Below are 60,267 nucleotides of genomic sequence, written 5' to 3'. Positions count from 1 at the left end.
GTTACAAACAATCATGTCTAATGAAGAATCTAATCACATAACTAAAGCAGAATTGAAATTCACTAGCTTTCTTTTATGGAAAATACAGAGTGCCTCATTTTATTTTGTGTTAATTATTCTCTTGCGTTTTTTTTTTTCATTTTCCTGCAGTGGTCTACCGAGCAGTTCGAAAGCAGAGAAAGGAGCAACTATACAAATTTCAGAACAGCTCTGCACGCCCGTCAGAATCTCATGAAAGATGGAGTGGATTGTGCACTAGATCAGTCAACTTTAAAAGAAAAATAATAACACTCGGATTGTTTATATACGATCAAGTAAATCTTTCACAGTTAAATTAAGAACTCGCAAAACTCAACTGTGAAATGTTAATGACTATTCTTACGTTATTAAGGCACAAGAAAGATTTCTTTTTTCATATTGATATGAAACTAAAGATTCTATTTCAAAAAAAAAATATGATGAGGGCTTATTGCCCTTTGAAATGATGATTATCAACTTTAGGTAAAACTATCACTTGTTCATAGTAAATATTGTTGTAAATGCTTGCCCTCAAAATCAATATCATGTTGATTGAAACTTGTCAACATATTTCAGAAAACCAGGGAAATAGTAACCTTTATTTCCTGCATAATTTTGATTTATTTTGAGCCTAATCTCTCCGGGAGCTCTCAGACAACGCAGATGTATTGCAGCACAGCAAATCGCTGTTGTGATAAGACGTTTATTGAAATGTGTTTAAAGTGAATACTGTTGCAAATTCTCCCTTCGTTTCAGCTGCCTGATAATTGTTCTTTACCCAAGTATTTACTTCTTACTACACTTGATCTTCAACAACAGTAAGGATTAAAAATACATTGTGTGCTATTCATAATTTGTAATTTGTAGATGTTCTGATCTTCCAAGGTAAAAATTGATGCGAAGGTCTGATATGGTAATATATAACTAAGTATAACTAATCTCCAGAAAAAAAAAATATGTTCTGTTCTATTGAAATTGAAAATTTTGCTCCCATGGTTCTGTTCAACTGTGGTACGTAATAATAAAGGCTACTTTACTCGGGAAGTAAATTACATTTTTTTTTCTATTTCTGTTACCATCATGATAATGTTTATAGTTACTGCTGATTTGCTTTCAATGTGATAAAAGCATAATGGCATATCAAACTCTATCTTAGATTGTAAGAAGAAAGCGTAGATACCTATTTCATATTTTTAAGACTTGCAAATAATCGAATGATTTCTGTAATGCTGTTGTCTTTGAGAAACAGATGTACACACATGTTTTCCCCTATAAACCTTTAAGAAAATGTAAATCAGTCTCTGCATCTACGTTTGTCATGTCTATCTCAAAGTTATTCAACTGAGAGAATGTTTGCACCTCTGACAAGTCTGAGATGTGTGTGTGTGTGTGTTTTGTACTTGCTTGGTTGTGTGTGTGCGTGTGTGTGTGTGTGTGTGTGTGGTCAAGTTACACCTAAAAACATTAAAACCTGGATTCATACTTACCTGAGAAATCATTGTTATTATTGTTGTTCAAAGAATTGAGGCATTTTAACCTTCCTGATACAATTCATGCAATCAACCAAACATCAACAACTTATAACGATAAACAAAGTACTTAATATTATTCTGTCTGTTCAAATCCTTTCATCTCAATGGAAATCGTTAAATAAATCAAAGAAAAGATAGAAATTAAAACAGGAGTCTCAATATTAACACATGCGTGTATGTGTCTTTGAAACGAAGTGTATGTGCAGATGTCTATACAATTCTTTTTTATACCCATTTTATTTTAGTTTTTTTTTTGTGGCCAGTTCCCATACAGTCATAATAGTTGCCACTCATGCATTTTCATACTAAAAAATATACATATTTCAAGTTCATCTTAATTGTAGCACATGGCATAAGAAGTGTAATGAAATCCATTTTCAGACTTTACCCAAACTCGTACTTTAGTTGTCAATATTAATCCAAATCCATGCTTTTGTTAAAACAACATGAATGATAAACCACATATAATTATGCTCCCAATGAAAAAAATCTTACATCTAGAGATAAAAAACATACACTTAAAGATAATGAAAAAGAATGGACATCTCAATAAACTATAAACAGTGTATGCAAATGAAGTAAAACAAAAATATACGGTAATTGGTAGATAACAACTAATTACATTTTAGTACAAAAAAAAAACGAAAATGTTCAATTGCATCGATCATTTTGCAAGCTAACGTGTTTTACTATTCCTTATGTATATCTAAAAACACATAACGGGACTTTTATCATCCAGTTAACAAAATTGTCAAAGTAAATAAATCATAGAGATTGTTGCCATAGAGTTGGGATACGTCATTCTGCCTAATTACATTGATGAAAGGGTTGAGGCGCAGATATTTGTAAGTCAAGATACGTTGTTTTGGCATACTGAAGTGGCTTCGCGGGAGAATGCTTACGCGCCGTAAGTCAGGATACGTTCTTTTGCCTAATTGATATGTTGCCGCGTGAGGATTCTCGCACAACGTAAGTAAGGATACGCTCTTTTGGCAAACTAGAATTACTCATCAGCACAGTGCTGTGATTCGGTAAAATGCTGTATCTATTCTAAACATGGCAATTACTCTAAAACGGGAAGTCCTATTTTACTGAAATTTTCCCGAGATATTCTTTATTAATGCCTAAGAAACTTCGCCGCTTCAAAAGTGTTTTGCTCCTATGACGGAAAAATGGGAACCAATTGAATTTTCAAAGTCGTTTTTCTCAGAACATGATATTCTGAGTTACGTTGTTTTGCCTTATTACGGCCGAGTCCTTCGCAGTTTAATAACCTAGAAATTTGCTTTTAAAATACTCTCTAACGCGACTTTTATACCCTGCTTTTACAAAAAGTCCCTACAATCGTAGGGGGTATCCCCCTCAAACACCCTCCCAGCTCACACAGTCACAAAATGTACCCCCGTATGTTATAATCATAGTCCTTTGCAGTGAATTTTCCACTATGTTTGAGTCCCAGAAATTTGCTTTTAGATGCTCTACAAACGCAACTTTTGTACTCTGCTTTTACAAAAAGTCCCTAGGGGGTATCCCCGGGTATCCCATCCCACGCCTTTGCCGAGGATCTCACACCGTCACATTAATGTATCCCGTATGTTATGGTCATAGTCCTTTACAGTGAATTTCCACTATAGGCCTACTTTATTACCAGAAATTTGCTTTCAGATCCTCTACAAACGCGACTTTTGTACCCTGCTTTTACAAAAAGTCCTTACACTGAAAGGGGGTATCCCCCTCCCACACCCCCCCCCCCCCCACCTCTCGGTCGCTTCGCTCCCTCGCCGAGGATCTCACACCGTCACATAATGCGCCCCCGTATGTTATAATCATAGTCCTTTGCAGAGAATTTTCCACTATGTTTGAGTCCCAGAAATTTGCTTTTAGATGCTCTACAAACGCGACTTTTGTACTCTGCTTTTACAAAAAGTCCCTAGGGGGTATCCTCGGGTGTCCCATCCCACGCCTTCGCCGAGGATCTCACACCGTCACATTAATGTATCCCGTATGTTATGATCATAGTCCTTTACAGTGAATTTTCACTATACTTTATTCCTAGAAATTTGATTTAAAATGCCCTGTAAACGCGACTTTTGTACCCTGCTTTTACAAAAAGTCCCTACAGTGGGAGGGGGTATCCCCCTCCCACACCCTCCCCCCGCTCGGTCGCTTCGCTCCCTCGCCGAGGATCTCACATCGTCACAAAATGTACCCCCGTATGTTATAATCATAGTCCTTTACAGTTAATTTTCCACTATGTTTAGATCCCTAGAAATTTGATTTAAAATGCTCTATAAACGCGATTTTGATATATACTCTGTTTTTACAAAAAGTCCCTACCGTGGGAGGGCCCCCTCCCACACCCTCCCCCGCTCGGTCGCCTCGCTCCCTCGCCGAGGATCTCACACCGTCGCTACCCCCGTATGTTATAATCATAGTCCTTCACATTGATCTTTCAACTATGTTAAACTTAATGCTTATGAATACGTACCACTAACAATGAATGTTTACATGTATAATAATATGTACAGTGTATTATGTAAATGTACCGTATGATACAGGAAACAATAAATCAAATTTAAAAAAAAAAATCTCGCAGGTTACATTTAGTGTCCAAACGCACCCCCCTTGAAAAAAAGCTGGTGACGCCCCTGTCTTGGGATGTTTAGATTATATTCAGAACGCAATGGATATACATTTTCTTTAAGAGTGACACGTTTAATATCTGTCAGTTAAGATGGTACAATTTGGCTCAGAGATTTAACGTCTGATAGTAGAAAACACGCTACGACGTATTTTGCTCACTAAAAGTGTTATGTTTTACGCAAGTTTGTGTGTGTGCATGTGTCTTAACTGTTGCGAGATTTGGGTAAATTTAGCGTACTGTACAGTGCGTCCCCTTAAAATTTACAATCTTATTTTCGCATTGATATCTTCAAAACATGATTAAACTGTCTGAATGTACTTCAGGTCTTAAGATATAACATCTTAGAGATATCACAGAGAAATTTGAAGGGCTTCAAGGCCGATCATGAGCCTGATTCTTCCAAGTTTAGCACTTGGATGCTCTGGGAACTGCATATCATAATGTGTGAACACAATGGCCAGACCTTGGAGGAAGGGATTCCTGACATGCTCTACAAAACACCTCTTTGACCACTGAAGCAAATCGGATGGGGTTTTCTAAGACGTGGTCAATAAGTTTTAGTTTCAGACCCTGAAATTGTATTCAGATTGATTTATGTATTCTTACAGTTATCGTATCGGAGGATTCCAATGTCTTGTTTTTTTTGTTTGTTTTTTGTTTGTTTTTGTTTTTGTTTTGTTTTGTTTTTTTGGGGGGGCATAGAGAGTATTAGAGAACACTCTAAGCTATTGGTTATCCTTCTGCTATGCTATGTCGAACATAAATTACACCGTATATTTCAACATATCTGACATAAATTTTTATGGAATATATTTCATGAACTGTGTAGTCGTGGTCAAAATTACCATTTTCATGCATTCATTCCAATCAATTTCTGTATGACGCGCATGTCAACCTTTATTATGTTATCTACATTTCCCGGTACAGTTCATTGTCGAGCATAACCGTGCCATCGTCGTCGCGTCGCTTGTTCGGCATGGCATACAGTTCGTGTATGGCTTGTACAGTGTCTTGCGGCGCTGCTGGCTCTTTCCATCCGTGCGACGTGTTGCGATTTTTCTGCGATTTGATCGGCATTGAGTACATGGCATGTATGTCATCGGCTTCAATGGATTCACTGCCTACAGGCTCGGGGCGCTGTTTGTTCACGACGGCGTACATCCCACCAAAATCATGCTCCACGTCACCTACGCGACCGGTTGGATTCTTCCTTTTGGTTTTGTCTGGCATAGCGTACAAGGAGAGGGCGTTATATTTTTGGTTTTCTCCATGCATTTTGGACTCGGGCAAGGTGCTATCATAAGCAGCAGTTAAACTTTTGTCTGTAATGTCGATTCGTGTAGCGTAGCTGTGCCTCAATTTAGGATTTTCATTTACATCTTCGTACATGCTGTCTCCATCACGATCTGCGGGTGATGAATCTGGCTGGTCTCGAGAACGGGGCGGTGGTTTTCGTTTTCTGTTTGAAATATATATATATATATATATATATATATATATATATATATATATATATACCGGGTGTCCCAAAAAAAGCGGAACGGTGGATTTTAAGTACCTTGCGGTCTAAAAGTTATATATCTTTTGACATCATTGGAAAGAGCATCTTCCGCAGAAGACTATGATACCAAAATCATTAAATTTGGTTCAATACTTTTTATTCTACGCCAATTTCTAAAAATGCAATCATTGTCAAATTTCGCCGGATTTTTGCGACTTATGAGATAATAATTTGAGCGCGACACGCGATCCATACGGTGAACATTGTGTAAGCTCGGTGATCCATGTCAACAAAAGATACAGCTTTCACATTGGGCACGGGCCAGGAAAAAACAGTGTGTGTGTGTGTGTGTGTGTGTGTGTGTGTGTGTCTGAGTGTGTGTGTGTGTGCGCGCGCGCCCAATATGAAAGCGTTATCTTTTGTTGACATGGATCAACGAGCTTACACAATTCACCGTATGGAACGCGTTTCGCACCCAAATTATTATCTCATAAGTCGCAAAAAATTGAAAATGACTGCATTTACAGAAATTGGCGTAGAATAAAAAGTACTGAACCAAATGATTTTGGTATCGTGGTCTTCTACGGAAGATGTTCTTTCTAATGATGTCAAAAAATATATCACTTTTAGAACGCAAGGTACTGAAAATCCACCATTCCGCTTTTTTTGGGACACCCGGTATATATATGAAATAAAATAAACACACATTCTAGTGAACACCAGCAAACGAAACAAACGATATATATTTTTTCCTTTCTTTAAATTTGACATATGAACAACAATTTCCTCTAACTGTTTCCAGCTGTAGGTCCGCTTTTCTTAAAAGCAGTAAAATAAAAACAAACAATAAAACAAAACATGAAATATTACCAACATCCTTTCCAAATTCAAATTAATGATTTCTTGCGTAGAACTTCTGTTGGATTGCAACTGATCTGTTTAACCTTCATCGACGTAAACAAGCATCATTATTCATTGTTTTTGGTATTAGTCATGATAAAATAATATGGGAAATAGGGCTATACGTAAAAGCATCAAACTTGTTCAGTCGTAAGTCCCAGTATTTGTCTCTCCTTACCTAACCTTCAAGACGATGATGAGAAGAATCAGGCCAATGACTAATGCTGCTGCAACCCCACCGCCTATTCCAGCGAACAAACCTATGTGAAAAGATTAATGATTTTTTTTTTCTGTCACTTTCATACATTTGTAATTCTTATTCATTAATGTACATTCATATTCACACATCAGCGCAGGCACAAGAAAATTGCATTCAAACTCAGAATCCGAGCGATCGATTTCATTTACGGGAGGTCTGTTTCGTTTCCGTAAAACAGCGCCATCCTTCGAAATGTCCATTTGTAATGTAAAATATCTTGTTTGCATATCTTTTAATGACGGAAAACAAATACAATACAAGAGCGCTACGCTGCATTTCCTACTATATAAATCACGCAATGTTCCCGATGAGCTTGTAGGGGGCATTTAGGAAATTAATTTCCTAATTTGTGCAATCAAATCGAGCGAGAAATACAATGGTATTTATCTTTAAGAAGGGGTAATGGGGTGAGGATGGCCGAAGATAGGAGCGGAAGTTTCTTATTAAACGAACACACAAGTATACTCATCAACCCAGAAAGGCATAAATGCACATGAATAATATGTTAAAAGGTTGTGTGTGGTCAACAACAAAAAAATGAGATTCTAATATAGCTTATTAAGTGGTGAAGAAAAATGTTTTTACCCAACTGGGAGTGCTAAATTTTCAATCAGAATGATACGTGTCTTGTATCCCTGAGGGTTTTGAGATATCCCACCAAAAAATGAAATTTCACTATATTTCCATTTAAACAGAAAAAAAAAATGTTGTAACGTAATTTTGGAGATCGAGCCCAGGATGAAAAGCTAAGTCAGTACTCTTATAAGCAACCAAAGCAGGGTGAATTTGTCAAATCAGCCAAAATGGTATTAGACACTCCCGTCAAGATGGCAATGTATCTGTATCCAAATGATATGAGTCACATCATAATGTTTACAGAAGTATTCTGGAAGTTTGATATTAACATCCACGCAAATATCACTGAGAAATCGCCACCAATATTATGTGTCTCAAATACCCTATAATTTGTACATCAGCCAGTTAAATTGTTTGACAGCTGAAAAAAAAAATCAAACTAGGCACTGACGATTTGGCATCTTTATTTTGATAACGCCCTTCTCAAAATCGAGTTGAATGATAATGATGACTGTTGAAATGAGCACCACTCTTTAGATGCAGAATGTTCCGCCATGTAGACATTTTTGATAATGAACATTCGTGCCCGATAGGACTATCTTGAATAATGAAGAAAACAGTGTACATTTCTGGTTATGTTACAATTATGTACAAATAATACTGCCATGAGGAGATTGATTGTTCAACAAGTACATTTAAGTGACTTGGCATTACTGTTATTTCACAATTGGCGAAATGATAATCAATCTTTATTGATTCATGTGCGTTTCTCTCATCTCCCCCACTCCCGTAAGAGTGGCCATATCCCTCCCTTTAAGGGTTTTTTTTTCTAAAAGTTTCAGCAAATGTTCATGTCATTGGACGTGATGCTCCCGAAATTAGTTTTGTCCTAAATTTTGCGCTGACCACACTACCTAAGATTTCACACATACGGTTCCTCCTTTATGCACAATAATCTGCCCTTTTTGCTCACCTTCGAAATCCGAAGACTCTAAGGGATGCATGAGTTGTATCATCCCGATTCCTATTTAACATCTTCGAAAAGAAGTGCAAACCACCATTCTTATCGGGTCTTTTTACCATAGAAAATACATGGGAAGTTCTTGTTTTGGTGGTCATTTGACGGCCATCTTGAATATCTCAACACCATCAAGTATGCAAGAGTATAAAAATGATCCAGAATCGGATTCAGCAACCTCGATATAGGGTAAGACAATCGACAAAAAAAAAATGGACAGATGGAAAAAACAAGTGTCACCCTCATAAGCTCTCGCACCCTAACATTTCTTTTATTCAAGCCAATTTGATAACCACGTGCATTATGTTTAGCGAATTCATGGGATTCCTTTTTAAAGATTAAAGTTAAAATGAATCCCGATTTATATGTAATGGAAATACGTTGTTTTTAATATCTTTATTATTATCATTATCATTTTCATTATCATTATCATTATTATTACTATTATTATCATTATTCTTATTGTTACTACATATTTGATGGATTACCGATAGGAGCTTTGCCAGGCGACAAGGATGTTGTCAAAAACGGTGGCAAGGAAGATGCAAGGTTATCCAGCGACGACACATAGCTGTCAATGCCTATCAATGACGAAGAGTTGTAAATATTGAATCATGCGTCGTATTGTTGTATGAATCGGGTTACCGATAAAGTCATGATACTTCGCAATACAAAAAAAAAAATATATATATATATATATATATATGTATATATATATATATATATGTATATCCTTTTTTATAAATTGCAGTATCTTTTCAGAGTGGTATAATTTTGCCATTCTTTTTTCTTATGATTTTCGGCATGAGCATAGTGTTATGTTATTTGGTAATTTTACAAGTGTGATTGTGTATGTATGTGAGTAAACGAGTGAAATAGTTGTGAGGGTGCTTTCCCCTTATCTATGCCTATATACATTATATACATGTAAGTCTGGAATAAAACGAGTTTATACCTGAAAAGTGTCGATACTGGTTTTTAGTAGTAACCTGGAAATATAACATCTTAACTTTCAACGTTATTACAGTCATCAGATACATGAACCTACGCGCTGAGTTTTTTGAATAATTAACATTTATTGTCTTACCACGCGAATGTATGTCACGAGATGAAACCAATTCAGTAGTCAACATTGTAACCGGTGTTGTAGGCGGACCATCTCTGTCTGGGAATGAAGTTGCACTCACGGCGGTCCTGCCTCTTGGCAGGGATACTGTAAAAAGTTCAATACATATCAGTCGGTGTCTTATCCTAGAGTGAAGATTGGCTACAATAGTCAACAGGTTGTCAAATGCAAAGAAAATGAAAGTAAAACAAATAATTATACAGTATATCAGAATGGCAAAGAAGTAGCCAAAGTTCTTCACGTGATTTTACTTACCAACATTTCAGTAGCATAATATACGAGTATACTTATGCCATAACCAAAATAACCAAAAGGACCTGTGTGGGACCCATTAACTTTAAAGTCATACATTTTTTTTTCTGAAAAGTCGTAAACTCACTGTTATAGACTGCAATGGCGCCAGTTCCTCCGCAATACTGCTGCCCGTCACCACTGCATTTGTATCGACAATCTGTATCCGACTTCATTCCCAGTCGACTGTAATTTGTACCTGTCTCTCCACAGTAGCACTCTTCGCCGAATTCCACTCCAGCATTAACGTATTCAGGGTCATTGACCGCCCGACACTGTGCAATGCACTTTTCGATGGTCATGCTATCAGAGGAACACACATTATCGGAGCCGCCTCGACAGGGGATGCCAGGGAGCACGCGGGCATGCATCTCGTCTGTAAAACATCCTATGTAGTCACCTGCATAGTTCCATTGGAGAAAGTACAGAGGAGGCAGGTGCGGGAGTTCATAAGTCACACATTCTGTATTCCCTTTCCGGAGTAGAGGCTACCATGTACTCCCGTGATATTATCGTGCACAATTTGATTTTCTTGCTTTGTTTTGTTTGTTTGTTTGTTTGTTTGTTGTTTTTTGCCTCATTTTGTTAATTTCAGGCTGCTGAATCTAGGAAAAAAAACAACAACAACACAACAACATTGGAATAATTTATTTTTGCCAATCCTGTCTTCAGCCGTCATTATGAATTTCAAAATAGCCGCCATATCAAATTGTATTTTCCCCCATATTTCATAATATGCGCATCGTAATGTTCAAGGTTTAGATTTGATGCAAAAAGCATGGTTGTGATATCAGATATGCTGGTACTTTTTTTTCCTGATATTTGGAAAGTTTTGATACAATATGAAGTCTGTCATCTTATATCTGAAATGCCTGTTATAGCTAAACATATTTTCACTCATATCTTAGGTTGTAATATATGAAGAGTTTGTTCGCAAAAACCGATAAGTCCATTTTTGAAGATTTTAAAGTACGGTCTCTGTCATAACGTACAAAATAACAACTTTAAAATGATATATTGGTCACAACATATAAAGGTACATTTTTGAAGTTATGGTCAAAAGAAGCGAAGATTTTCTTATTATTCAAATATCTCCATTTGGCAAATATGGACTTATCGGTTTTTACGAACAAACTCTTCATATATAGAAGCTTCACATTTACAAGAATGCACAGACTCGTGGTGTCTACCATCCCAGTTCAACTGTTACCATATTGTGTAGGACTATTATTTGATCTTACCACAATCTTGAAATTTAAGATGGCCGCTAAAAAAAAAGAAAAAAAGAACCCAACTGATTTACGTATTCACTTCAGTGGTGGCGCGCTTTGGGAGAATGTAACTTGAGAAATTATCCATGTTCATAGCTTCAAATCAATATGCCAAAAGTGTCCTTATAGTTAGTTTCCTAATACAGGTCACGGAGAGTTTAAACGCATTTCAAATGGCAACCATACATTCAAAATGTATCATAATTACATTCAATCTCAGTCATTTAATATTTGAACAAAAGCAAGCATTGATACAATTGAGAGTGCTGGTCAAAACAGCTTTAAAAGTGTTAGGGAACTGAGGTTAAAGTTCTCTGAAAGTTAATTCTTGACCTGCAATAATTTATGTTGTTTCTTACTTATATCCTTTCGTGTCTGTGGTTTACAATACCAATTGTGTAATCGACCCACTAAATCCAGCCAGACAATCTTCTTGTCTTTTCATTTTACGTGGGTGTCATCATAACGTTCGTCTCTTGTGGTATCCCAATAATATAATATCACAGAAAATTATTGTTATTCGTGCTCAGGATATGATATTCCCCTTCATGAAATAATATGAGGAATATGATAAAGAGCTGACAGGAAATACGAATATATATTGAACATTATGAAAAAACCCTGAGTATACTTGGATGAAAAAAAAAATACAATGCCATGATTGTCCTACTTATGTGCAGATGGCCCTACGGAGACAACGTTTTATTTTCATGATTGTACACTTCTCTATGAGAACGCAATCTGGTACATACATTGAATATTCCAGTACTGCTTGTATTGAAGAAAACAACAACAGCAACGCAAGGAACTCGATGAAACATTTTCATTCTGTAAAAAGGAGAAAACAACAGCAAAGGATTTTTGGCTCTTGAAGTTCAGGTGTAGATGCGTTTGTATTCAAGCTCCTCGTGCTGATTTGCTTGGCAGCGCATGTTACTGCTGCCAGGAACAAGTGGAATTTAAAAGTGCGATTGAAAAGTGTTCTCAATTCAAATTCAGCGTTAACATCCATGTCCGTTTGAAAGTTAATTCCCAAGAATCATGCAATAGAATATAACAGTCTTGCTGGCGGATATTCAACTTTCCTATCGATCAAATATTTGAACATTTGAATTGGCTAATTTTGAGTGATGAGCGGGCTCCATGTCACACCTTTCCGGGCAAGCCTTGTGTGCGACTTGCAAAGAACAATTTTGACTACCCGGAGGTCCCCGTAGATGATCCGCACATGACAGTACCTAGCATGTATCTCAACCGTAGTCGCCCGGAGGTGCGCACGCATATTTTTTTTACCCGCAACCGTGTTTAGGCCCTGTCACACCTTTCCTGGCAAGCTACTCGGGCTTGTTACGTATAGGGATTTTCTAGCATACCGGACATTCCTGAGGGCGTAAAAGGATTTGAGCGAGTCAGCGCATGTGTCTTACTTGCTGGACGCGTTCTATTGAAATCATACTTGCGAGTATATATACTGTGTGACCTTTGTACCAGTTGTGTTGGGGCTGACAACTCAGTGAAGGAATTCCTCTAATGGAATGGCTGAAATCCCACAGAATTTCATTATCTTGGCTGCATGCGGGACTGCGAAGTACACTGTACATGTTCCCCGAATTTCCTGAAAATGGATCATTTTTATGTGACAAGTGGCTAGAGAATGGTAACAATACATTATAATTGTAACAAGGCATATGTGGTACCCGGTGTATATTGACCTTTCACCTTGAAATGTCTTTTGAACAAGGAGTAGCTTTGTATTTTTCTTCCTCTCTTTCCCTTTGGATCCCTGCAAATTATTTTCACGAAGTTTTACAACGTGTATTGAAAAACCATCTTTCAATGTCACGAGATTTCTCTTCTTGTTTGGTTACCTCAGAGTTCTGAGATTTTTTTAAGACACACACACACACACACACACACACACACACACAAATCTCTCGAATTGTATTGTAATTACACCAATTACACCTAAGATAATAGCTACGGCATTTCATATTGAAAAATATTTTTTTCATAACCATATTTCATGGGATTTCTGTTCTTGTTTTGCTTGTTATGAGTTCTGAGAATTCTTAGTGAACTTTACACGAAAAACTCTCCTATTGTATTGAAATTACAGCTGTTACACCAAGGTGGGGGTCTGAAAGTGGGTGTTGGAAATAAAAGGTAACCTGAAGGAGGGCGTACTTAAGAAGCATCATGTCAGGTTTGGGAACGGTGATCGAGGGGAACTACAACATTCTCCAAGGAAAGATTGCAGTTTTAATCAGTATGCTGAAAATGTATGATAAACAATGTTCTCTTATGAATTTTATGTCAGTGTGTGTGTGTGTGTGTGTGTACGCGCGTATGTACGTGTGTACCAAGTCATAAAGAAAATTACTTAATTCAAGAGTATTTGGAAAGAAGAAATGGTATGGGGACAAGAATTTTAGTGAGGCATAGCCTTTTTGTCTGTCTCCGAACACTTTCAACGGTATTGTATATTAGTCATGTTATGTTATTGTGATAATTCTTTTGTCTGTTATTGTATGGTAATATCATTTGTTTTTTGTATTTTTTCCTTTGTTTTTTACTGAAAATGTTGAATAAATCGAAATCGAAATCGAAAGAAAAGCCCCCGGGAGGGAACAAGCTCTACGTATACCCTAATTGATTGGGGGGGGGGGGGGATGTTCATCTGACTCAATTTACTTATTTGTACAGATTGAAACGCACAACCTCGCACGAATACTTGTTATATGCAAGAAAACAGTCGTATCTTTGACATAAAATTTACATCACAAAAATGTTAGTAATGTTCAATACTATTTTGCCGCGCTCTGTTTTTAATACGAATGTTTTTTTCAACAAAATACATAATTCTGAAAACAAAATTATATTCTAAAATTCTTCATGCGTTACGGTTATATGCAGAAGTAAAGGAAGTAAAGGAGAACATATGAAATTGTGTGTTGTTCAAGCAGCACAGCGAATGCTACTAATCCAATGATAACAATGCTTTGATAAGATGCAAAACAGATCCCTATACTCACTTGAGTCGGACTATGTATTCATTCCCATTGCTACTTCGTATTGGCACTTATGCATAACAATACCAGTAATACATCACGCACGCTGATTTTGTGTGAAGACTCAAATTAAGTAACATGGCAATCTTAGTCATTTTTTCTGAAATGATATGTATTCATTTATGTTATTCTATAGTTTGGGTATACACAACTTGTGGGATATTGTTTTTTAAGGACTTCTTACAGACTTTTTTTTTTGCTCGAATAGTGTTAATGGGTACGTCTTAGTGGGCCCCTTTCAATTTCATAGAAACCTTTACATACTGATAGATTTTAACTCTGGTAGCTTTCTAAAAGAATGGTGCTATTGTTAACCAATGGGAGTAGTGAATAAAAAGTGTTTGAGTTATCACATTTGATGCATGCTCGTATGTGTCCGTCAGTCGTATCACAAAATATCCCATCTTATTTTGCATTAAAGCCTGAAATACGGGGATATAACACTATTTTTCTCAATAAACCACAACTGTAGACGGTTTATTTTGATAACAGGTTCATTCTACCTATTTTCACTTTTTAAATATCTAACGATTTTGAACATTTATTAGGCCAATACTCGAAAATTTAGCAAAGAAAATGGGACTCGATCGGGATTCGAACGTTCATACGTTGTATTAACAGATTTCATTTTTTCATTTCAATTCATTTTCATATTTCTCACATATATCACAATAAAGTATATAAATACGAAAATTATACAAAACATAATTCAGATGAGACTTCATCAGAATGTACAGAAGTTTGATTTGGTATAAACACGAGGTCTGTATGCATGCGAATTACACTGTGGTCATAATGCGAAAAAAAAATATGATGGGGCCTGCGTAAAAGCATTAGCTTGTACAGCCGCAGGTCCCGTGAGTAATCAGATTAGGGGAAGTTTAAAGTACGGATGTTTTTTAAGACCAACTATATCTGGGGAAACCGATTAAAACAAACAAAACAAAAAATCCAATTAAATATATATCACTAAATAAAAATACAGAAAAACAGAAAGCTGAAAGGTCACATGTTGCAGCAGTGAACAACAACTGCAGAGATTCAAGGGGTGTGTTGCAGAGTATAGAAAATGGCGTAACTGTATGTCATAAATACATAAGTAGAAGGTGGGATAATGAGATTTGTCGTGAATGTAAACAATACCGAAAGCTCAGGAGTAACATTCCAGCATGGGTCCTAAAACCAAGCATTCCGTGTGACCATAGTAACCGACAGCTGTCACGCGCGAGAGTTTCGATAACCGAGTGGAACAATAGGTGCATGAACAGCGCAATAGGCAGACTGTTCAAAAATAGTGTTCATGGTTAGGATCCCGCCGGACTAAGGTGGGATAGACAAGGGGTAACAGTAAAGAGCAACAAGAACTATACACTATGCATGCCGTACAATGTAGCTGCTAAGAAGATATTGCTTCAGTTTTCGTTTGAATGAGGTTACAGTGGTACAACTTACAAGTTCCATAGGGAGTTCGTTCCAATATTTGGGCCCAGCGAACATAATGGTTTTTTTCGCGAAAATTGTTCGGGTACGTGGAAGGTGATATGCGTAACGTTGACGAGTTGGATAATCATGAACTGTATAATTTCTTGTAAACATTTGGGAAAATACGTCTGGTAATTGGCCAGTTGAAAATTGAAACATAAACAGGCCGACGTTGTAATAAAATAACTCGGGAATTTTCAAAATTTTATTACTTACAAAAAGTTCGTTCGTGTGGGATAAATATCCAGTGTGGTTAACAATTCTAACAGCTCGTTTTTGTACAAGAAATAACGAATCGATAAGGTTTTTAGAAGCATTTCCCCACGCCAGAATCCCATAGTTGAGATAGGGAGATATCAAAGTTGAATATATGCTCTGTAGAATATTACTTGGAAAATAATAGCTAAGTTTGTTAAGAACCCCGGTATTTCTAGCAATAATTCTGCTTACATAATTAACATGGGTTCTCCAAGATAAATCACTATCGATATGAAGACCCAAAAATTTTGTATTGTTGACCTGTGACAGATCAATGTTGTTTATCTTGACAGAGAGAGGTAACACAGGTAGCGAATTACTGAATAACATATACTGAGTTTTATCAATGTTTAAGGATAATTTGTTCGCAAAAATCCAAGATTGGACAGAAACAAGTTCTTTATTTATTATGTTTATAAGCGCATCAGGATTTTGATGAGAGAAGAACAAATTTGTATCATCTGCAAAGCAAACGAAGTAGAGAATCTTAGAGGAGTTCTGGATATCATTAATATATAAAATAAAAAGAAGTGGGCCTAACAAGGAACCCTGTGGAACACCACAAGAAATCAGTTTTGGTTGGGAATCGTGACCGTGAATACTTACAAATTGTTTTCTATTCGTTAAATAATCAGTGAACCATTCTAGCGCCCTTCCCCGAATTCCGTAATGATTTAACTTATAAAGTAAAATGTCATGGTCTATTGTATCAAATGCCTTGGAGAAGTCAAGGAAAACACCGACAGTGTGAGAAACATCATCTATAGCATGAGCTATCTTATCAATAAACTTGAGTAATGCGTGAGTTGTACTATGTTTTTTTCCGAAATCCAAATTGAGATTCAGTAAATATTTTTGCCTGAAGAAAAAAATTAAGGGTGCGTTTATACACAAGTCTTTCGAGTATCTTTGAAAAAGAAGTTAAAAGAGAAATGGGGCGATAATTATTGACACGGTCTTTTCGCCCTTTTTTAAAAATGGGAACAACTCTGGCTACTTTCATTTTTTGAGGAACTTTACCAGTAGACAAAGATTGATTGAAAATATAAGTAAGAGGCGAGATTATTTCATGAATCACATTTTTTACCAAGAAGTTTGTGATTCCATCATATCCCGAACTTTTTTTATTATTTAACTTATCAACAATCTTTATTATTTCATCTTCGACAATTGGGACAAAAAATAAAGATTCCATATTCCTACTACCCAGGAAAGAGTGAAATTCTCGCTGTGCTTCAGGAATTCTATCAGCCAGATTTGGCCCAATGTTTACAAAAAAATCATTAAAAACTTCAGCTATATCTATGGGGTCATCAATACGAACATCATCCTCTTGAATATAACTAGGCACGTTATTATCAGTATTACGTTTCAACGCTCGGTTTATCACCCTCCACGTACCCTTCATATCAAATTTACATTTGTCGAATTGATTCATAAAATACATCCGTTTGGCTGACCGTAATGCAGAAGTGAGGATATTACGATACTGAGTATATCTGGACTTGTTTGTAACTGTGGGTACTTTGCGATATTTATGATAAAGTTTATTTTTCTTATTGATTGATTTTAAAAGTGATTTTGTAACCCATGGCTGCCGGGGTACTTTTTTATGATTTGAGTTAGAGAATTTACGACAAGGGATAGCAATATTAAGCTGAGTTATCAAAATATCTATAAAAATATCAAAAGATAGATTTACGTCATTTTGATTAAATACAATCGACCAATCAACGAGTTTCAACCTTTCTCTAAAACTATTCAGGTTCGAGTCTGACATAACACGAAAACCGGATTTTTTTTGCACACTGTCAGCAAGAGGGTGGATACTACCAATAAGTGCATACACAGGAAAATGATCAGAGATATCCGTAACAACAATACCAGATGAAATATCAGAAAATGACTTGTTAACAAATATATTATCTATTAAAGTAGAAGAGAGGTCGGTGATTCTTGTAGGTCTCCTTATGAGAGGAATAAAAGACTTAGACAACAGTTGATTAAGAAACTCTTGGCAATTATGATTATCATAATTTAAAAGATTTAAATTAAAATCACCCATAAGAAAACATAATTTATTCTTGAAATAGTTATTCGACAAAATACCGTGGATTAATTCACCGAATTCAGTAAAATTAGAGTTTGGTGGCCTATAAATTTCTCCAACAATTACATTTCCTTTATTTGGTACTTTTATCTCAATGAAAATACTTTCAAAAAATTCTGTCATAAAACTGAACTCTTCTAATAACCGATGGTTTAAATTTTCTGTTACATAAAAACCAACTCCACCTCCTTTCTTGCACGGTCTATTATTTGTAATCAGTTTGAATCTATCAATATGAAACAATGAAGAAGGAGACACCTCCTGTAACCATGTTTCACTGAGGCCGATGACACCAAATGTGAATCGTAATTCATCAATGAATAAGCGAAGTTGATCAAAATGTTGGTTTAAACTCCTAATATTAAAATGAGAAAAAAAGATTTGATTTGGGTCCGAATTGGATAATGTAATGACATCTTTTTCTAAGCAGTAACTTGTAGAAAACATGTGAGGTGGAATATCATTAGGATCAAAATCAAGTTTTAATTCATCGGTTTCTGTGGTTGAAAAAAATTTTAAGTCAGAATTATCACCGTTCTCATTATTTGTAATGGTTACAGAACTTTCACCTTCCAATGACCGAACATCTACAAAAGCATTACTCATATTCATTGTGATAAAACTCAAAGCAATTCATCCTATTTTCGTTGGGAAATGTAACAGAATGTACAGCAATGTTGGGCAAGCCATATTGCCGTTGACCTGGACACAAAATGGTAGAAGACACGTAAACATGTTTGTCTTTGAGACATACATGCACCTGGACAGTTGATGCCGACATTGGAAAAACATGTTTATGCAAGAAGGAGGAAAAATACACCAGCGTGAATGCATGGAATTCGGAAATGCGAATAACAAGTGAACAATTAAGAAGTACTGGGGCACTGCAAATGCGAATGGAATGTGACACTAGGTGGGATAATGTATGAAACAATTTTCCATAGGTAAATATGAGAACATAGGGATGCATAGGTTCAACCTGTGCGGGTGACACTTCGGTACGTTCAATTAAAAATTGTAAACATGTGACCTTCCTTAAGGGCAAATGTGCACATTTGGCGTTGCCAATGAATACAAGGATGAAACATTTAAACATCAATGCAGAGACAAACGAAAAAATAAGCATGTACATCACTAGCTCTACCTTAGAGCACTTCACTAATGATAGTAGAGTGACAAAAAATATCAAACTACACATTTCTTTCGAAGATATCGACAGCCAACACACCCTCCTCTCTTAATCCATTATATAAAATAAATGTTTAAATTCTAATTATCCAGGTTTATGGTAAGATTCATTATGTAGTACATAGCGGTATCAAAAGAAATATCACAACCCCCTCCAAAAGAGGGACTCATGTGAATACATTATACCTTGTGCATGTCACACGAGTTTAAAACATGGAGGGAATATACTCCGGTAGCCGTGGAAGAAAAATGTACTATACCAATGCATGCCTTGAACATGCAAGTTATGGGAGACTTTCCTTTCCAAAAGGAGCAAAAACAGACAACGAATACATAATGCTAATAACACGCAGTTATTAAACCTTCAGTTAATCGTTGCTTAAATCACCCGAAAGGCTCCTGACCTACACACACAATACATGGAGTCGCAGCTAGGCCGCCAAACTCGCAACCCCCGCAAGCAAAGCCTGGTTCCAAAACAACATGGCGGTCGGTCTACTTCTCCGACCCGTAACCGATGCACATATCGGTAAAATATCAAAATACAATTTATCAATACAAAGTTGTGAGTCATTTCTTTTCACTATTGTAACAGTAATAATGTGGGTATCATCATCACCTTTGTATACAATTATAGCCAGAAAGCATAAAACACTAATACGGTGTATTGTTAAGAACTCAGAAATGGTAGAGGTTAAGTGCAAAATGCGTGAATGAAAAAGACGAAATAAATGAAAGGATATTACTCATGATATAAATTCCAGTCCGACACAGCTTTTTCTTTCCATTTTAACACAACCTTGATTCATTATGTAGTACATAGCGGTATCAAAAAGAAATATCACAACCCCCTCCAAAAAAGGGACTCATTACATTATACCTTGTGCATGTCACATGAGTTTAAAACATGGAGGGAATATACTCCGGTAGGCGTGGAAGAAAAATGTACTATACAAATGCATGCCTTGAACATGTAAGTTATGGGAGTCTTTCCTTTCTAAGAGGAGCAAAAACAGACAACGAATACATAATGCAAATAACTTGAAGTTATTAAACCTTCAGTTAATCGTTGCTTAAATCACCCGAAGGCTCCAGCTAGATATTTTTATAAGTTGCGTTTACTGTTAGAAAACCATGGTAAAAACGTTTGGTCTGTCATGGGTTCACAGAATAATGGATGAACTTCAGTGTCATTCATCTAATCATTTTATCTGGCTTCGAATGTGTATACAGAAACAACAATAACGGCAAGGGTAACGGATTTGGTTTGAATAGGTTTGAATTCAAGAACTTAGATTAAGTGCGGAGTGTCACGATAACTTAAAATGACCACCCCCCCCCCCCCCAAAAAAAAATGTTAAGATTTATTAATAGAACCCCTGGTCGAATGTACATGATTATGTATATATATATATATATATATATATATATATATATATATATATATATCATGGAGGTCTAATTCTTATATGTAATTGTAATATATCATGTAAATGTTTTAATTTTCTTACATTATACGTTTTTGTTGATGAGATGATGTTACATTGTATTTTTGTGTTGAAGTAAGGATTGCACGGCAAGGTAATATTTCGGAAGATTGGTATTATTACTATTATTATACGACGCTACGCTATACCGTATGTCCAAAAAAAAAAAACAACTACAACGTGACCCTCCGCAATGATATCTTTAAAGATAGTGAATCAATCCAAATACAAATTCAGGGTATGAAACTATAACTCATTGCCCACATCTTACAGAAAACCCCATTCTATTTGCTTCAGTGGTCAAAGAGAAATAAGGAATTTTGTAGAGCTATTTTTAGACAATTTTTAGATAATTATTGCAATGTGTGTTCTGTTTAGAGATCCTGATGAAGGCTATGACTGGCCGAAAGCTCGATTAAAAGTGCAACCAAGAGAGCAACGTCCACCTCAAATCTGATCATTTCACAATGTATGTATATAATTGCATAGTTGTATATATACAACATATAATCCACCTTTTACGAATATATATGGGCCGTGACGCGAGAAAAGGGCCCTTAGGGCATTAAATACCGAAAATGAAGTTTTACCTCCACATTGTAGAAGAAACTCTGACGCATTTAGATATGCAAATCTTTTTCTGAAATTCCAATCCTAAATGACCCCATTACGACATTAACAAAGCATGTTTTGCCCAAATCCTGTCACTTTTTGATACGTCTATGCGTGTGCGCGTAGTTATAGCCAGTTGATATTTTTGCGCGTATTGGTTCGTCAAACTTCCGCGCGGTTTTCTGGCGTTTGCGCGCAGCGGTGCTAAGGGCCCTTTTCTCGCTTCATGGCCCATTATTTTTTTATGTTATATTCAATTCAATTCAATTCAATAGTTTATTCATTTCCATCATCACATAGAAAAGAAAAGAAAAAGTTGACATAAACCAAAGTCATACATTTTTTTTTCATTTCTCTTACACTCGTCTGATTAAGGATTTTTTCAATACAATATGAAGTATATACACGAATGATGTTTTAAAAAAGAAACAATTCACTTTGCCATGGCAACAAAAATAGTATAATCACAATGATGGAAAACAGTGTTCCACTAAAAAAGCCAAGCTTGTAAAACGTAGAACACTGGAACAAAACAACAACAGCACCAATTTGTTATTCCAACATTAACATATTCATTTTAAATTCTTCTATATACTATTGTACATTTTACTCATTGATATATGATGCTGATACTGTGCTATAAACAATACTTACTAGGATTTTAGAATGTAAACGTATAAACTATAAATGTAACATATCACATTTGTGGCACAGACACTATGGGGCCAGGTGTGCCAGAAAAATTGAACGGAAAGGAAGATATGCAATCGGCCACAAAAACATAACGACGACATGACAACAACAACAATAACACAATACACAGAAATAACAGAATTTGAGGATATGCACTCAGACAGATACTGGACAACGAAGAACGAGAAAAAGGAGCAGGGAAGAATAGAGAAGGAAAAGGAGAGGGAAAAAGAGAGGGATGGAAAAGGTCTGTGGACACACTACAAAATCTCAAGGAAATCTCGATTATATCATTAAATCCCAAGGAAATCTCGATTATATCATTGTTAGGCGATCATAATATCCATCTCATGAACATACTGCTATTTCCAAGATATCTCAGAAGAATTCCGAGACATAGTAATGACTTTATTTTTATTACGGTCAATTTTCAACCTGGCCGATCAATCTGCTACTCATATGGATATTTTCCATCCCGGCCATCCCGGCCGTGCCAGTCATATTCGTAAAATGATCATTCAAACGCAACGACACCATACATGTTTCATTTCTATCGCTTGTTTAATTTAACACAAAGAGTAAATTAATTTCGTATTTAGTTTACATAGATCACGCGATTTCCTTTTTATGCGATCAAAAAAAAAAGGAAAAAAAGGTTAATCAGTCAACAGGCACAAATCCATTTCCTCGACCGGAAGAATACCGTATTGTCACGGAGTGCTTCCGGTATATGTCTTCCAATAGGTTTTTCATACTGCTACATAATACTGCACACAGCGACACACGTGCACAATACGGTACACATACTAGTAAAGGTTTTCCCGTCCTTTTTTGGCAGTTTTTAAAAATTCACTTCAAGGAAATTCTTTAATTAAGATTGTTCCATATAGAAGGACACGAATTTTTTTTTTCAAGTATCATTGTAATTCGTTTTTGTCAACAGTTGTCAAAGACATTGCATTCATAATCGTCAATTGTCATTGAAATCCATCCCCGCCGGCTATTGATTGCAAAATCGTAAGAATCACATTCGTCTTTGTTCGCACAATTACATGAATTTTTAAACAAAATTTAATTAGTCAGATCTTATTTGTTGTTGTTGTTGATGGGAGGGTGAGCCAATTCTAAGCCGGCATTTTCTCACTTTCTCCCGATATTCGGCAGTCAGAGAAAATGAAAAACAGAACAATCTTTACTCCTCATGACAATATTTGGACATGAGCTGTTTTACTTTCTGATTTTTTTTTGTCACTGCATCTTACAAATAAAACAAACTGTATTCAACATTGATAACGGAAAACACACAATGTCTTTTAGTTTGTGTTTATATTATTTAAGACGGGTTTAAACTCCTGGGCCCACAATGGCCTGCCTGCAAATGTAAACTTGTCTTAATCATAATGTACCTGGAAATCGTGGGCATACTGTTTTCGTTTGTGTGACAAACATTGATTGCCTCCGTGTGTACTCTGATTAGGGCGCGTTTGTATGTGGGGTGTGAGGATGTGGGTGTGTGTGCATGTATATGTGTCTGCATTTTTTTTGTGTTGGATGGGATACAAGAAACAAGTGTGTGTATGCTATTTCTTAATGTGGAAAAGTGAGATTGTCGTAGGAAAAATGAAATAACCAAGAAATCACAAAACATTAGATGTATGAGATGAAATCGAAGGCAAATTTGACGCAAATGATCGCTAAACATCGTGCTTAAAGACAAAATTACTTTTGCTGTTATGTCTGCAGCGAGTATGACGGACGAATTTATATTGTAAATGACGAGAATGTGTGACAAACGGTGAATAGACTTGATTCGAAAATGATCAACAAAAGAAGAATTTGAAACTAGGATTTTTATTTCAGATTGCTTGGGACAACATATTGAAGTACAAATATATCAAATGGGGTGATAATGAAAAAAAAGTTCGAAAATGAAGGGTACTACCTATATAATGCATACACATAATATTGTAGGCTATATGTACTTTCACTTTCTGTATTGCACGACCCTCATGTGACGAAACTTAAATCAGAATTTATTGGGGGAATTACCACAGCCGCTAGTGTGTATAGCCTCGATATTTCCGGGGTTATTCCCAGCCACTTTTCTCCAACCCCCCCCCCCCCCCTGCTGAAACGGGGTTATTAGGGAAAACAGAAAAAAAGTGCTTGAACATGTCATGTTTATATGCAGATATCACACACACACTCACACACACACACACACACACACACACACACACCACCACACACACACACACACACACGTACATGTTACATGCACGCGATATTTTCATCAGGCAAGTCTGTTTCACATTTTGCCTCTGCACTGATACATGTTGGTATTGTTATTAAATTGCAAAGAGTATACTTACATTGTTTACATGTAAGCCGCTATGGCGAGATCATTAGTTCACAACATTATGGGAAGGTTTTCAAATGAATTTCCGCTTCACTTTGTAGGCCTATGCACAACGTCACGTAGGAACTTTAATCCATTTCACATGCCAGCATAACATCTGGTAGGGAGGCTACGCAACCAAACCGAAAGATCTGCTAAAATAGCAGTTAATGATGTCCCATTTAAAGCCGCAAACACGCAGCACAAGAGCAGCGATCATTTTCTGAGTTGGTGTCATTGGATGCACATCATGCCGTCCGTGCTGGTATGCTGTATGTTGCCGATAACGCCTTGCGCGTTGGTTTACGTATTTCCGGAGCAAGGTGTCACACTCGGAGGAATATTCGGTGAGTAGGATCAGTTTGCGTTGTATAGTCAATTACTGGTTAATTTACTCATGCCCGCAAAAAAGTTCAAAACATAATCGAAAAGAACATAATTGTCGAACTGCCACGTCATAAAAAACAAAAATGCAATATTGATACTAAACGATGTGTGTAAGAATATTTTCGTTTCTCCTTAGTATACCTGTTGTTGTGTAGATTCTTTTATCTTTTATCACTATAATAATAATTGGCAATTTCAGACAGTTGTTTTGGTCGGTTTATAATCAAGAGTGTAAATGTGCTGGATTTTTTTTTTTTTTGTCGAACTATATATGTGACCCTGCACCTCAAAACAAACAAAAAGTCGCCAGACATGAATTTTTAGTTAAGACCATATTCTGAAAGAGCAGACTTTAAGCTTTAAAATGATGTATAACTCAAATCAAATGAACTCTCCTAACCTATCTAAATATTGGAAAGAAAGCACAAACTCAGGAAAAGTGTGAACTGAGAAAAGAGGCTCTGAAGTACAGTGTCTATTCAAGCGCATAATCTTTTTGGGGAATACCAAACCGTGCTGGCTGCGCGATGAATGGGACAAAAAACAGGAAGTAAACCACCAGAGTAACAACAATGAAGGGATTATCAGATTAAATTGAAATTAAACGTGCTTCATTAACACATTCTGTCTATAATTAATGCCAACTTTCAAAGCAGTAGCACAATTCTTTCAAAAGTTATTAGAGTTGAAAGTGAAGAGTGTGGACAAGGTTTTTCAGAAATGAAAAAGGGATTCTAAAGACACACCTAATCACACTATTCTACCAAAAATGTTCGAGATAAACTGCTAAAAAAACACACTTTCCTGCCCGTTTTATGATACCAAATTTTAGCATGATGTAAAAGAAGACCCGCTCTTTCAGAAAATATGAAAAAGTCAAGTTCGGTTAGGTTGACCCATTTCACTTATTTTCAGTCCTCACGCAAAATCAGTGTGTGCGACTTTATGTTCGTTTTGAGGTGCACGGTCACATATATATATATATATATATATATATATATATATATATGGATACAGTGCGAACTGTTATCTCTGAAGCCAAATAAAGCCAGTGAAAATTTGCAAATCGATCCAAGAATGCCAGTATTTGCAACGTGCAGAACTGTACTTTTATATGAGAGTGATAAAACACACACATACTCACAAACAAGCACGCATGGAAAGAATAAAAGTTTAACAGCAGCAACAAAAAATTGTGCAACATGCCTCAAAATTTTTTAATTAGTATGTGAGCGTGTGTGTATGTGTAGACAAAAAAAAAACAACAACACAAACCTCTGTTCAATTGAAGGGATGGTAGGCCTATAGTATTGGTTAAAGTGATCAGGATTCCGTTAGCTTGTAACTTTTAAGGAGATACTTACAAAACCACTTAAATCTCAGACAAGGGTGATAAGGACATAAAACTTTCTATTATTTTCCAACGACACTGACAGTTGACAAAAATATTCAGAATTAGTCATGTAGAGACTACCGCTCCTCGTTGCAAACCGTTTTCTGGGCGTGAAAGACGACAAAGGACTTCGTCTTGTATTCAGTATCGTGATGTTACTGAACTTTATTCATCAGAGTTCTTCCATGGTGGTGTCGTATTGTGCATTGGTCGTGTTGATACACTTCTAGAATTCCAACATCCAAAGCCATCGTAAAGACAACGAGCTACCAGCACATTTTGAGGACACATATTATTGGTTCTAGAACCAATGTCACAATCAACTGAATTGAAACTTAACACACTCGAACACAGTTAACTCTGCCCACATAAACACACGCTGAAACACAACCATCTAGAGTTATGCACAAATGAAAGCAAAATGGAAAGAGGAAGATGGGTTGAGTGAGAGGGAGAGAGAATGGCTGACAAATTATATGGATAGATGAGAAGATTGTATGTTCCACAAAGTGTTCATTGTGTGTGTGTATGTGTGTGTGTTGTGTGTTGTTTTTTTCTTGTGCATTTGCATGTTCTTGTTTTAGCAAAAGAAAAACGCTTCTTAATAACTGCAGAGTGTTAACTATTAAGTTATCCATCAGAGATATAATGCAAAATACGGGTTGTCAATGATATTTAAGCGGATTATTATTCTTAATATTTTTCCTTTCAGATATAGCCAGCATGTTTACTCCACAAGTTATCCTACAGCGCTTTGTTATTCTTTACTAAAGCCAGAAACATTTTCATTTTTTTTCACTTTTATAGATTTCAGACCACCTCAGTAGGATCTGCGCCATTCGCCATCACATTTTATCCTATTTCGAGACAATCTCCTGTATCTCACAGTTTACAAGGATAATACGTGATGTGAATCATGTAAATAAGAGTACCGTGAGCTTCTGATGAAAAGTTTATAAGCTTAAAGTTTGTACACTCTACGTCAGTAACTTTAGAATACATTCGAAAGTGTAAGCATCAGTAAACTGAATAAAGAAACAGCGAACGGATAAATGCGTGTGAAGATTTTGCTGCTTGAAATTACAGGCAAAACCACATCTTGGATATCGCATTGATGAATAATACATATTGAAGAAAATGATGCAAATTTGTTTCCCCGTGGACAAACCTGTATAAAACTGAGAAGTCAATAATAAAAAGACAGAATGTCTTTCTTGTGTCACATTTACATTAACCTGTACCTTAATTTCTGTCATAAAATGAATATTTTTTCTTCCTTTAAGGGAGGATTATGAGTTTCAAGCTCCGTTCAGAAGTACATGGAATGACTTAGTCACGTGTTTCTAGGTCTAAGCGGAAACAAATAGGTCTACTTAATGACTTGATTTGACTTGACTTGAATCTATTGCATAGGACAGTGTGTCCCTTTGGTCTTCTTCGAGTGATCTTTCTCCAGTTTGGTTCTCTTGGCTTGATGTTCAGCCTCTTTCAGGGGAATGCCCAATTCTCTTTGGTCTGGACGGCTTTCTGGTGGTCTTTTCCTGAAAAAAAAAGGCATTCTTGAAGGTTTGGAATGGGATGCTATATGTGAGGGCATACGAATTACATAGTGTCCAAACCATTTCAATCTCCTTTTGGTTACTTCATCACAGATGGTGTCAGTGAGACGAAGCCTCTGCCTAATTTCCTCATTCCTTATTTTGCCAATGAGCCTCACACCAAGGATTATTTGGGGCATCTCCGTACATTGGGAAAAAAAAGGAACAGCAACGAAACTTCACTCAATCACAGCTGAGTTGTAATCAGTATTCTTACCTCAAGCCGGTCTGACAATTTTTGATGACCTTTTTTCTTCCTCTAACTTCTTGCAGTATGTTTTGTAAGACAGAGTGATTAGCCTTGCGGCTGTGTTTTCTGCCAAACGATTAGGACCTGATATGTGTTGTTAAAATCATTCTGATTCCCACTCACAAAGTCTCTCTTTCTTTCTCTCTCTCTCTCTCTCTCTTTCTCCGTTTCATCCACGTCATTTTAGTAAGCAAGTCAGCATGGAGACTCGCCATGTTCGGAGTGGCTCTTGTCGGTATGTACAAGGTATTCTTCCGCAAAACGAACACGAACACGAAGCCGAAGTGCATCTACTTCTCGTCCACGAAGAAGATGAGAGCCCAAATCTTCAGGGAGTATGGGCCAGGTGCTCTAGAGTTGGATCCCGAACATCCTCGGCCCGAAGTCGTCAACCCTGCGGACGTTCTGGTGCGCGTACTTGCAGCTTCGGTGAACCCAATTGACCGTCGCTTGAAGATGGGGCACGCCCGTTCGGCATTCGACAAGCAGCGCGCAGCGCGACAGGTAACGTTCAATGCTCTGACAAAGTCCATTCAGCAAATAACCAATATTCACAATAATTTGAACCACGATGAAATGAAATCAAAGAAAACAAACGAAAAACAGCGCGTTCAGGTGTTATTCTAATCCTGCAAAAGAAATTTTAACATTTTCATAACTTTTCAATAGAGTTTCCGCTTTTCTTCTTTTTTATGTGTTCGTATGCTGATTATAACTGCAATCTGTCAATGAAAATGACACATTTGCCTATCATTCTCCCTTCTTTGCCCTTTCTGTAGCAATCTGTCCTACCGGATCTCATTCTTTCTTTCTTTCTTTCTTTCTTTCTTTCTTTCTTTCTTTCTTTCTTTTTTAATGAGGTTATTGGTTAGACACCTAGGAACTCTTTGCTCATTCTTTCTTTCTTTCTTTCTTTCTTTCTTTCTTCTTTTAATGAGGTTATTGGTTAGACACCTATAGGAACTCTTTGCTCATTCTTTCTTTCTTTCTTTCTTTCTTCTTTTAATGAGGATATTGGTTAGACACGTAGGAACTCTTTGCTCTTAAAAAAACCCAAACAAACTTGAATCATAGCGATATTCCGGCCATGCCAACCCAATGTTCTTGTTCCCTACAATTTCTTTACTTTACTGCTCTAAGGAACTCACGAAAGCAGTTCTTCTTAACCAGCACACAGAATTTCAATCCTATGAAAGCGGTTGTGACGTTGAACTCAATTAGAATTGACCTTGCCATGAAATTGGGCACTACAGTGTACGTTGACGTGGTGTACTGAAGAGCCCATGCAAATGATATCATTTCCTCTGTTTGTTTGTTTGTCTGTTTTTTTTTTTTGGGGGGGGGGGGTAGGTTTTTTAAGGCCGACATTTTCTTGCAGTCTATTTGCATAAGTTATTGAATTGTTGCTCTTTAGATATTTCAGACCATTTTTTGGCTTTTCAGCAATTTTCTTCCCCTTGACACGACTAAAGAGAGTATCTTCTCTGTAGATTCACAATTGAGTTTAAAACGGATAAATAGTTTACATACTTTGCAGAAAGGTTCGTCACAAGATTTTTTTTCTGTCAATTCAATAACACCCAGGAGAGTGGATGAAAACACCTTGAAAATCTGGCAGAAGGAATAACTCTAGATATTAGTTTGTTGCCATATTAATACATACACGACGGTTGAAGTGGTTGATTTATTTATTGATTTATGTATTTTTTTTTGGGGGGGGGGGCATTCTTCGAAATGCACACTTCTGCTGAATCAACCAGTAGAACAGAATAGTGCTTGAAATTATTGCAGAAGGACGTATTGATAAGTAGAGATCCCTTTCATTTTTAACAGTCATCCGTGAGTTAAGGGTATTTCTTTAAAGACACGCCCTTATTCGACCTGCAGGATAAAGTGGGTTGCAGTATACCCGTAAACATGAGGAGGCAAACATGCCAATGAGAATAGAAAACATTTTAGATTGCATCCATTAACTTGATCGATCAAAATATAAAAGTACGGTCGACATTAGTACTGGGTCAAAGTACACTGCAATAATTTCATAGTATCAAACCTATAAACCTTTCTGTTCTACTTAATGTAAACGTCAATCATTAGGTAGGAACTACCAGCATTAATGCAAGGGAAGCGTTGAATATTAAAGTGGGATGTTTCATTGTCTGGGCAGATCGAATATGTTGATCTATGAGATTGTGTACACAATCAATTGTTCGGTACCTATTCATAAATATTTTTATTTCTTAGGGTATAATGGATGTCTCTCTATGCATCTGCCTATCTTTTTGATCTACTTTCATATCTATTTAAGTTTTCTCAATTGTAAAGTGTTCCTTTCAAACTGTGTTAAATCCAATTTTGGTGGTAAGGTCGGAAAGGGATAAACCTTTGGATTGCATTCATTTTACATGTTCCCATATATTTTCTTGCATTGGCCTCCATCAAAATGTAATAGAGACAATTTTAAGGAAAGAATAGCATGGGGGATTTTGTCGAATAAGCACGTTTTCTTGCAGAACGTTTAGCACGGTGATTGACAACACGTACATGTTTTTGTGGGAATGGTTCCTGTGGCTTCGCGTATTTTTTTTTCTGGCATGATTTATCTCTGCACATCCTCAGTCTTCCCGTGTCCTTCCTGCCTACAAAATGAAATTTCAAAGCAAATAATCAAGTGATATGTAGGTAATCTTGAAAGCCAATAGGAAATTCAGCCAATCTTGCCTTTATGCTGGCAGCTCAAAGTTCATTCAAATTCATTCAAACTGGATCCTTCTCGATGTATAGAACCATTAGGGACGGAACAGAAATGGATTTAACACTTTTTTTTAAAGAGAACGCATATGTATTTTGCCTTTGCCTGATTCCCCCTTTTCTCATAAGAATTTTCATTTTGGAGAGCTTAGTGTCTTGACAGTCAAAAAAGAGAAAACACGTCCGTCAAGAATTCATTTATAATGTAAGACAAAATGTAAGTATTTTGGAAAGAAATTCGTCGATCAATTTCACTTATCATAGACAGCTTACAAAGATTCATTGTTCTATAGATGATGTGGGAAAAACCGGTGTATTCTGCCTACGTGCTGCATTGAAATGGGCCTATGTTTTGTGCAACGCATTGCATTCAAATACATTGTGGTCAAACACAACATTGAAATTTTTGTTGATTTTGTGTGTGTGTTTGGTGGTTTGTTTGTGTGTGTAACAATCCATTATTTTGTTAGTTGTACTAAATTTTGATCGTGTTAAAAAAAAAGAGCGTGCTTATGACCGACTCACATTCTGTAATGCAACAAGTAACAAACACAATAACGCAGCTGCTGATTTTCATGTCGAAGAAGACCAAACAACAACAACAATAAAATTGATTGTAAGTGTGATGTTAGCGTATCTTCCATTACGCACCCACCCACACACACACACACACACACACACACAGACACACACACATATATATATATATATATATATATATATATATATATATATGAAGTGTATGTTCGCAAAAACCAATAAGTCCATATTTGCCAAATGGAGATATTTGATTTTGCTACAACACGCATTTCCCATAGACACCTGCCCGAGTATACTCGGGACTCGTCCTCAACGGGTTAAAGGTCAAGAAAAATAAAGAGAATAATAAGAAACATTTTGCTTCTTTTGACCATGACTTCAAAAGTGTACCTTTATATGTAATGACCAATATATAATTTAAAAGGTATTATTTTGTACTTTATGACAGAGACCCTACTTCAAAATCTTCAAAACTGGTCTTATCGGTTTTTGCGAATAAACTCTTCATATATATATATATATATATATATATATATATATATACAATGTTTACATTTGCTGCCTACAAAAATGGCTTCTCGTTTTCATACCAACAATATATACGATGACATATTTGTGAGTAGATGCTAATTTCATGAATTTGGATGTCATATCTGTTTGTAAGTTCGTTGTTCTTGTTTTATTGTGTGCTTGTGTTTTTCAGTTACCGTTCGGTGGGGCTGAGCTTCCCTTTGTACTAGGTCGGGATTGCTCTGGAATTGTCGAAGCTGTGGGGACATCAGTGAAGAAGTTCAGCGTCGGAGATGAAGTATGTTTCTCAGTTCCGTATTAAACACTACTTTATAGCATGTCATTGGGGGTTCAAAAATTGAAAATAGACCTAATGGACCTTTCCTTTAAAAAAATAAAATAGAATAAGAAAAACACCCATCGGAGACAGCACACTTAGAGGGGTAACGGATCAGTGTATTTTCAAACGTTACCATTAATCATCTTTATTATTTCTTTTTTTCATTTCTACATTTTACCTCGACGTAAGGCTTCCGTGAATCAGCCAGGAAGAAAAGTATCTGATCTTCTTCTTTCTGCTTATGGATATAAAGGCCAACTATTCTAACTGGTATTCATACGAAGTAGACCTACAACAAAATTCTCCTTTAGTTTAGGATATACTTATGATTCGATCCCTTTGGCTAGTCAATACCTCTTCTGTTATTATCTGTTTAAAGGAAGAAGGAGAAAAACAAACCTTACAAGTAAATCATGATAGGAATTAGTGTTATGAAGAGTACTTTTTCTACTCCATCAGGTTTATCTGTCCGTCGGACCCGGGGACACGCCCGGCACGTTTGCCGAGTTTGTGCTGGCCAAGGAGTACATGATGGCTAGGAAACCGCGTATTCTAGACCACTCTTCTGCCGCATCCCTGCCTTACGTCATAAGCACCACATGGGCAGCACTGGTGGATAAGTGCGGTCTGACTCCTGAGACTACCGCTGGAAAAAGGTGTGTCTGTAGTTTATTCGCATGCTTGGGTTTAGGACAGAGAACAATGAAAAACATGATAATAATGCCATAATATTTGGAGACTACTTGCTGAAATAATGAGGATATGCCTTGATAATACTTGCAAGTGGGCTTTTCATGTATTTTACTGAATTCTATAGAGATGGATATTTGATAATTCACTTCATGATATTTCCCAATAGATTTTAGTGTTATTGGCTAGTATGAAAAAGCAACAACAGATATGAAAAAAAAAAGGAACCAACGGCGAAAAAAGAACAGCAGCTACGATTGAAAATGACAATACGATAAGAACGCTATGGGCGGCTTTTTATAATGTTTCAATTCAATTCACTTTCAATTATTTCCGTCATCGACAAAAATAATACCTGTAGTATACATTTTGCGGTTCATATTATTGAATAATTTGAAGATAAAGAGAAGTACAGATTGTGAAAACTAATTCAGTATATGAAGAACTTACTTCCAGAAGGCGCTAAATCCATCATTTTTCAATGGATGTATCGCCTTAAATTTGGCTGCAAGCTCTTCCAATGAAGAGGTTGCAACCAAAAGGCGATAAATCCATTGAAAAATGATGCACATAGATTGTTAGTGGAAATTGATCCGAATATGGCCGTACCGTCTCTTGAATTGACAATATCTATTGCCCGTTTATTGCCCAATTTTACGCAAGGTTGAGAAAAACGCTGTCTTATCATTGTTCATTTCTTTAAAGAGTGTTGATTCTCGCGGGAACAGGCGGGATAGGAACGTTTGCAATCCAACTGATCAAAGCCTGGGGCGGTCACGTGACAACCACGTGTGCAGCCAATGGTGTTCAACTCGTGGAACGTCTTGGAGCCGATGACGTCATCGACTACGTCAGTGAAAATCTTGGCGAGGCCTTGTCTAAGAGGGAGAGGTGTGTGTCTGAAATTACTTCATATAACCATCCTGGGTGCAACGACTTGAAATTTGCACTTCAAAAATGGCTAATATTCTGAAGCACCTACGAGTTTGTTATATCATTCTATGCTTCCCTTTTTGAAATTTTTACAGAAAAAAACAAACAATAACTTCCTCCGCCTTTGGGAGCAGATTGCGTAACGGTATTACACGTTTACAATAAAACCATTTTCCGAGCCTTCCATACCAGGGGGCTAGGAAGTGTTTTTCTATGCGTACCTTACGTGCAGAAAAGCTGTATGTAATTGAACGAGGCATTCCTAGAAAGCAGCCATGGAAGAAATAGAAAATAGAGGAAGTGAGATAATAAAGCCATATACCCGTTGTTATGCATTAATATACAGTATCAAAAAGGTTGGCTCTTTATGGTCAATTTAGTCCAGGAAAACGAAGAAACGGAATTCGATCATCGTTATAACTTCCCTTAAAAATGAAAAAGTATACACATAAAAAAAAAACCTTGGAGAGACTGCAGAGGGTTTTTATCATTTTATGATAGGCATCTCCGTATATCATTATTAAGGTGAACATTGATGATATTACGTCTGCATAGATGGTAGTACAATTGTACTATTGTACGGGTAGGTCTATTTTTTAAGGGCTATTTGATACCGTATATTTAGAAGAATGGTCAACCTCGAGAGAGGAATTTTTGTCGTTACGTTTATTTTAAACAGTATGATCTACCCTTTGTCTGAACGTTACCTCTGCACAGTGATTCTACCCTCGTATATGACATTGAAAAAATAAAATTGTTCAAGGAAACTGCAACAACTAAAATAGGTCACAAAGTACTACCTTCAAAATTTCAAATAAGTTTAACCTTCTAACCTTTGCCCTTGGCTTGCAATATAAAATACAATACAGGATTTTACATAATGGAAATTATATCTCATTATTTAAACAGTACTATTTTCCCGAAATGGGTCAACTTATGCCCATTCCCATGGAAAGCAGAGTTACAGACACACACCCACACAAAATGAATAAAGGAAACTTTGAAAGAGGAATTTCTGTCGTAACGTTAACTTTACTCTGTATAATCGAGACGAAGACAGGAGACGAAGGAAGTCTTTCATACACGATGAACAAAATATATAAGTTGAAATATATCTCAACTTATATCACTAACGTAAATTATCTCGTCTCTTAGCAGACTCGAGTTTGCTTTAAAACTTAGCATGAGAGCAGATCATTGTCCAATAAAAGATAATTGGTAGCTTATAACATGGCTGATTAGTCTCTCCGTCCTTCTCAACATTTAAAACAATCAATACATGCATCTGTATTTCATTCTGCACAAATTTGATTTCGTCATACATTTTCTTTCCACATCCATCGATGAATGGTTGAACATTTTTTTTTTTTTTGTATGAGACCATGAAATTAATCGGCATGATTGAATGTAATAGGTGACACGACTTTTGCTCCTGCGACAATTGTTCCCGTCCTAGTCCCTACTGGAAAGAACAGTGTCCCACAATATGTTCAGTGTGTTCACATAGTCGACTATGTGAAAACGCTCGAATCTAAAAGTGTGAAGATAAGAACTGTGGTGTGGTTTTCACAGAGTGTTCACATAATAATGCTTTGTTTAACATTGTGTTCACACTGTGTTTCACACTGTGTTTCTCACACTGTGGGACACTGTGTTCTTTCCAGCAGGGTTGTCTCCAAAGACTTGGGGTTAGAGTTATTAGGGTTAGGGTTGTGATTGGTTTCAGGTTTAGTTCGATGCAAAGATCAGGATTAGAATTGGGCTTATGTTTGTGGGTAGAATTTATGCTTTGAGCGTGCAGATATTTCATGGGAGCAATATTGTCGCAAGGGCAAATCTGTTGAATCCGTGAAGTACTTGGGTGTAACCATCACTTCTGATTTGAAGTGGACCCAACACATTAACAATACTGTCAATAAAGCCAATAACGTGCTTGCATTTCTAAAACGCAATCTTCGCATAAAATCTGATGTTAAAGCCACAGCTTACAAAACGTTGGTTCGACCAATTGTTGAGTATGCTTCCACAGTTTGGGACCCATCTACCAAGAACCTAATCCACCAAGTGGAAATGGTCCAGAGAAGAGCGCGCGATTCACTTTAAATCGCTACCATAACACCTCGAGCGTCACCAAAATGCTACAAGAACTTAATTGGACCACTCTGGAACAGCGCAGAGAAAATGACAGGCTAATTATGATGTACAAAATACACAATAATCTCACTCCTCTTTCAGCACAGGACTATATCATGAAACAGGCTACTCAGTTAACGAGAGCCTCGCAACCACACTCCTACCAGGTACCATATTCGAGAACTGAATCGCATCGCCATTCGTTCTTCCCAAGAACTGTAAGGAACTGGAATTCCCTGTCGTCAGAAATTGTTTCAGCGCCATCTGTGGGATCATTTCGAAACCGTCTAACGGTTGATCACAGTGGCTAGTATTTTCGTCAAATTTTCTATGTGCTTGTAAATATCTGTAAATAAATTGTATTATAATGTAAATAGCACCAGTCTGCAAGAATCTTCAGTCTATTGAAGGAGGCAGACTTAATCAGAAGAAGAAGAAGAAGAAGGGCAAATGTCATGGAACCGTATATGATTATGATATGATATGATATGATATGATATGATATGACATGATATGATATATGATTATGATATGATATGATATGATATGATATATATGATTTTCTTTCATAAGATACTATATTCCATTTGTGAGTTGGAAGCCCTTCAGCAGGCGTTGATTTTCAGAGGTTTCAATACATATCAAAGACATACAATTCTTGTCAGTAGGTATTAACAGTGTCTAACAAATTAATGAAAAGTGAAAATAGAACAGTTAAAAATCAGCGCATAAATCAAATCAAATTTATCACAATCATTTGCACAGTTTAGTTTGTTGCAGTAATAACAAGATAGGAGCAAATTTCGTAATAACAAAATAAGAGCAAGATGAAACCATTGCTAAGAAGATATCTTAGCGATACCAAAGAAACAAGAACATTATTACTTATATTCATTTATGCGTCTTTTGTCAACAAACGTAAGTATTCATTCATCCGATAACTCATAACACGCGTGAAACTACTAGTATACGTGAAATGATACTTGTTTTTTATTTCTTTTCGAATGTAACTCGAGTAGAAGTGCCCATTTCTGGTCAAGCTACAGAGTGCTCTGTAGGTATTACCTGTGCTTGAATGATGAGCAGGCATATAAACGATCATATCAATGCTATTGTGTAAAATTGGACACTTCTATTTCGTATCAGAAGATCAGCTTGTTAATAATACCTTATAATCAACTTTTTGCAGAATTAATCATTCATGAAAGATTTAAAAACTTGAAGCAAAAACAACGTCAAAAAATCACAATAAATGTATCACAAGGATGAAGGAAAATAAACACTGACAAATAAATAATCATAACACCTTGTCTTCCACTCTAATTTTTCTGAAGGTTCGATGTGATCTTCGACACACTTGGCCCGGCTTACTTTCAACTGACGCAGTCGGCCCTTGCCGCGAGAGGGCGTATTGTCACTATTGTCGTGCCATTTTTTCTCAACCTAAAGAAACATGGAAAGTTCCTCGGAACGCTTCAGAACACCTTCCTTATACTCGGCTGGAAAATGCAGGTAAGATATTTGAGCAACGTATCATTGCCAAACTGATGCAGCTGCATTCCTTACTATGATGTGCATGATCACTTATGAAATTATATATCATAATAACAATATGCTTTGAACTCGTACGCTATCCAAAAGTATACCACAAGAATGTACTGCATTAAATTTACCTTAAATCACATATTTATGGTTCATAACGTTCAACATGGCCACCTGCCTTTTTAACACGTAGCACGCAGCGACCATACCATGTCTAAGATATGAAAAGAGAAAAAATAATGTTCTTTGTGGGTTGGCCTTCGTCTGGGAGTGGCCAGGTAATCGCACCTTTTTCGTCTGAAGGAAAGTGAATGGTAACATGTACCCTCATCTGCTTATCATACTCAATGAAGACATTGTACTGCAACTGGAGAAACATTTTGTGCGACAGGTTCACGGAACACTGTATTCAGATTAATCTGGTGGGTTCAAGGTACACCAGCCCGTCGTCTTGTCGCGGTTAGCAATCGCCTGATCGAACTTTTTGGAGAAAGACTTAACGTTGCCCTCAACCAAGGCACTGAATGGCAACCGAAATCCCGAAACCTCACACCTTGTAATTTTTTTTTTTTCTTCGGGGACTACTTGGCGAATAACTGAATAAGGTGTGTGTGACTCTTCGTCATTTCCAGGAGCTGTAAAGATGCATTTGCGACGAGTTAGCTGCCTAATATGCAACAACCCGGATATGAAGATTTCAATGCTCATTCATGATAACACTCAAACTTGGAAAAGTGCAACTTGTCATTGCTGCCTTTAAAAATGATGTTCTCAGTCATGCATGACTTTTGTCAAGTAAACTAGTAACCAATAAAGATAAAGAAGAGTTCTCCTTTCCTCACAAATATCATGCGGCTCTTAACTTTGACCGTAGACCTCTAAATTTGGATTACATTTGTTGATACGCGATATACAATTTGAATGTAGGAACCACCAGTATGTACATGAATTTTTTTTTTTTCTGACTGACCACATCATGGCCTATTCAACAGGAATTCTTCACTGGCCGCAGATTCACCTTTTCATTCAACCAACCAAACGGCAGAGCCCTCGAAGAAGTGGCTGAATTGATTGAAGAAGGAGAGGTATGACATATTAATAGTGTTCAAAAAGAGAAGATGTGTTGCCCTGTTGAAATTTAATAGTTAAAAACGACTTCAAAACATTTCAAATTGAAATTACCTTCACTTTATGCTGCTTGCAAAGAATAGAATTTTTTAGTGTCTCAGTTGTTTTTTTTTTTTAAAGCTAAAAGGAAATGAAATCAAAGCAGAACGCACAAAAGAAAAATGTTTTGGAAATTAAGGCATGGTTTGCCAAGAAATCTCTCTCTCTCTCGCTCGCTCTCTCTTTCTTGCATAATAGATGTGAAAAAGAAATGCAATAAAAGCATGATATGTTGGAATGCAAACATCCTTCCGTGCTGGAAAAAAAAACCACAGTGTCACACAGTATGATAACCACATTGTGAACACAGTGTAAAATCTCTTCACACTGTCAAATTGGAGCGTATTAAGAGTGTGAACACAATGTGAGTCGTCAAATCACACTGTGAAACAAAGCATTACTATGTGAACACTCTGTGTGAAAACCACACCACATTGTGCAATCATCTTCATACTGTTACATTCGAGCGTTTTCACATAGTCGACTACATGAACACACTGTGAAAACAGTGTGGGACACTGTGTTCTTTTCAGTAGAGTTACACAGGTTGATTACCTTTGGAAAGAACAGTGTATCACAGTGTGAAAGACCATTTGAAGCAGTGTGAATAAATAATGAACGCACTGTGAAATCTCTTCACAACGTTGAATTCAATACATTTTAAATCACTAATTCACTGTGTGAAACAGAATATTAGCATATGAACACTGTAAAAAAAAACACACAGTGTGAAATCATCTCCACACTATTATATTCGAGCGTTTTCACAAGCCGACTATGTGAACACATTGTGAACACACTGTGGGACTCTGTTATGTCCAGCACTGGAATAACCCTCTCGACCTTCACACCTGTTCTGATCATAATGTCCATGAAGACAAGCAATTTAAGAATTTCTATAAGAATCAACTAATTCGCCAATGAATTCTAGAAACAAACGTTTTTGTCTCCTGTTTCTTTTTCGTTTTGTATTGAGTGAAAACATACCCCAACGACAGAATGATTTACGGAAAATGAATATGAATAAAAGTGTGATGAAAACAATGATCATATGATTTGTTTGCTCAGATTTAGACAGTGTAAATACGCAACAGAAAACATATAAAGTGCTTACTAGCAAAAATCCACTTTTGGCAAATTTAAATGTTTTACACATTTCTTTGTCTCTTTGATTCCTTGTTCGTCGGTTTTGTTTGCTAACTACTTACCCTTTGTTTATTTGTTTGTGTGTGTGTTTGTTTGTTTGTTTGTTGTTGTTTTTTTAAATGGGGTCCTTACATTTCTTAATAGGTGAAGCCTGTTGTTCAGAAGGAATTTCCATTCGAGGAAACAAACGAAGCCTTGGAATTTTCGGCCCAGGGACACGCACGGGGCAAGACTGTCATTGTGATGGCAGAAACGGAAAATTCGAACTAGCCTACAAACGAGTTTCGATTGAAATCGAATAATATTGATGATGAATGCCTTCTAACTGCTTGAATCATTTGACGCCAAGGTTAACTTAGGAATGCTTGAAATGTAGTCATTTTTGTGGTTATGCAATGAAGACCATTGGTTATTATACAGTTTAAAACGTGTAGTGTTGGAAGTTGAGGATGTTGATTATGTGCCATGGATTTACAAAATAGAGGCCTTATATACGATTTATGAATATGAGCACTTACGTCCGTGCAGATTTAAATTCGGCCAATAAGAGGCGTCAATATCAGTTAGTGTGGTCACCATATTTGGCCTTCAAAGGTTGATCTGACATTGTGCATATTAATCTGATTAATAATTCGCCATAGCACTTCTCACATTACTACCTTCTTAGGCAATTCTTTCTCCTCATTTTCACCTCCAACTCAAATGGTCTTCTTGTGCTCTAATGCAACCTCCTTATACGTATAGTGTACCACGATGAAGGTAAACGCACTTGAGATTTGCCAGCAAGTCAACTGAACCTTATGTGTCTTTTTTCAGTTGGCAGCCGTAAAGAAGCACACTGATAAAGTAATTAAAAAATGGGAGATAAAAGGGTAATTACAAATGTGACCCTGCACCTCAAAACAAACAAAAGTCACCAGACATGAATTTTTAGTTAAGACCATATTCTGAAAGAGCAGACTTTAAGCTTTATAAGGACGTATAACTCAAATCAAATGGACTCTCCTAACCTATCTAAATATTGGAAAAAAAGCACAAACTCAGGAAAAGTGGGAACTGAGAAAAGAGGCTCTGAAGTACAGTGTCTATTCTTTACCTCTTAATCTTTACCAAACCGTGCTGGCTGTGCAATGAATGGGACAAAAAAACAGGAAGTAAACCACCAGAGTACCAACAATGAAGGGATTATCAGATTAACCTGAAATTAAGCTTCCCTCATCAACACATTCTGTTCGTAATTAATGCCAACTTTCAAAGCAGTAGCAGTATCCTTTTAAAAGTTATTAGAGTGTAAAGTGAAGAGTGTGGACAAGGTTTTTCAGAAATGAAAAAGGGATTCTAAAGACACACCTAATCAACTATTCTACCAAAAATGTTCGAGATAAACTGCTAAAACAACACATTTTCCTGTCCGTTTTTTGATACCAAATTGTAGCATAATGTAAAAGAAGACCCGCTCTTTCAGAAAATATGAAAAAGTCAAGTTCGGCTAGGTTGACCCATTTCACTTATTTTCAGTCCTCACGCAAAATCAGTGTGTGCGACTTTATGTTCGCTTTGAGGTGCACGCTCACAAATGGTCAGCACGTTGCAAAGACCCATATAAGAAATATGCAATAAGCGTTAAATTCTGAAAAAAAAGTTCATACGTTTCTTTTCAATGTTAGGCTTAGGTACATTTGAAGATTACAACATTGTAAGACTACGTGAATGCATCGTATTGTTGTGTTTTTGTAATAAGCCACTACGTCTGCATCATATGCCTTTTTTTCTTTCTTAATTACTTAATTTCTTTCATTCATTTTCTTTCGTTTCTCTGTCTGTCAGTGTTGACAGGGGAGCGACAGAGAATTCAAGAAAATGACAAATTATTATCTTATACATTATAATACAAACAATATTTCACGTATTCCCTGATGAAGAATAATTTAGAGGCGATAACGATGAGAATAAATATTTAGAAATGACGATATTATCATTATTTTATGCTAACGAAGTGGCCTTTTGAAGTTGAATTTGCTTACATCACGTGTATACTTGAACGTGGTATCTTAAAATAGGCGTATATATGGGTTGTATTTGTTATACTTATGATAGTGCATATAATATATTTAATATATTTGATAATCTATTATGTATTTTATATATAAGTATAAAGAAAAGTAATGCTACAGTCCCTGCTGGAAAGAACAACGTTTCCCACAGTGTGTTCACACTGTGTTCACGTAGATGACTGCAGACATTTAAATTGAATTGAATTGAATAAGTGAAAACGCTCGAATTTAACAATGTGAAGATTATTTCACACTGTGGTGTGGTTTTTCACATGGTATTTACATAGTACTGTTCTGTTTCACACTATGCATTGATGATTTACACTTTGAATTTGTGATTCGCAATGTATTCACACTGTTAAAACACTCGAATTTAACAGTGTGAAGAGATTTCACACTGTGTTCACAATGTGTTCACACAGACTGTGTTTCACATTGTGTATCACACTGTGGGACACAGTGTTCTTTCCAGCAGGGTTCTACATACACTGGATCGAAATATCATGTATATTATAGTTAACAGTTGAATTCTTAGGCAACTAAGCTGGCAGTGTTGTGATTTAGCATCGTACGTCATGGGATTAGCGGTAGGTACTTGTGCTTTGTGGGGGTTCATATACAATGTAACTTGCAAAACATGTTGTATCGGAGAAGATTATACAGATGAAAAACATCGCACAAACTGTTAGCAGCATGGTATGTTCTCAAATTTCTACAATGTTTAAATTGATTTCCTGTGCAAGCTGTTTGTTGATATGAAAGATTGATTTGAAAATAAGTAATGTCAACATATAGTTATGCATTTCGTGTTGGTATTTTGTGCAGAGAATGCTCACATTGTCGGTACGCTTTTGCCATTGTCAGCAGTATGTTGCTCAAGGGCCTGTACTAAATAATGTTTGATACTTATTACGTATATATTACAGTAACTTGCGGCAAATTATTGAGATAGAACGTAAAACTAAACAACCATAATGTAAGATTTACAAACCTGCCAGAATTTACAACTTGAAAGCAAAGCAAGTGGTAAAATACGTTTTACCAGGAACAACTTAGGAAGAACGAGTCCTAAAATTATCCAGCGGGTTAGTCGTGAGTACTAATATTGCGCGTGTATTGACGTAATGTTTGTTAAAGGTACTGTTTACCTTTTGGAGCAGTTATTTAAAAAAAAAAATGTTCGAGTTATCATCTTTAATGCACATGTCTAGGTCAGCTGTATCACAAAACATCCTACCACGGAAAAAATTGCAATAAAGCCTAAAATATAGAGAGATATCACTATTTTTCTCATTTATAAACCATAACTGCAGACGGTTTAGTCTAGAAACAATTTTTATTATAACTATTGTTCACCTTATGTATAATTTACAGAACGTAACATTGATTATAGTGATTACAATTTTTACACTGGTTGTTTCTATCCCGAACTCACATGTCAGAACTACTTTGAAGCACTGAAGCTGAGTTTTTGCCTTTCATCTGCAAATGGTAAACAATGCCTTTAATGATAAAATTAAAATTCATCTGGTATTTTCCAAGAACATTTACAATCATATGAGAATATCTGGAAATTGTTATATCTATCCATCTTTTGGATATACATCATCAAGCCGTATTTCAAGGCCATATAAAATGTAATCAGAGTCTCCCTTGTTTCTTAAGAGAAAGCATCCTACAGGGGAACTTGAAACGCATGAAATTATCGGAATAGCACACTTGAGTAGACATCATATTCAAATTCAAACAAGCAGTAGGGCCTATAATGTGTCATTTAGGTCTGAAAAAGAAGGGAACGTGGACTTTTCAAAGTTGGAGATGTCTATTTTTTTATTTCACTTTGTGCTTGAAATCCTTTATCTGCTTGACTTCTACTAATATTCGGAAAGAAAAAAAAAACAAACAAACAAGCACTTGGTTGGACCTAGGGGTCCTTAATATTACGCTCGACCCCCGGGGTCATCTGATGGCTATTTGTCTTTTCGTTTCCACCAGTATTAGCTTTGTGTGATCACACATAAACACACGTACACACAGACACAGACACAGACACAGACACACAAACGCACACACACACACACACACACACACACACACACACACACACCTGGAGACGAGACACACACCGTTACACATTTCAACCGACAGCTAGGTATATGCCCTCTTCTGAGCTCCTTCCTGTTATCCCGACGACGTGAGACAAGTGTGGACGTAAAATTGCTCTCTCTCTCAGTAGGATCGAGTCACGTGCTATTAGTTAATGGTATAGAGTCATAGTATTATATGAATTCATAAAACGTGACAAGACGCCCATAGTCTCTGTATCCTTTGGATGTCAAAGTACATACGATGGCTTCGCAGCCGCTGCTAGTCTGTGTTCTGCTGGTATCTCCGCTTGCGATCTTCGTCTTTCCCCAGGATGGTGTTCGGTGTGGAACCATACACAGTAAGCAAACGATGTATCTTCCTTTGATATTAATGTTTCTTCAACAGAAGCAGCAGCTATTGCTCGTTTCACTCTCACCCCCAGTCACACCCACCCCACTGCATACATAGACACACACACGTGCAATCACCATCTCGGTGCAAACTTTAAGTAGGGTCTATTGAGATTATCAGTAGTCAAAAGTATCAGAGTGATACTTTCTCTTAACATGTAATAGAACAAACGCTCGTCAACATTGCGGGGTTTTTTTTCCATTCCAAATAACCCAGTTTGATAGTGCACTATTGATATGTCATAATGAGTGGGCGCGCTTACGTGGGATAGTTGTCTCTGTGCGTAGGCCTACCAGGGATATTGTGTAGGTGGACTAACCGGGAGTGACAGAACAGGTTAGAGAATGCATTGTATTCATTCACTTACATTAACGTTAGAGAATACATTGTATTCATTCGTGTACATTAACGTTAACATGTTTGTTAACTTAAACTATGAGACGTTATTGTACAAATGGAAGCGCACGTTGCAGTGCCTTAAAAGCAAAGAGTACACAGTGTTTAATCCACTTGGATTGTCAAGGACATATGGCTTTGGTAAGACAATTATCAAGACAACAATTCCACTGCTGCAGGACATTTCTCTATCGAGTTTTGAGCAATACACCAAGTAAAATGAATAATATTGTGTTCAAAGTGAATTTACATATTCTTGATATCACCTTTGGGTTAAGACATAATTCGAATGTATAGATACTATATATCTCAGCTTTAACACGTCAAAGAAACTGCCGTCTAAATAACCTTTTCGCAATTGCAATGGCTTTGGTGATGGAGAAAACATTATTTAACGGTGTCTTAGTCATGGTATGAGTCAGTTTCATATCGTAATCATACTAATGGTGTTATTTCCAGACGTATCCACATGCGGACAGTCCCTTTACTGTTTTGATCAAAATGTGATAATAGGTTACACATTTTTTAGAAATATCTTTTTTTTTTTATGCAACCAAAAAAACAAACAAGCAAAACAAACAATATAAATAATGTACAAATGATAGGGTATGGATTGATATTTGTTTGTTGCCGGAAAGTCTCTTAAACCCAACAGAAGGCAGATGTATCATGTATACGTGTATATTCTTTGGCTAGCCCCATAATGGCAAACCCCACCAGCAATAATTCCGATGCAAATTCTATCGCTCTTCACATAGTGCGCTTACGGCATTAAATTGTCTTTCGATTGAAGGGTGTACTGCGGGAAAAAATAATAATACTGCGTAAAGAACATGGTACGCTTCTCTCTCTCTCTCTCTCTCTCGCTCTCTCTCTTCATCTCTCTATCTCCTTGTGTGTGTGTCTCTCTCTCTACCCCTTTACACATGCAAGAAGAGACCTAGACAAAATCAAATTCTTTTTTTTTTTAATGCCTATATTTGCAACGTACAAGTCGAAATGTGTCGCGGCATCAATGTTTTGTGATATCCCCGATCATATCAGGGCAATTTACCAGCGAGGGCACCCCCGGCTTAATACTGGTTAGTAATAAAGTTATAGAGTAAAGATTAGGGTTAGAGTAAGGTTTAAGGTTAGAGTTTAGGTAATAGGGTTAGGATTACGTTAAAGGTAGGGAATCCCATTTGCATGCCTTAAATGAAGAGTTGTATAAATACAGTGGTATATTGAAGAGAGTATCATTTTAGAAACTCCCATAAAGTATTGAAAGTGGAAGGTAACATTTAGTACACTTTTATTGACCGTTAGATTTTGAATTGATTTTTTTTCGGGGCTCACCGTAAATTCCAGTACATTACTAGGCTACCTTTGCAGACCCATGCACTGCATGTGTGTCCATCATGTATATTTTGTGAAGAAAGTTCATCAAAACTTACAAACATTTCTATAAACATTCTTGCCACACACTCTATATGTTATTACATCAGCTCTTATACTTTTAGATTTGTGTTTATAGATAAAAGATACAGAAGACTGCAACAAAAAAGGCATAAGTGTGGCTGACACACAGAACTACTGAATAGTTGAGTTTTGTGCATTATTCAAATTCTAGATAACTGTTGACTTCCAAATTTCTCAGCAGTGGCCTAAACAAGTCCCCTGAGGTTCATATTTAATGTTTTGCTGCATTTTGGGAGGTCTGTAAAAGGTATCCCCTACCTTTAAGGATTAGGATTAGTGTTAGGGTCAGTAGAAGGGTTTGGGTAATTGCCCATCGGTAGTTGCCCGAGACTCATCTCCGATTTATTATAATGCTTTTCAATTACAGTTACAAAATTTGCCTGGAAGGCCGGGGTCCAAGTAGTGACAGCCGCTTGCCTGTACAAACTATCTAATGCCAAACCGACAAGGAAACCAAGAGGAGTGTATTTTTCATCCACGGCGACAATGAGGGCGCAGATCTTTCGAGAGTATGGAGCCAGCGCCGTTGAGCTGCAAACTGAACATCCTCGCCCGAAAATCGTCAACCCCGATGACATTCTTGTTAGCGTGCGCGCCGCGTCCGTTAATTCCATCGACCATCTCCTCATCTCGGGATTCGCGCGTTCTGAGTTTGACAGACAACGCGCTCGACGGCAGGCAAGGATTATGTTATATAGACAAGCATTTGACGCTCGAATAGCTCTCAAGATTATCAAAGGAATGGTGTAGTTTTGGTTGAGATGGGGCTCAAAGATATGGTACAGTTTCGGTAGAGGTGTAGATCTTGAGGTTTCCGACGTTTTCCAATGAATATTTTTTTGAGATGATTAAAAACCTCTCATGAAATATGTAAGAACATGTGATTTTAAGAGGAATTTAAAAGTTTATTTCATGAAAATTGATTTTGAATGGCTGAGATTTCCAAAGCAAAGCAATCCAAATAAAAGGTGCGACCCACCTTTTATTTGGATTGCTTTGTTTTACTTCGTTTTTTTTTTATATCAAAGCTGTTTCAAAATCGATTTTCATGAGATAAACTTTAGATTCTTTTTAGAATTGTATGCTCTTTAATATTCTACAAGTGCTTTCTAATAAAATTAAAAGCTGAATTCCCATCTTAACCAAAAGTATACTATTCCTTGTAATATCAAATGAGTAAATCTGATTGCAAACTAATGTGAATCTTTCCTTTTTACCAAAGGAGAAGATACAGTGTAAGAACGAACATCTATATAAATTTGTGATGTAAGCGGGATATTCCACAGAAATGTCTTACCAGGGAGGTAGGTCTTGCTCACTGTGCCAGCATGTAATTTCCTTCCCGAACTTTATGACTGTACTTATTACATGTAATTATACTCGAGACACACTGTGCAGCTATCGCTATAATGGAATGTACATGTATTTCATAAACTCTGCAGAAAATCAAAGAATTTAATCGTTCCATATCGGCGGTTACCATATCTCTCCCTATCCATCTCTCTCTATATGATATCGTCAGCTCCCCCCCCCCCCTCTCTCTCTCTCTGTATCCTTTTCTCCACCTCATTATGCATATATATATATATATATATATATATATATATATATTCCATTTTCATCACAAGTCACAACAAATGCTCCTTACAACTATTTTATCAAATTTTTGATAAACATCGTCCATAATATATGCATTGCACCTAGTTGCCATATGGCGGAGCCGAACTTCCATTCGTTCTCGGTCGGGACTGCTCTGGAGTTGTCGTAGCGGTTGGTTCATCCGTCACTAAGTTTCAGGTCAGTGATGAGGTGAGGAAAAAAGACATGCGTAGTTTTTAATACAGTATTAGTGGAGATGAGAATTGGGCTTTTAACTTTTTGCGAGATACCAAGAAAACACTTATAATATGGTACAGAGCATACCATTTTAAGAGGAATTCAAAGTTTATTTGATGAAAATCGGGTGTGGAATGAATGAAACATCCAAAAACAGAGTAAAACAAAGCGATCGTAATAAAGTGTGGGTCCCACACTTTATTAGAATCGCTCTTTTTTGGATATCTCAGCCATTTCAAAACCAATTTTCATCAAATAAACGTTGAATTCCTCGTAAAATTACATGCTCTTTCATATTTCATAAGAGGTTTCTCATTATCTCACCAAAAATGTTAGAAACCTGAAATTAGGTCTCAACCAAAACTGTACGATCCCTTTAACTTCATAAAGTGACACTCACTCTACTTTCCGATTTCCTGTAATTTGCTCGTTGCACCGTTCACGGGTGAAGAGATGAGATTAGTGAAATTGAGAGTAGAAAGTTGGAAGATACAGAAACTGAAAGGTCGAAGTTGTTGTTATTGTTGTTGTTGTTGTTTTGTGGGATTTCCTGAGCGGGTGGGGTCCTTCCAATTATCTTGGTCGTTCTGCGTGTGCACCTTATTTAGGGCGTGTGTGTGCATATGTGTGTGTATGCGCTAGTGTATATGAGTGGATATATAAGCACTTTGCATTAAAGGAAGTTAATTGTGTATAACATGTGTTCAAGAGAAAATGTGTGCTTCTTGAATAATAAAAACATTCCATTTGTAACAATGTAAGAACATCAGGCTCAACAGTGTGGTAAGAAATGTACACGAGAGCTTGTTAGTTTGTTTGCTTGTTTGTATCGTCTCTTGACAGGTGTACCTGGCCCTCGGTGCTGCAGACACCCCCGGTACATTTGCCGAGTTGGTATTGGCCAAGGAGTACATGGTTGCTAGGAAACCACGCACCCTGAACCACTCATCCGCCGCGTCACTGCCATATGTCGCAACTACTACATGGAGCGCACTAGTCGAGAAATGTGGTCTGGGACCCGAGTCTACTGCGGGTAAAAGGTAACGAATCTCCTTGTCTGGGATGTATTGTACATAATATTGGGTCCCGGGCAATTACCCCCTGGGTAATTATCCCAGAACCTTCCCCTGACCCTAACCCTAATCCTCAATCCTGAGCCTAAACATTGCCCTAACCCAAACTCTAACCCTAAACAAGAGTCTGAAAATGATCTTTACTCTGCTAACGTTATCACTAAACAAAACTTACCGGTTGCTCAAATACTTATTAGAAGAATAAAATCAATGATATAAGATTATCATTGTTTATGATAAACAGCTTAATAACAAATTCGAAGTCATTTGGAATTGATATTGAAAGTCAGTCCTGGTCTTGTGTGATTGCCTATTTTCTTGGCCAGAATGTAGGAACTTTCTGATATGTTATTATCTACAATATTATGTACACATTATGTTTTAACTTAACCCTCTTAAATTGTCAGACTATATTGCAAAGTAATCCTTGCCCCTGTGTCGAAACTTTTATTTCATATTGTGTTTAGAAAAGACTGATCTTTTTTTTTACTTGTTTGTGTCACTTGTGTCACATTAGAACATTTTTTTAACGAATGTTAAGTCTAGATTTTAGTGAAATTAGGAATTCCTGCGTCAGCAGGTACATGTTTTTACAAATGATTTATACCACATAATATGTTATATTATTTCATGTGAAGATATATCGATCTATCAATATCCTTGCGGAATAAGAGGCAAAATCTAAAGATTATAGGAAATTATGTACCATGTGTCAATTACCATGTATATATATATATATATAATATCATACAAAATCATATATATAATCTTAAGAAAATGTGTAGTGAAATATCACCTGTGTTTTGCATATATGATGAAATTTCTGTTCTTTGAAGCAGCTGTACTACAGCAGGAATTACACTTCATTTTTATTTTTGAACAGGGTGTTGATATTGGCGGGAACAGGAGGTGTTGGTTCCTTTGCTATCCAGTTAGTCAAGACTTGGGGTGGTCACGTGACAACAACTTGTGCTACCGACGGCGTCCCTATGGCGATGAGCCTTGGTGCAGACGACGTCATCGATTACGTCACGGACAACCTTGAGGAGGCATTGTCCCTAAGAGAGAGGTAATAGTCATGATGTCATAATCAAGGAGGAGGAAAGAATGCGCTTCAACTTTAATAGGCGCTTTGTGCTAAAAGGAGACCTCCGGGTGATTTTTTAGACTTTTCCATGCGAACAGGTATAAATTGGTTATACAGTACCGAGTACGGATTTTCAGAATATTGGGTTGAGGAATAAGAATGTTTTCAAAATTCGCGACAAATTGCAATAAACAAGGATGATGGCATGGCAGCCTCACCATAAGAATGCATGAGTTGGGGCTCAAGGAAGCAGAACAAAAGAAAAAGGTATGCATACATTCTACAAAATGGAATTACACTGCTACATTTCTGAAATGTGTGAGGCTCCTATATCATCCAGACTGCTCAGTGTAATTTGTTAAGGATTTTTCAAAGTATTGTTTCTCTGTTCAAGGACCACAATAGATTCCCCAAATCTCTGCAGGGAGCTGACGATTTATGTACTACATGATGTGAAATTATGAAAATCGTCTGGAGGCCCCCTTTAAATTGGCGATCCGTATCAGCTAAATGTTAGTTAAAGAAGTATTCAAAAAGTAGTTAGTTAAAGTAGAATTCAAGGAACTTTTGAAAATGTGAAGTTTCTGTAATTTTTGCAAGACACTTCTTGAGCTGCAGTCAATATGAATAGGGAAAATAAGTGAGTTGATAGTGTCCTCACCTCACAACTTCCCATACATCAGTTCTCTCTCATTTGTGCATTCATAACAATAATTGTTCGAGAACTGTTTTGCAAAAATTGGTGGATCCTTACAATTCAAAATCGAAGTTTTGCCCAATTTAGGTCAAGTTTCACTACTTAACATGAAAATATTCGTCGTAGAAGCCGAACATAGCATTTCACCGGCAACCGTACATATTATTTGGTCGACATGTTTGTATATCATTCTCCAGTTTTGCCTCAGGTACAGAACATAGCCAATGGAAGCAATATTTTATCACGTTTTCGCTCCATCTTGAAGATAATTAGTCATTTACAAATTGCGTCTTCTTATACTTCATATGTGACCGTGCATCACAAAACAAACATAAAGTCGCACCCCTTGATTTTACGTAAGGACTCAAGAAAGGTGAAATGGGTGAACCGAGTCAATCTTGAGTTTTCCATATTTTCTGAAATAGCTGTTCTTCTTTTACATTATTCTTGAGTTTGGGATCATAAATTGAATTGCAAAGAGGGTTTTCGGCAGTTTTTCTACATTCCCTTTTTCTGGTAGAGTATTGTAATCAGGTTTTTCTGAGAGGCCCCTTTCATTTCTTGAAAATTCTTTGCACCCTCTTCACTTTCAACTCTAATAACTTTTGACAGGATAACGCTACTGCTCAGAAAGTTGACATTTATCATGATAAGAATGTGGTAATAGACCATGCTCAATTTCAGCTTAATTTGATAATCTCTTAATTGCTGGTGCTACCGTGGTTAACATCATGTTTTTGTCCCATTCATGGCACAAGTAGCACGGCTTAGTGAAGATTAAGCACTTGAATAGACCCTATACTTCAGAGCCTCTTTTCTCAGTTCACACTTTCCAGAGTGTGTGCTTTCTTTGCAGTATTTATATAGGTTAGGAGTATCCATTTGAATTGAGTTATACATCATTTTAAAGGTTAGATTCTGTTCTTTCAGAATCTGTCCTTAACTAAAAATCCATTTCTGGTGACCTTTTGTTTGTTTTGTGGTGCAGGGTCACATATAGCTCAAAAATACCACTCAAGCAACAATCATAAAAGGACCCTGTGTCAAGCGTAATAAAGTATGTACAATGAAAAGCGAGACGAACATAATTATGTAATATCATTAAACACCTGACAAGCAATTTATTATTATGTAAATGCATAAATAAAACAAAAACAAGTGAAGCGTGGTTTCTACAGTTACTGCGTTAGGTTGAATATTCTATCAAAATGGAGATTGAGGTTGTCTTTATACATTTTGTGAATATCTGTAATGAAGAGGCTGTGTGGATGAATGGGTAAATAATAATAATGGGTATAGATAATAATAAGTGAGTATTACATCATGTATTCCTGCAGTATTCATATGAAAAAGATCAGTTCTTATAGTAAATTAGAGATAAAGGTGTTTGCAACTCACAAGGAAGGGCATCATTGGTGTAGCAGAATCATCCATAAAAATGACAATAAATTGTAATACTTCACATGTAGCCTTCATATTACCAAATTATTGTGGCCACTGTACCTGAAGTTGTCATCAACATTGCATGGTACTACACAAAATACATGGCCCCAGAACAACCATTCTCAACTTTGCACTCAAATCCTCATGACTCATAACAACGATCATCCTGACCAGGGTATCATAAGTAATCACAGTAAATACTACACTATTTCGGATTTCAATAATATGTTCAAATCTTCACTTGATTCCACTGCAAGTCATGTTAATAATTCCCGTAGTAATTCCACAAATAGGAATGATGACACTAATTATAACCCCATTAAAGATTTTAGCTTATTCCACTGGAATGCTAGAAGCTTAAACAAAAATTTTGATTCATTTGAACTACTTCTTCTTTCTTTACAAAATTTTCCCTTTTCCGCAATCGGTATAACTGAAACTTGGCTAGGGCACACGTCTCCAAATTTGTTTAGCCTTGATAGATATAAAATATTTCGCTCTGATCGTAAGAGAGGTAGAGGGGGAGGGGTAGCCCTATATATATATAACGAACTGCGAGTGAAAATAAGAACTGATATTCATATTGAAGGTTGTGAAAGCTTGTTTGTGGAAATCATTAATGATAAAATGAAAAATAAGATAATTGGTGTTATATACAGGCCACCAAATCATAAAACCGAAATGTTTTTAGAAAATTTTGATGAATGCCTCAACACGATTACACAAGAAAATAAGGAAATTTATATTATGGGCGACTATAATATTGACATGACGAAAATAGATACTTTAGCGGTAAAATTAAAAACTATTCTTTTTTCATATGCTTTCCATTCCCATATTGATAACCCAACAAGAATATCCCAAACATCTAAAACCTTGTTGGATAATATTTTTTCTAATAATTTTTCTGTAAATAAATTCATTAATGGTATTTTATATTATGATATATCTGATCATTTACCGATATTCATTATTCTTCGTTATTCTGAAAACGTCAAAAGTATTTCAAAACCCAGGCCGATAATGTACAGAAAAGAATCAGACGAGAATATTGAATTACTTAATCTTGATTTAGTGAAGGAAGAATGGCAAGAAGTGTATCTTCAAAATAACGCCGATAAAGCTTATGATATTTTCCTAGATAAACTTTTATATTATTATCGAAAAAAACATTCCTTTAGTTAAGAAAAAAAACACGCAGAAAGAACAAACATCCCTGGATTACAAAGGGAATCATCAATTCAATAAAAACCCGTAATAAATTGTATAAACTGGCGATTACTACCCACAATACAAAACATTTTACAGATTACAAAAAGTATAGAAATATACTCAGTATTTTGATTCGTATTTCTCGTAAAATGTATTATTCTGATAAGTTTGATAATCAAAAGGATAACGTAAATGGTTTATGGGAAACTATATATGAAATAACAGGTAAAAATAATAAGGAAACATCGTCCGTTTTTTATAATGACAACAAAGAACTCATAAACCCTGATGAAATATCTGATGCTTTTAACTCATACTTCGTAAATATTGGCCCCCAATTAGCTTCAAAAATAAAAAACAAACATGTTCATTCAAACTTTACTGAATTTCTTCCACCAAACTGCGACAAATCCCTTTTCTTTACCCCAACAGATGAGGAAGAAATATTGGAGATTGTTAACAGATTAAAGCCAAGTAGATCTAGTGGCCATGATGAAATAAGTGTTTATATACTGAAGAAAATCATCAAACAAATAACCACACCTTTATCTTACATTTTCAATCTTTCACTGTCTTCTGGAATATGCCCAAACTCATTAAAAATTGCGAAAGTAGTTCCAATCTTCAAAAGAAAAGACGACCCTTCTCTTTTAACAAATTATAGACCAATATCGTTATTACCTAGTATTTCTAAAATTCTGGAAAAATTACTCATAAACGCCTGTACATTTTTCTTCATGTAAATGACCTACTTATACCTAATCAGTTTGGATTTAGAAAGGGCCATTCTACCGATTTAGCTATAATTCAATTGTTAGATAAGATTACTGAATCTTTTGCAAATAAAAAACATTTTATAGGAATTTTCATGGATTTATCAAAGGCTTTTGATACCATAGATCATGATATATTAATTTACAAATTAAAAAGATATGGTATTCGTGGTTTAGCACTTTCTTGGATTATTGATTATTTATCCAACAGAAAGCAATATGTACTATTTAAGTCATCTAAATCTCCGAATTCTAATATTGTATGTGGTGTTCCCCAGGGATCAATTCTTGGCCCCCTACTGTTCCTTGTATATATTAATGATATAATAAATACATCAAAAACTCTTAAATTTATACTTTTTGCGGATGATACTAATATTTTTTACTCCCATGAGAACCTTGAAACACTGTTTAATACTCTGAACACGGAAATAGACAAAGTCTCCCGATGGTTTATATGTAATAAATTATCCCTTAATGTCTCTAAAACAAATTTTATACGTTTCAAACCTACTGCTTCACAGAACATTAACAGCAGTTATAATATCAATATTGATGGATTATCTTTAACTGAAGTAAGATTTACTAAATTCTTAGGAATCACAATTGACTCGAGTTTAACTTGGAACGATCACATTCATAATATCCACACGTCTGTCTCAAGAACTGTAGGAATTTTATATCGACTGAAAAACTTCATTTCTCAAAATTCCCTGACTATTCTATACAATGCATTGATCTTACCACATATCACATACTGCAATATCGCTTGGGGAAACTGTGGCTCAACTAAAATTAATCCAATTTTTACTCTCCAAAAACGTGCTGTACGTTTGATTACCAATTCCCGTTACTTATCCCCATCCAATTCCCTATTTCGTCAACTAAAAACATTGAAAATTGAGGATCTTCACGCCTTTCAAACTGCTGTTTGTATGTATAAATATACATTTAATTGTCTTCCAAAAATTTTTGATGGCTTCTTCACTCCAAATTTCACCGTTCATTCATATCCAACACGTCAGTCGTCCGATTACCATCTCGAAAACCCCAGAATCATTTTAGCTCAAAAATCATTAAAGCACAATGGACCAGATATTTGGAATTCTTTACCCCCTAATTTAAAACAACGTACGTCGTTGAACATTTTCAAACGAGAACTAAAAAACACCCTCATAATCCAGTATACTTCTGACACATAAATATTCATACCACCTGGTCAACAAACACCCTAAACAATGAGTTCACGGCCATAACTGAAGTAACATTCACCTCATCACACTGATACACAAAATAACACTCAACGTACAAACCAAGATTCATCCCAACACAATGCACACCGCACTGCACCGCACGCCCTTCGCACAATTACTTCCCACTCAGTGAGTGGCAAGATTTTCTTTATGTATCTCTTCGTTGAGCCCATTGCACAATTACCCCCCACTCAGTGAGTGGCAAGATTTTCTTTATGTATCTCTTTACCTGGGGCCATCATCCTCGTCAAGCTTAGCTTATGATGATGGTCCCCTGCATTTCATTTTTATCATTTCCTATTGCTTCCTTTCATATATGATATTCGTTCTTGAAAAAAAGAAAAGAAAATGTATGTAAGATCCAAACGTTACGAATATTAGCTGTGTAAATGACTATGTAAGTATTTTGTTGATTTGTTGATTTGTATTGATTTTGAAATGCAGAAATAAAAACTGAACTGAACTGAAATCATTGTAATCCGTCATGGTTAGTAAATTATGCATATTTGATATGATTTTTTAAACAATTTTACAGGGAATATGTTTTCCCGTGGGAAATCAGTGCTATCAAATCCAATCAAATATCACCCCTCGCGATGATGATAAAACAAGAACACGATGAAATGCGCCCACTAGAAAGAACACAATGTCTCACAGTGTGTTCAGAGTGTGGTCACATAGTTGACTTAGTGAAAACGTTCGAATTTAACAATGTGGAGATGATTTCACACTGTGGTTGGGTTTTCACAGAGTGTTCACATGGTAATGTCCTGTGTCATACTGTGAATTGATGCTTTACAATGTGTTCACATTGTCAAAACGCTCGAATTTAACAGTGTGAATAGATTCCACACTGTGTTCATATTGTGTCACACTGTGTTTCTCACACTGTTAGATTTTGCGTTCTTTCCAGCAGGTTTTCCTCTCCACATCAAGCCAATTCACATTATACATTTTCAAGAATTTAACAACATTCTGTTCATTGGGATCTCAAATCAATCGTTGGTATCATGGCTGCCACTGGAGCACGGAGTTGCTACCAACGTCTTTGCTACCTGTCTCAGGTTATTATATTATGCAAATGTTGAAATTGATCTTTGTCTTACCATTCCTCTTATCATATCCACATTACTTTTCCTCACACGACAATGGTCCAATAAAGATTCGATGTAGTATTTGTCACACTGGGACCAGCTTTCTACCAGCTTTCGCGCTCGGTTTTGGTCGAGGGAGGGCGTGCTGTCACCATCGTCGTCCCGTTTGTTGCAAACTTCGACAAGTACGGCAAGATTCTCGGCACGCTCAAGAATATCTCATTGATCTTTGCTTGGAAATTACAGGTGAGCAAAGGAGACAAACAGGAAGTACGAAAGGGAAGCAAAACAAACGAAAACGAAAAAAAAACAACATCTGATGTTGGGGTGATGAGCTGATTTGAAACAAGATCATTGTTCATGAACGTAGAGAGTGAAAATAGTTATGATTTTATAGCTATATTCCCTTCAATCTACGAAATTTTTCAGCGGATCAAACGATTGAATCAGCAGAATACTGTCAGAGTAAATCTTAAAAATACCAAGGGTTTTTGTCCCTAAGGATATCAACTTTTGCATTACTCAACAGTTTGTTTTTATATAAAGATACAGTTTTCAGCTGGAATATTACAGATGCATTTTTGTTTGGTTTGGTTTTGTTCGGAATCATTACCAACCATTACTACAGAACTTTTTGACTGGGCGGAACTTCATGATTTCCTTCAATCAACCAAACGGCAGCGCCCTGGAACAAGTATCGACACTTGTGGATGAAGGCAAGGTAAGAATTGGTTGTCTTGCTTTACTACGTGTTCCTCTTTGCCAGGGGTTACAGTACAACGCCTACTTATGTGGGGGGGGGGGATATGTTGAAATGACGGTATAATGTTGGTTGAGGTGAAAATTCAGCTTGGAACTTTTTGCGAGATACTTAAAAAATCACTCTGTGAAATGTTGAAGAATTCTATGAGGAATTGATAGTTTATTTTGATGAAAAATGAAATGGCTGAAATATCCAAAACAAAAGAAGACAAAACAATCCTTATAAAAGGTGGTTCCCATTACCGTGTTTTTAGGATCGATTTGTTTGGAATATCTCAGCCATTTCCAAACCAAATTTTATTAAATACACTTTGAATTCCTCTTAGAATTTTATGCTCTTTCATATTTCATTAGAGGTTTCTCATTATCGCACAAAAAAATCCACAAAATCCACAAAACTAGGCCACCTCTTCAAACATTTGCTGTAGTTGTTGTTGTTGTTTCTCTTCTGTGATAACCCTATGCAGATTAAGCCGGTGGTGCAACGGGAGTTCAACTTCGAGTCGACCAACGAGGCCCTCGAATTCACAAGGCGGGGACATGCCCGGGGAAAAACAGTCGTCGTCATGCCCCATGCTGTAACGTCATCGTGAATTCATTGACAGGACACACGCGTTAAGGAGTATCGTAAAACTTTATACTTGCCGTAAATGTGGTTTAGATGGTTTCAGTATCACAACCTGTAAATCAAAGTAACTGTAAATGTTAATAGAACTTTGGTCAGAATAATGTTTTATTGAAGTATTTTGTTTCTGCGCTTATTCCCAATTCCAGTTCACCGTACAAAAACCTTAGGATATCGGGAGTATAAAAGATGAACAGTAACGTGAATTCCCAGTGACCCTCAATTTTACAAAATGATCATTAAAAGTATGAAAATAATAAGGGGAATGTTTTACAAATAAAAATATTGGTTAGCAGTAAATTTTTTAAAGGATATCTAAGTGTATGAACTATACAGCATTTTTTAAACAAAAATATTGACAAACCATACATGTTTATGATGAAAGCTATTCTGAATGTCCAGGTAACACACAGATGAAGGTATGTTGCAAACAACCATCTTTCAGGTCCGGTCATAAGCATGTAAAAGCTTGTTTACTGAACGAAAGTTAATGACTTAAAATGTACATTGTGAACTCATCTTCATATCCATGCACAAAACATCCCTTTCAAACAATAAAAGAGAAACTGCGTTTTCACTGAAGTAGATGAATATTCTGATTACATTTGATTCTTTACGAAAGGTGTACTCGGCATGGATAAGTACAAAGAATTTATGTTGCGCCATCTGTATTTATAACATCTATACAACAACTATAGTTTGTGTCACTGAGCTATATACTGCACGTTTGTATATTTGTTTGTTTGTTTGTTTGTTTTTGTGAAAAACACAATGCAACCTTTTCAAAACGAGTGTAATGGGGTCCCTTTCACACGTCTTCGATACAACTAACAACAAAAAATTATCTCACTTTCCTTACCTCAGCAACCATTGCAATTTAGGCCTATCTGTACAGCAAGTTTTCAATGATTGTTGTAACATGAATTAGTTTTGTAACTGACTAAAGTGATATTTACGTTTGTGTATTATTTCATTGTGAAAAACTAAATAGATTTGAACTTGAAAAATTATAAATGCATGAATCCTAATGATAACCGTTTAAGCTAACCATACCTTCCTCATATTACTGATGCTACACAGGGGACAATAAAATGTATTGACATTGTCAATTGTATCTGAAATAAATGTATTGACATATTTGCTTCTTTTTTGTGTGAAAAAAAAAAGTTCAGTCATTATTGTTATGAAAGAACACTCCAAGGTAGGATGTCAAGATAACTTGCTGTTTGAGCACATCTGAATTACAAAAAAAAAAAAATTAACGCCATTGTTAATCAATGTTTTGATACTTTGAGAAAATCACCAAAAAGTCATTCTTAAGCACATCAATAATCTCAGGTCTGTTAAACACCTTTTCAACTAAAGACGTTAAGCATTGAATATCACATTTTCAAGGTCTAAAGGATTACATAGGATGTAAAGTTGGACATCATCTTCACAAGTGGATGTAGACACCAGGTGATCTCGTTATCTCCTAAAACGGCCAGAGCAGGCCTAAATAATGAAGAGAGACGGACCACTGATTCTTGGAGCACGCCGTCGAGTGTCGAAGACGTACGGATCTTCCCACGTGCTTGATTAGCCACTCATGAACAACTCTGAACAGGATAAGGCACAACCTTCAATGCCTGTAGATGAAAGTCGCTGATGCAAGATGTCGTCGTCGAAGGTGGCAGAGGCCAAAGATTCATCAATTAGCACCAGAAACGCATCCTGTTTGGTTTATAAGGCTTGAAGGATATTATTATGTACCCTTAATAAAGCTATCTATGTTCCATGATGCTTTCTGTAGGATGACTGGTGTGGCTCATGAAGATGGCGATCCTCGAGATGGTAATGAAGACGTGCAGCTACAATCCTTTATAGCACTTTAGAAAGAAATTTGACATTAGACACATGGCTGTAGATCTTCAGAGTTCCATCTAACTTTGACCTTTTCAGCAAATTATGCGCACAATAACACTTTTGATGGAGTTAAGAAACAGATCTCGTCGAAGAGATTCATTTCCTATGTTCGTCATACAGTATGGCAGCACTTTAAATGCTTTTCCAAGATCTAGATTTATCATGGTGTCGTTATAGGAAGAAGAGGATGGTGAACGAGTCACGTAGCTTTTCATCATCAGATGCCGATTGCAAGGAGATTTTTTTTTTTTTTTTGCAACAAAATAGTCCCCAAATTTAGCTGCA

General features: G+C 36.4%; 2 protein-coding genes across 2 annotated transcripts; both read left to right on the top strand.

The window, feature by feature from the left end:
• Positions 1 to 24,655: 24,655 nt before the first annotated feature.
• On the top strand, positions 24,656 to 42,966 carry LOC139733847 (reticulon-4-interacting protein 1 homolog, mitochondrial-like). The gene is made up of 8 exons (XM_071644652.1): positions 24,656 to 24,779; positions 28,248 to 28,564; positions 32,055 to 32,159; positions 32,661 to 32,857; positions 33,597 to 33,782; positions 37,292 to 37,469; positions 38,492 to 38,584; positions 39,957 to 42,966. The coding sequence occupies exons 1-8, from the start codon at positions 24,674 to 24,676 to the stop codon at positions 40,080 to 40,082; spliced, it is 1,308 nt and encodes a 435-aa protein (XP_071500753.1). The 5' UTR covers positions 24,656 to 24,673; the 3' UTR covers positions 40,083 to 42,966.
• A 1,249-nt stretch (positions 42,967 to 44,215) lies between these two features.
• Positions 44,216 to 58,054, top strand: LOC139733871 (reticulon-4-interacting protein 1 homolog, mitochondrial-like). The gene is made up of 8 exons (XM_071644672.1): positions 44,216 to 44,312; positions 46,590 to 46,900; positions 47,927 to 48,031; positions 48,902 to 49,098; positions 50,015 to 50,200; positions 56,759 to 56,936; positions 57,319 to 57,411; positions 57,920 to 58,054. The coding sequence occupies exons 1-8, from the start codon at positions 44,216 to 44,218 to the stop codon at positions 58,043 to 58,045; spliced, it is 1,293 nt and encodes a 430-aa protein (XP_071500773.1). The 3' UTR covers positions 58,046 to 58,054.
• Positions 58,055 to 60,267: the final 2,213 nt, after the last annotated feature.

Source organism: Diadema antillarum, unplaced genomic scaffold (assembly GCF_040938485.1).
Source record: "Diadema antillarum isolate AM-2024a unplaced genomic scaffold, OU_Dant_1.0 seq00000501_RagTag, whole genome shotgun sequence".
In the NCBI taxonomy this organism is placed as follows: Eukaryota; Metazoa; Echinodermata; class Echinoidea; order Diadematoida; family Diadematidae; genus Diadema; species Diadema antillarum.
This window is presented reverse-complemented; position numbering and strand designations above follow the sequence as displayed.

What these genes read in the sequence shown, in the direction of transcription:
- LOC139733847 (XM_071644652.1), top strand. Translation starts at nt 24,674, where the DNA reads ATGCACATCATGCCGTCCGTGCTGGTATGCTGTATGTTGCCGATAACG. An exon ending in CACACTCGGAGGAATATTCG is followed by an intron (nt 24,780 to 28,247) that starts GTGAGTAGGATC and finishes ACGTCATTTTAG; the next exon opens with TAAGCAAGTCAGCATGGAGA. An exon ending in TACTCGGCTGGAAAATGCAG is followed by an intron (nt 37,470 to 38,491) that starts GTAAGATATTTG and finishes CCTATTCAACAG; the next exon opens with GAATTCTTCACTGGCCGCAG.
- LOC139733871 (XM_071644672.1), top strand. Translation starts at nt 44,216, where the DNA reads ATGGCTTCGCAGCCGCTGCTAGTCTGTGTTCTGCTGGTATCTCCGCTT. An exon ending in GAGTCTACTGCGGGTAAAAG is followed by an intron (nt 49,099 to 50,014) that starts GTAACGAATCTC and finishes ATTTTTGAACAG; the next exon opens with GGTGTTGATATTGGCGGGAA. An exon ending in CACTTGTGGATGAAGGCAAG is followed by an intron (nt 57,412 to 57,919) that starts GTAAGAATTGGT and finishes AACCCTATGCAG; the next exon opens with ATTAAGCCGGTGGTGCAACG.